The sequence below is a fragment of the Protopterus annectens genome, chromosome 4.part0 (assembly GCF_019279795.1).
Source record: "Protopterus annectens isolate FY-2018-M chromosome 4.part0, PAN1.0, whole genome shotgun sequence".
Lineage (NCBI taxonomy): Eukaryota > Metazoa > Chordata > Ceratodontiformes > Protopteridae > Protopterus > Protopterus annectens.
Genome location: NC_056733.1, coordinates 343,820,238 through 343,892,326, shown reverse-complemented (window position 1 = coordinate 343,892,326; position 72,089 = coordinate 343,820,238).

Genomic DNA, 72,089 nt, shown 5'->3' with positions numbered 1-72,089 from the left:
TTATGGGAAGGCCAGTCCCAGCGGTCCCACCTGTCCCACCTCAGCTGGCCATGGCACTGGGCACCAGCATATCTGGGGCCCAGCCTGGAACCTGCTCCTCCTCCGTGGGCCCTGCGCCACCTTTGCAGGAGATGGGTCCTCACCCCACCTCGGAGCGGGCGCAGAGGGGAACCTGTCAACAGGTCCAAGCCGTGGTGCATAAGGAGCTCGATCTGGAGTATCGAGAGTGGCTACGCCAGCTTGAGGGCCAAGTGGCACTATTAGAGGGTGAGCCTGCCCCTCCTACATATCCCCCAACACAGCCACGTTTGGGGCCATGAAGGTGCAGTGGTGACTGCCCATGGGTGGGGACCTCAGTCCAACTGTTTCCAGTTGGGGGCTCATAGGCTTGTGACTTCCAAACACCCCTCCCTGTCCAAGATGTTTATCCCCACATGTGTCATATACCAGCCCTGTATGCATCTTGTGTGTCTAGTCTGTTAACCTACCCAACCTACCTCCCCAAATATACTTACTATCCCTCCCCAACATCCCACTCTCACCTGAAAAAAAAAGGGCAATCTGTTCCCACAAAATAAATCTCACCCCATACATAGTTGTCCATTTCACACACATGTCCGCTGGACACATGTAATCTGGTCTAATCGGCATCACAATTAATATATGTTGTCCTCACCCCTCCCCAGGGGTTTGAGGGTCCAAATGTACCTGCAAATATAATGTATATGCTCAGCTGTTGCTGTAGAAGAAATGGGGAGCTATGGACCTTTTCTATACCCTTCCTGCACATGCCTAGCTATTTTCCCTACTGTCTTTCCTTCTTTGTGCCACACTTTTCACCACTTTCCTATCAACCGCTTTTTATTTTCTTTTAAAGGAATTAGCGGGGGGGTAAACTGCAGTAAGTAGTTTAAGGCAGCGATAAGTGGGTTTGCATGGGTTTGCACGGAGGTAAGCTATGCCTACACAGGTTGAGAAATCTGAAGCTAACTGACTGTAAGAAAACATAAGCAGAGGTTGGCAGTGCTTACTGTCACACAAACTCATGCAAAACTGCTTACAACAGCTTAAAAGTACCTTAATCACTCTATACCCAACATCCCATGTTCTGCCCAGCAACAAAATAAGCAGTCTCTGCTAGTATAAAACCCAGGATCCTGCACACCAAAGCCAAAGTGATTTACCACTAAGCCATCTCAGATGTACATATCCTTGATGTATTCACAAACATATCATCCAGCCCAGTTATTCAACAGTATAGAGAATGTATTCCAACATGTAGATGTAAGTGTGTGAGTGAAAATATTAATGTCTAAACAGGTACAACATATACATATATGCGTATGTATGTAGATATATATATATATATATATATATATATATATATATATATATATATATGGGTCTACTTCATTTGCCCGAACTTCCAATTGCCTGACACACATTTGCCCGACCCCATTTGACTGAAATTTCATTTGCCCGACACTTCATTTGCCCGACACTTCATTTGACTGATAAGTATTATTGGCAAGAAAATGGAATATGCCCCCTTCCCCACTGTAGTGCGACCCTGGAGTTAGAATATATAGTTAGAGGGTTGTGGGGGCACAGCCCCTCACAATGGGGGTGTGGGGGGTGAAGCCCCCCACTTACTTTTGTTTCACTATGCAATATTAAATCAAAACCAAACAATATAATATGAAATTAAGTGGGGGGCTTCGCCCTCCACACCCCCCATTGTGGGGAGCTGTGCCCCCCACCCCCCCAACTATATATTCTAACTCCAGGGCCGCACTACAGTCGGGAAGGGGGCATATTCCATTTTCTTGCCAATAATACTTGTCGGTCAAATGAAGTGTCGGGCAAATGAAGTGTCGGCCAAATTAAATTTCAGTCATTTGGTCTCAGGCAAATGGGTGTCAGGCAATTGGAAGTTCGGGCAAATGAAGTAGACCCATATATACATATATATACATATATATATATATATATATATATATATATATATACATATACATACATACATACATATATATATATATATATATATATATATATATATATATTTATGAACATATACACATGCAAATGCCTACATCTATAGATATATATGTCCACATCTACATGTCTAAACATATATGGCAGGTTTTATATATATATATATATATATATATATATACACACACACACACACACACACACACACACACATATATATATATATATATATATATATATATATATATATATATATATATACACACACACACACACATATATATATATATATATATATATATATATATATATATATATATACATATATATATATATATATATATATATATATATATATATATATCTATAGGTATATACGGACATACATCTGTAGATAATAGGGAAATAAAACATATATGTCCTCATGCAACATCAATGGGGTGAGAGGCCCCACACAATATATATCTGGTACGAATAGGTATATCCCCCCCAACCAAGCATGACCCTCCTGTAATACAGTACCAAGTGTTGCAGATCCCATAACCAGGACCAGACATGACATGGCCATCCCTAGGATACATATACACAGACACATATATGCAGATACAGGTATGTATATATGGATATATATATATATATATATATATATATATATATATATATATATATATATAGCTATACATATATATACAGATATATATGTAACTACATTTACACACAGATTTTACAGTAATATACATATGTAGTATGTGCACACAATATGGAGCAGTCAGTATTCCTACAGTCACCACCTTAACAACTGGAAACTGTATGAGCCACCCATATGAATGACATTCATAGCCTGCAACATATACCCACAGAGATATCAAAGGGTGTAACACCACACACAGGAAATGAATGTGAAAGCTTTATTTGTGTACTATGTCAGTTGTATATGCCATATCATATAGCTGTTTAGCCACTGACATCCTGTAAATATGAACAGTGTAATGCAACTGTGAAACAGTTATACCAAGACAGTAGTTTAGGAAGGTTGACATATGTTGCTGTCCAGGCTGAGGCCTTCAAGTAGTATATCAGTAATGACAGACTGGGCCACAGCATACCAGACAATCAACAGTACGTAATGCAGATGTATAGGCCAGCAGCCTCTATCTACACTCTGTACACAATCCCTAGGGGGTACAGACCCCAGTTGACACAATGGGATGTATCTGTTACATACCTGACACCATCGCAATTACACTGGCAAACAAAACATCCCGTATGGCAGGAAGTAGTAGGCCTGCATTTACCCAAGGTGGAACGTATGGTAAAGTACATCCAGATACCTTAAGGCAGCTTATCCCAGATACCCACACATGTTGTAACAGCCTAGGTTAGTCATGGTGCACCTCCTGACACTCACTAATACTGGGCTATATACCACTATTACATACACTGGCCTCTGGAGTGCATTAGAACATACATGTATTGTGTAGGTGAAACCCACACATATATGGCCCCAGTATGTGTGGGGGACACAACAGCAGTGGAGTGATGGCAGGAATGACAGCATGACATACACAGAGCCCACTACATACAACCCCTGACAGCATGTCATATGTGCAAGGTCCAGTATGTAGGTGGAAGACAGTGGCTGGAACACAGGCACATATGTGTAAAACTGTTGTCATACAGTAAGCAAGATATGTATATGTGTACATATCTATATGGGTATGTGTATACTTATATATGCATATATGTTTACCATATGTCCTGCACATGGAGTGGAGCCCTACCTCAGCCCCAACAGTCCCAGCCTCTCAGTGCAAGGGGATGTCACGTATGTAGTGTAGGTATATTTGTAGACTATTGCTACTGTAATTGGGAATGTCTGTACAGAAATAGTGTGTGTGGGAGGCCACATCTGCTGTTAACATATGTGCCATTGGTTACCTACAGACATCCTAAGGTCAGCATAGTACAGTATCACTGATAGCACAGTAATGCCTCTGTGGACTACAGCTGCGATATGGCCAATATATGTGGACACTCTGACACACTCTGGTCAGACCAGGAGTATACACAGAACCCCTTCATGCAAGACATATGGACCAGGCCTGTCAATGTGGATGTTAACAGCCATGTAAATGGGTATAACACGTACATACTGGTATACATTTGCCCCCATAGGTTATGCATTCATGCACCCCTGTCTATCCTGACACTTAATAACTGCTGGTACAGAGGTGCCATGGCCACATACTATCCAGTAGTTACTGACATACATCTGAACAACATCCCACTGAATTGTCTGACATACATGACTGTTATGGTGGCCAGGCAGCAGTACATCTGGCAAGCATGTGGACATGGCATCTCAATGGATAAGTAGAGTAAGCTGCTAGGCATGTAACAAAGCACAGTGCAGGCTACAGGCAGACTGGCTCAACACTGTGCTGCATCTCCTATGTGGGAATACACATGTACCTGCATAGATAGTAGGCTCTACAGGCCCTTCAACACCATCCCCCAGTCTGGAAACATAGATTAACATACTAACCCAGCCATACATCCCTATGCCACTCGATGGTTTGCCACATGGCTTAGTGACAGAACCCAAACTGTAGGTGTAACTGACTCCAAATCCATCCCCAGACACGTGACAATTGGAGTACCTCAGGGTTCAGTCCTGGGACCACTGTTGTTTGGCATCTACATCTCTGATGTACAGGCCAACAGTACGGGACTCTGACTAACAAAGGTAATAGATGACTGCAAAATGGGTGTCATTATGAGCCTGACTGCACTGCATGATATGTTATTGATACCAGCCTGACATCATACAGGTGGGAAGGAGTACTGTTAACATCTTGTGCCCTTGCTGTGTAATGTCCTGGTTATGGGATCTGCAACAGTTTGTAGTGTAGTGCACGGCAGACGTGTTTGGCTGTGGAGGAGAGAATACCTATTCGTGCATGACATATGTTGTTTGTGCCTGTCAACCCCATTAATGGTGCATGTGGACATATATGTTACTGCTATGGTCCCACTTTATCTACAGATGTATGACTGTATATACCTATATAGATATAAATATCTGCTTACATATATGTATATCTATCTATATATATATATATATATATATATCAATATGTTGTATATGTTTAGACATTAATATATTTTCACACACACATTGAATACATTCTCTGTATTTTTGAATGACTGGGCTGGATGTTAAGTCTGTGAATACAGCAGGGTTATGTATATCTGAGATGGCTTAGAGGTAAATCACTTTGTCCATGGTGTGCATGGTTCTGTGCTCTAGCCTAGCAGAGGTTCTTTAATTTTGTTCCTAGGCAGAACAAGGGCTGATGCATGCAGAGTGACTGAGGCACTTTAAAGCAGTTGTACATGGGTTTGCGTGGGTTTGAGCGGAGATAAGCACTGCTAAAGTCTGGTTACAGTTTCTTATACTCAGTTACCTGCTGAATTGCTTAACCTGTGTAGGCATTGCTTAGCTCTGCACAAACCCATGCAAACTTGCTTACAACTGCTAAAGAGTGCCTAAATCACCCTGCCAACGTCCCTTGTTCTGCTCAGCAACAAAATAAACTGCCTCTGCAAGCCTTGAACCCAGGACCCTCACTCCATACACAAAGTGATTTACCACTAAACCATAGCAGATATACATAACCTGAAGTTTTCATAAACATATCCTACAGCACAATCAGTAAACAGTACAGGAAATGTAATATTATCACACCAGATAACCTGTTAATGCAAGAAGTCTGGACAATGTATGTCACACTGTGGTTACAAATAGGGATATATGTCAACTAATGCTCTGTTACACTTAAAATGCTGTTAGTTACACAGTTATATGTATTAGGACACATATGTAGAAGGAGATGAAGTCTGAAACACAAAAGTGTTGCCACTAGTCACTGACTTTAATGCTGCGATCATCCATGGCAATTGCCAAGTGAATGAGGAACACGCCAAAATATGAGCCGAACATGAATGGACATAAGGACAGGTATATCTGTAAATGTAGACAGATAGACAGCTATATGTATATGTATATATATATATATATATATATATATATATATTAATGTATGACTCACAAATAATCATATAACAGCAATTGTATATAGATACATACATATGTTCATATGTCTGTATATATATATATATATATATATATATATATATATATATATATATACACACAGATGTATATATCTATAGATACATATATATATATATATATATAGAGAGAGAGAGAGAGAGAGCTATAGCTATATGAGATATATATGTACATACACATATACACACACAAAAGGTGTCAGTAGCCATACATACGTAGAAGTAGTGTCGAAGTACTGGGTGCAAAGTATATCCCTCAACCACAAGCCCTTCAACTGCCACCTGGGAAATGTGAGAATACTGACATTAAACACATACCCACCCACAATTCAAAGGACATGACATGACACACAGGCATGCATACATAGATAACCTTTATTCCTGTACTATACAATAATGTATGCCAGTACTGACACCACATAAGGTTTGAAATATATAATCAGTCATGAATGCAAGGCCCACACAAAACAGTAGATGCAAGCAATGTGTGTATATATACCATACTATGCTGTCTAGGCCAAGACCTTCAATTAGTACAACAGTAGGTGGATGATTTGCCTTCAGGATATGTAACAATCAACAATTACAGATGTAGTTCAGCAGCCTCCAATTACACCCTGTAGTCAAGCCCTAGGGGGAGAAGTAGCACTTGTGTTAATGTCACAGTATCTTGTACATAACATTGCTTAACCTAACACCTCACTATCACACTGAATGACCCTCTTCTTAACAGTTATATCTCTGGAAAGGTGCCATAGCCTAGGTTAATGGCATAGAACCCCCCCCCCCATAAAAGGCTGTACAAGGGCAAGGAACACTGTGTACCACAAACGTACCTCAGGAATGTACAAGGGAACATATGTGTTCTCCAGCTGTTGCCCCTATATTTACAGACATGGCCCAACAGTTGGTGTGGGAGTCCATGACATGACTGGGATTATATCAGTAATGCTAGTGGCAAATAATGATAGGCCATTACCTAACAACCCTTCCTGTATCACAGCAGGACAAAGACTGGCATATATGTGGAGGAGAGAGGCAGGAGCATAGGGCCATATCTGCATTATTGCTGTTACACACCCTGGAAATTGCTGGTGTTACAGGATTTGTTGCAGCATACCCTTATGCAGGGATATGACATTGAAATACAAATGGATGTAGCCATGTACTGATACCACTCAACAAACAGAATGCCACAGATATATTTGGGACAATACCTGTGTGGTGCACAGACAAAACCTATCAGCCAATCCCCCTGGTATCATACAGATTGGCCCACAGTTGAGAGCTATGCAGACAGGCAACATTAAATGAAAAAGTACCATGTACACAGAAACCCTGTAAGAACAGCAAGATACACTGCACACAACACTACTCATGCTGTCTGTAGGTCTGGAATCTTACACAGATATGGATTTGGCCTGTGTCTGCAGGTTCTGCTGTAAGAGGTATTGCTACCTGCTGCCTGTATCACTGACGCCCACACACAGGATGGATGTCCATCACACAGGAAATGTGAAGGGACCACAGCCACATTCTATAGGGATTTATAGTGGGTGGTTGCCATGACAGTGGTAATTCAATGTAGTACACGTGTCATTTTATATATATATATATATATATATATATATATATATATATATATATATATATATAGCTATCTGGGTAGGTATATGTACATATATTTCCACCATATGTCCTGGACATGGAGTGTAGCTGTACCCCAGCCCCTATAGTCCCAATGTTGTAATGCAAGGGGATGTCAGGTATATATAGCAGGTATATTACTAGACTGTTGTTACTGTCATTGGGATTGTCTTCACAGACATGGTGTGTGTGGATGCTGAAATCTGCTTATAACATATGTGCCATTGGCTACTGACAGACATCCTACAGAAATCATTGTAAAGTACTGCTGCTAGCATGTAATGCCCCTGTGGAGTGCAGCAGAGATATTGGCCACTATATATGGGACTTCGGACACACCCTGTACAGTCCAGAGGTATACACATATTCCCTTAGTGCACCACATGTGTACCAGGCCTGACAATATGGATGTAGACAGCCATGTAGATGGGTATAACACATAACAACTGGTATACATTTGGCACCATAGGTGTTGGAGTCACACAGTCCTGTCTGGCCTGACACATAATGACTGCTGGTGCAGGGGTGTCATGGACACATACTACCCACTAGATATTGACATACATCTGTACAGCATCCCACTGGTCTGTCTGACATACATGACATTTAAGGGAGGCCTGGCAGCAGTACATTTGGAAAGTATCTGCACATGATATCCCACTGGTTAAGTACACTACGCTACTAGGCATGCAACAATGCACTGTGCAAGCTACAGGCAGACTGGCTCAACACTGGCCTACATCTTGTATGGGGGAATGCACATGTACCTGCATATATAGCAGGCTCAATAGCCATGTCACAGCACAGGGTAAGATACACCTGTGTGACACCATTACCACAACCAATGTGAACACAGCCACAGGCACATATGGTAGGCTAGCATAATATTACAGTATATGGACTATTTGTTCTACACTATCCTCATATGTGCCAGTCACAGAATGTCCCTACATATACTGGGCTGCCACAGTTCAGTCTGATGGCTGTCTGTGGTATGGGACATGTGTGTGTATGGCCCTACATACATGTACGGCATAATGGTACCATACAGTGGGGCAGCATGTAACATCTGATAGAAAGGGAGCTAGGACAATGACATCTACCACAGTCTGTACACAGGCAAAAGTACATATTAACAATACACACACTGCCGAAATTCACCATCACTACACAGACCTCAATATTGTACAAACATCCACAGAATGTCCAGCTTATGTCATGAAATATAACCCCTACTGTTCATGACATGTGTAGCAATCTGCTATAGCACTGGCTTGTTATCAGATATGATGACACTATTTATGGCGTACAGCACATATGCACCACTTCATGCACGCCATATGTACAAACGTTGACAGTGGTGTGGCTGACAGCACATACACGGGGCCAGTATAGTCATGTTGCTGTGATAACCTTGTATATTTTCCATTGTAACAGTGTTTGTTGCAACATATGTCCTATGAGGGATATGAAGTCAGTAACTGTCATGGCCTTCACCATCTACAGACTGCAATCCTCACACTACCGTCTGCATTCCACACAGAGATGCACTGTGGATAACACATGAAACCATAGGCACAGCACTGCCCAGTCTGCAGATAACCCGGCAGGTGGGGATTGCTCATATACATGGAAGTGACATGGCAGGTCTTACTACATGTAAGACAGGCATATCCAGACAAACACTATTAAACCAACATTACTCCAAATGCAGTATAGCAGCACTTACAGTCTGTAGTCAGGTCAGGCACATTCCCCCTCCTGTTTGTTGCCATCTTTCCACAGTGTCTGTTGTTGGAGGTAAATCCCCAATCCATCTGGGATGCTGTTTGCCAAACAACAGATCTAGTTCCTGCTCACAGTGACTGAAAAGGCCCAACACCACCATGATGTTCCTAGGTATTGGAATGTGTTTCCATGCAATTAGCTATGGGATTTTTACCACAGCTGTTCCACATGCAATCAGCTAGGGGAGGTCTGCAATTCATGCAGAGGCCATCAGCTGATCATGAGCATCACATGAAATACACATGCTGCTGCCTAAGCAAGGCAGGTGTGGGTCTCCACATCCACCAGAGAAGGAGTGGGGGAGGCAGACAGAGGCAAATACATGTCAGGGAGGGGTGGGAGTGTAAAACTGAAGCATGTTTGTGTCACACACCTACCAGCACAGGGTATCAAACCCCCAACATCTATGTAGTGCTATCACAGTTCGATGCAGTTATTGGATGCATCATATGAGTTACCTGATGTGGAGCACTCAGAACATATATGTGAGGGTGAGTGACATCTGCAACAGGGATACAGTAGATATACAGTAGGTGTCATACACATGCCTGTCTGCATGAATAGGTGCCAGTGTCAACACAGGCACAGTCACACAGGGACGCACACACATTGACACACTTGGCAGGGCCAGGAGTGCAACTCATCACTAGTGGGATTGCCACAACACATCAATGTGCAGGTATCACATGCACCACACTGGTCATACGGAGGCCGTATGGGCAAAGAGTACGAGGAGATGTCAGACATCAGACAGCATGCTTCAGTATGCCCTGGGGGGGTTGTAGTGAGTGTGGATGTGGACATACAACACACACACATGAACACACAGGGTGCCAGTTCTGACATGCATGGGTGCATGTCTACACGGGTGTGTGGTGGTCAACTGTGCCAGCAGGCTGTACAAGGGTAGGTGATGGGTATACCTTGGCATCAGGCCACATGACAATGGTCTGCATTGTGGCTCAGGCCTGTAGTTACTCCATTTGCCCACACAGGTGGGTATTGCATCCTCCATCCAGTCACCTGGGTGACTATTGTGTGTGGCCAATGCTGTACACCACATGTCATGTATGTTTTCCTTAGTCCATGACATGGATGGTGTCTGGGATGTGCACACCTCCCACATGCATGTACAGTGACATGTGGAACTGTACCTGGGGTGTCTGGCCCATGTTGTGAAGACAGATTATCATCGGATGTGCCAGTCTTGCCCACCTGTGGCAGGAACTGGTAGTGGGCAGCAGGTTTACCCTTCACCTACATTGATGGCATGCCAACAGCATTCCCTGATGTCAGTGTTTCTGTCCATGCAGGACATGTTGTCAGGCATGGTATGTCCATTGTGAGTCACATGTGAAGGCACCACAGGTGGTGCAGGTGTCCATTGGGGAACATGGTAGAGGTGCACTGTCTGCATGTACGTGCATATTGGACAGATGGGCAGGGTGACATGCCCTCTGTAGCCCACTGCTATTACTGCATAGCTACTATCAGTGGTCACATATTGGCTGCTGCCTAGGCATGTGTGTTCATATGACACATGGGTTGAGTGTATGTTCTGGGTAATAGTAGGGTTGCTAACTTGGATTGTCTGGCCTTGATGTCACATGTATGGGTATGGCTTTTCACCCCAGCCTCCCAAATAATTTACATCTGTTATCCCTGTATGGTTGGCATTGTGGTATATAGTAGGGCCACCATAAAATAAATTAGCAAAACCTCCTGCACAATGCCCACAGTTAACACACATTCACCTCTACACAGGAAATGGGTTACAAAAACCACACACACCTGTCATGTCTGGGAGTAGAACCCCTCCCTAACTACTTTATTACACTACAGCACTAAGCAGTTATAGTATGCGTCATGGACATTACTGGAGTAGTATTTCCCCAAAGGTGTATTTGACAGTGAATGACATCAGCAGGATTACCAAAATAGGGCATTTCAACTGTACTGCAAGTGTCTAGCCTAAAATGCATTGCTCCCTACACAGACAGTGAGACACACACAAAACATCCACAACTGACATGTGTGGGTATAGAAACCCTGATCAAGGTGTATATCACACTACAGCATGGAACTGTTATGGGACGCACCACAGGAATTGCTAGAGACATCCTTCCCCAAAGGTGTATTTCACATTGAATGACATCAGCAGGTTTACCTAATTAGGGCATTTCAGCTGTACTGCAAGTGACTAGTCTAAAATGCATTGCTCCCTACACAGACAGTGAGACACACACATAACATCCACAACTAACATGTGTGGGTACAGAACCCCTGATCGAAGTCTATAGCAAACTACAGCATGGAGCTGTTATGGGACACACCACAGGGATTGCTAGAGACATCCTTCCCCAAAGGTGTATTTCACATTGAATGACATCAGGAGGTTTACCAAAGTAGGGCATTTCAGCTGTACTGCAAGTAACTAGCCTAAAATGCATTGCTCCCTACACAGACAGTGAGACACATACAAAACATCCACAACTGACATGTGTGGGTATAAAACCCCTGACTGAGGTCTATATCACACTACAGCATACAGCTGTTATAGGCCACACCCAAGGGATTACTAAAGAACTTTCTCCTCAAAGTTTTACTTCACAATGAATGACGTCAGCAGGATTGGCAATGTAGGGCATTTGAAATGTACTGCGAGTAAGTAGCCTATGATGCATTGCTCCATACACAGACATTGCAACACACAAAAAACATCCAGAACTGCCATGGGTGGAGATGGAACCCTACCACAGTTCTAAACCACACTACAGCAGTACGAAGTTTCAGGATGCCCTACAGAGATTACTGGGCTATGACTTTCCCACAGGTGTATTTCTAGGTGTGTGACATCAGCAGCCTTGCCAAAGTTGAATATGTGCATTGTATGGGGTGTGAGTGGCCTAAAAAGCATTGCTCTCTACTCAGACAGACACAGATTCACACACCAATACAAACACTCAGTTGCCAGGTCTGGGGTTAGAACACCTACCTCACTACTTTGTCATACTAGATCAGTACACAGTTACAAGACACACTAGGGAGATAACTGGGCAAAGAAATCCCCAGAGGTGTATTTCTAGGTGAATGACATCAGCAGTCTTGCCAAAGTCAAGTATGTGTATTGGACGGGGTGTGAGTGGCCTAAAAAGCATTGCTCTCTACTCAGTCAGACACACACACACAGATTCACAGGTCTGAGATTAGAACACCTACCTCACTACTTTATCATACTACAGTAGTATGCAGTTACAAGGAATGCTACGGCGATTACTGGAATATGCTTTCCCCAGTGGTGTATTTCTAGGTGAGTGACATCAGCAGCCTTGCCAAAGTTGAGTATGTGTATTGTATGGGGCGTGAGTGGCCTAAAAAGCATTGCTTTTTACTCAGTCACACACACACACAGATTCACACACCAACACAGTTGCCAGGTCTAGGGTTAGAAGACCTACCTCACTACTTTATCACACTACAACAGTATGCAGTTAGAAGGTACGCTACAGAGATTACTGGGCCATGATTTCCCCAGAGGTGTATTTCTAGGTGAGTGACATCAGCAGCCTTGCCAAAGTCGAGTATGTGTATTGTACAGGGTGTGAGTGGCCTAAAAAGCATTGCTCCTTATTCAGTCAGACACACAGAGATTCACACACCAACACAAAGTTGCCAGGTTTGGGGTTAGAACATCTACCTCACTACTTTCTCACACTAGAGCAGTACACAATTACAAGGCCTGCTATGGAGATTATTGGACTATGATTTCCCCAGAGGTATATTTCTAGGTGAGTGACATCAGCAGCCTTGCCAAAGTTGAGTATGTGTATTGTACGAGGTGTGAGTGGCCTAAAAAGTATTGCTCTCTACGCAGTCAGCCACACACACAGAGTTGCCAGGTCTGGTGTTAGAACACCTACCTAACGATTTTATCACACTACAGCAGCACACAGTTACAATATGCACTACAGAAATTACTGGGCTAGAATTTCCCCAGAGGTGTATTTCTAGGTGTGTGACACCTGCAGCCTTGCCAATGTTGTTTATATGAACTGTACTGAGTGTGAGTAGCCTAGAAAGCATTTCTCTCTACACAGGCAAAGACCAAGACACACACACATGCACACACTCACAAAGTTGCCAAGTCTGGGGTTAGGATTACTACCTAGTCAATCTAGTACTAGTTTATCAGTACTGCAGTACACAGTTATGGGATGCGCCATGGAGATTACTGAGCTACAGCTCTCCCAAAGGTGTATTTCACATTGGATGACCTCAGCAGGCTTGTCATGATACTGCTATGGGGAGGGCGGTGTGTGCATGGGCCGTAACCCATTCATGTAGGGGTTGATATGCCACATGCGGGCACACACAGGGTCATATGCCACAGGTACATGTATACAGCTGGCACGTGCAACACGCCATCAATCATGCTGACAGATACTGGTGGCTAGTATCTGCAGTGAGTGATACCTGCACCTCATGTGTTTGGGGCCCTTTGGCTATGTGCTGGGTGGGACAGGCCCGGATGTCTCCTTGTCACAGTCACCCTCTTCAACACATCTATGTCTGTCTACCTTTGGCTTATTATAGTGTGTTGTCTTTACATATATGTCTGTATTCCTATCAACTGTGTGTGCAAGGCAGGAGTGGTGCATACTGACATGTGTCTGCACTGAGAACTGCAACTGCCAGATATGTCTGGTCCACTGTTGCTTGCTGACATGGCCTTCTTGTGTTTAAGTGTGTGAGCATGCCCAGTATGGCCATCTATATTGCATGTGTGGCTCAAGTCCAGGTGGTTTGTACTGCAGTGCTGACCTTTGTGTTGTACACCAACAGGTAGCATGCTGTGTCTGCAGGGTATACATCAGTCATTTGGCATTGACTGGTGCTATATTTCTGCTTAGCGGGGGGGACACCAAACTGTTTCTACATTTCTACACAGGGTGGGGAGGCACACCTGACTGTTACTATAAGTGTACATAGGATGGTGGGGCACACCTTACACTTTTACACAGTTGCTAGGACTGTACTGGTATGTCAGGTACACTATTTCAGTCTGTAGTCTTACCTATCTTGTTGGCTAGAGGCATACCAGTGTACTACAGATCGTAGCTTTCACTACCTACATATTAGTTTCTGACTTCCTAGCCTTCACAACTTACATCCAACTGGCTGGCCTGCTGTAGTCTGTTTGTGTAGGGCTGGGGTAGGGGTTACCCATGGGGCTCATTCAGAGGCCATAGTACAGCATTTGTTTGTGTTTGTCTACACCTATCCTGCTGGCTGTGACTGTTGTTGTGTATGTGCCCCCCCCAACTAGCATGTGTGAGTCACTTACCTTGTGGGTGTTTCAGTATTGAGGGTGGTGATGCAGGGCTACCTATGTCGGATGCACATAGTACACTCCCTATACATGGTTGAGCACAGGTAGTGTCATGTTTGGCATCCCTTTTACTGTATGTGCGAGTTGGAGAGAGGTGTCATTCCCTGGGTCCCTATTGTGTCAGTACATGTGCTATGCGTTGCCTCTTTACCAAGACCAGGTCATACTGGGCATGCCTCCTTCTGCCTACTGGGGCAGGCTCAGGTTGTTCCTCCTCCGAGTCACTCTGCACCTGCGCAGGCCTTGGCACTGGCGGGGGCTGTGTGCCCCATGCTGTTCCTGCTGCAGCTGTCTCTGCAGGATCATATTGTGTAGCATGGCATATACAAGGACAATTTGGGTACATGTAGTTGGTGAGTACTGCAAAGCTCCACCCAGATGTGTCCAGCTACCGGAACTGTGACTTGAGCATCCTAAACACATGCTCTATTATGATTCGTGTTTATGCGTGTGCGTCATTATGGAGTTCTTGTTTGGGTGTGTGTGCGTTTCTGATGGGTGTCATCAGCCATGGCTCCAGTACATATCCAGCATCCTCCACTAGGTGACTATGTGGGATGTCCCCATTGGAAAATGTCTGGTACAGCTGCATCAGATGCCAGATGTGGGAATCGTGGTAGCTTCCAGGGCAGCCAGCACACACATTCATTATTATGCCCTGGGCATCACACATGACCTGGCAGTTGATGGATGTGAAGCCCTTGCGGTTGATGTAGATCCTACCCCGCTCACCTGGTGGTGCTTTAATGCATATGTGCATGCAGTCTATTGCACCCACTACCTCAGGGTATTCTGCTATTTGGTGGAAGAGATGCATATTGCTGGCCAACACCTCACGGGTGATGGGGAAGTATACATGCTCACTGACATGTGCTGACATGGCATCCAGGAACTGGTGGAGTACCCTGGATGCTGATGCCTGTGAAATCCCCATCATATCCCCAGTTGGCCTTTGGAAGGTACCTGTAGCTAGTATTCTTATGCCTACACATACCTTGGTATCCACTGGGATGGGTTCCGCTCTGTTAGTTCTGTATGTGAGGTGTGGCCGGCACAGCTCAACAATTTGCTGTAGGAGGTCCCTGTCCACCCTATAGCACTCCACTATCTCCAGCTCATGTAGCCCTTAGTAGGTTACCCTGGGTCTGTACACTCTTCTCCGTCTCCTCACTGTGGGTTGCTCAGCAGCATTCACATCCTCACCACCCTCAGCCTCTTGCACATGCTGGTTTATGATAGCAAAAGCAGCCCCTAACACTTTTTCTCTTGCTTTTGTTTTGTAAACTTTCCCCGTCTGTATACACCGGTGGTGCAGAGTTTTTGGGAAAAACAAGGGGAAAGGTGTTTGCATAGTTTATAGTGGTGTGCTGGGCTGGGCTGGTCTGCTGCCTGTGTAATTGGCTGATTCTGATACATTTCACCTGTCAGCTAAGCTAGTTCTCCTTGATTACCTTCCTACTTCTATTTTCCCTTCCCATTGCCTCCCTGTTTAAGCCCATGTGTGCGCCGCGCAGAGTGCTCAAATGTGCACAGAGCTGCTTTTTCCTGGTTTAACTTCCTTTTTCTTCCTGTAAAACCTGGTGCTCGGAGCGCACACCCGCTTACACTTTATAAACTGTGCTAGACAGGTTTAGACACACCCCTAGCTTAGCTGTGCTAACCTAGGAACAATCTCGAGCCACAGGTCTCCAATCCACTTACAGTATGCCTGCCACACACCCCCATGATGTCACCTATATCCTAGTCTTGCACCCAGCTATTTATACTCTTACACTCTTGGGACCTGCCTCACACCCTGAGAAAATCTGGGATTCACTAACCTTTCCCTCATTTGCATAGGATTGCCTACTAATGCATAGTTACATGTTCCACTCTGATCCTTCCCCTTAGCAACCACTACTCACTGGCCAAGTTGTATTTTGCCTGCCATTGACTTGCATGGCAGAATACTGATTTTTGTTAGAATGCTCATTTTCAGTTTATTTTATTATTTCCCTCCCCGGATCCCATTTGCATGCTGCTGCCCTATGCTTAAACAGCCGAGATCGGTGAAAAAAATTTTAAGTTGTTTTATTTATTTTTTAAACAGTTGCAATGCCAATGGCCTTCTACTTGGCCATTGGCATGCTTCCTCAATAATATGCAGCCTTTATTTGGAGCTGTCATAGCTCCGTTTTGGAATTTGCAGAAATGTACTCGGTTAGTAACAGAGTACATTTCTGCAGATTGCACTTGTCTTGCACTGACTATTGCAAGCTTCCTGGATTGCAATATCACCTCATTTGCATGGATTTCTCCAGCAAATGAGTTGATTTGCATTCCGGGCTTAGTCCGTGCAAGATTAGTGCTGGAGCTCTCATGCACGCCGCTGCCGGCTGTTCCTGGATCGCACGGCAGACATATTGCCTGCGTGAGCTACTGCACTCATCTTGCACTCTGTGCAGGCTTTTGAGAATCTGGGGGTGTGTGTAGATTCTAAACTTTATTTGCAGACACAACAGATGATAGATATATTTACAAAATCTTATGCAAAACAATTTGGCTCCACAAATCGGGTAATAAGTTGTCCCAGTGGCATCCAGGTAACCGCAGAAACTGGAATCAGATTAGATTATATTGAAAAAGAACTGAGCAAACTAGATCCAAACAAAGCACAGGGAGGAGACAGAATTAGTAATAATGACATGAGAACACTTCAGCATGAACTTACAGTACTATTATATCTATTATTTACTAGATCATATAAATATGGGGAGATTCCTCAAGATTGGAGATATGTACTTATTAAACCTGTCTTAAAGTGAAAGGGGAGTAGGACAAATCCAGAGTCATATAAACCCTTAAGTCTACTTTCATATTGTGGAAAAATAATGGAGAAGGTAATATTGGATAAGTTATTGTCAGAACTGGATAGGTTGGGACTTGAAACCATATATCAGCATGCACATGTTGAAAATAGATCTATTACTACCTATGACATGATGTTCTATAACAATATAATAACAGCTATGAATGAAAAATTGTGCTGTTGTGTAATTTATATAGACCTAACCAGCATTTTACAGGGTCATACACAAAACACTGATCAATAAATTAGAACAACTAGGTATCGATGCACTCTTGATAAGATAGACAGCTGCATGGCTTACAAATAGGACATAGCAAGTATCATATAGCAATTGGACAAGTGAAATTCTTGGTTACTGTCAGGGTGTCCCACAGGGCTCTGTCCTAGACCCTTACTTGTTTAGATTTTATATTCCAGACCTAACTTTTTCATCTAAGGTGTTCTATAGTCTATATGCAGATGACCTGGAATTGGGTAAACTGATTACGTGTTACAGATAAGGCATGTCTGCAAAATAACTTGACTAAATTAATCATTTGGGCACCGGAGAATAATATGCTGCTAAATACATCAAAAACTAAGCATATGAGATTTGGCTGACATAAACTGTCATAAATTGAAAGGTGAATATTTAATACACCACACACTAATTGAAACTGTCAATTCATTTAAGGACGGGTATATGGGATGATCCAGCTTTGAGTTTTTCTAAACATATCAAGCAAGTCGTTAATGATAGTTATAGAACTAAAGGTTGTATAAAAAGATTTATAAAGTCTAGGGAATCAGAAATGATGAAGTCATTGTTTGTTAGTTACTTGAGTATGAAATAATAATAAATAAAAATATGGAAGCCGTATAAGAAAACAAGCATGAGTAAAGTGGAAAGAGTACAACGGAAATATACCAAGGGCATCCACGGATGTAAAAATTTAAGTTATTATGAAAAACTAAAACATCTGAATTTGTAGTGTCTCTAGATATCTAAGAGGGGATCTTATTCAGGTATATAGGGTATTTAGAGACATATATCTCTGGGAATGTTTGGGGTTATCAAAAAGTACTAGAGAGTCATCAGACAGCCTATGTAGAAGATTCTATAGGCATAAGAAGTGTACTAACTGTTTCTCTAAGAGAGCAGCGGATGCATGAAATAGACTACCAAATTACATTAAAGCAAGTTCTAATTTAGATATTTTTTAAGAACAGTCTGGACACTTATTATGGGAACAAGTGTTTTGGTATATTGGCAGACTATAAGGGCATTAGTGCCCATGCTTGAAATATTTGTATGTATGTATGTATCTTCACAAGCTCAGAGTGAGTAAATGAAATGTATAGGGAGTAATTCTGATGTGAGCTGAGCATCGTGTTATGTTTCATTATTTTGATGATTAGAGAAGATGGTCATATCTTTCTATACAAGAAAGACTGGTATAGTAATGTTCGAATTTTGCAAAAAACAGGACGGTGAGAGATTTTATTGGAAAGGGTTTAAAGGCTGTTAATGTATTTGCTAGAGTAGCTAATATGTAGCGGGAGACTATATTCCAACCTTCAGAGAGAGAGAGAGAGTTTGGTTTATTTTACTTTTGCTTCATCTATGTCTTATTGAGTTACAAAACAGTCAAGGTTCATGCGAATGAAAACAACCAGATGAGACTTCAGTTCAATGAAGTATTTTGTAAAGAGTGTTTTTCACAGGGGCAAGACATCTTGCACTACACCCAGACGTCTATATACCAACTCTTGAGGTCGGACAACAGCAGAGAAAAGATAAATTAATAAGGAGGAATCATTATCATCACAGACACACACACGTGCGCACACACACACACACACACACACACACACACACACACACACACACACACACACACACACACACACACACACACACACACACACACACACACACACACACACACACCCTAGCAGTAAGTTTGTATAAATAACAGTGATTAGGGAGTTCAACATCCAAAAGTTGAACTTATCCAAATAGAATCTTATCAACTTTACTCTCAGCAAGTCACTGGGAGAATTTGGTCTTCATAAAGGCCAAGGTATCTAAAGATAGCATTAAGTTCAATGCTGTGATTTTAGAAGGTGAGGAAATTATGTGGAGGACAGATTTGAGTCTAGCCATTTTTCTGAAAAAAAACATGACTATTTTTATTCCGGTTTAGGATGAAAGGTTTTCCTTCTACCTTGAACAGGAGTTTGGAGTAATCTTGATGGATTTCAAACATTACTGTAGCAACACAGGGAGCACAGAGTGTAAGTCATCCATGTATATAAGGATGCTGATAAGGTAAAGGTTAAAGGGGAGACAGTTTATGAAAAAAGTTAAAAAGAGATTGGGATCAAGGACAGAAACTTTAAAGACTCTATAGAGAAGAGGAGCTGGGGTTGTTCATGTACTAGCACTGAATTACTTAGATGGTCTTCTATTGAACCATGACTCCAGATCCTAAAGATCTGATCAGTCCTTGATTGTTGTTAAGTGATTACCACAGTTGGATTTAGGATGCTTTTATGCAATATGTTATGCCTTAAGGTGTATGTTGGATCTAGACATAACTCATCTTAAAGATTCCAAGTACAACACATGTGAGGTTACCAGCCATTCGGTAATTGTATAGATACATGAAATACCTTACTTTGGATTCAAAAGCATGGATAAATATGACAACTTTAATGCCTTACCTTCTTTTTGGAGCAATCTATATATTTATACATCTATTTTAGTATATATTTTTCATTTATCTGCTTGCTTGCTTGCTTTTGTTTTCTAGGAATGTCAGACTAATTGAATTATCCTTTTTCAGCAGAGGTCTGGGGAGAAAAGCTCCGAAAACGGTAATTAAAGTACAGAAAAAAAAATGCTACATATTATTAATAAAATATAACAATTTCATAAGTAAGACATTATGAATTAGAGTACCATAGTTAGTTAAAGAAAACTATTTTGATATATGGCTTAGTGCATTACTAGAGAGGTCCATCAATCTCCTAAATACATTGTTATATGAAATTATCTACATCATTGCTTAAACTTTGTTGATTACATCTAAGCATGCATCACCTACAGGGTATATATAATAAGGCAGTAGTAATATTGTACATAATAATATTATAGTATATATATACATATATATATATGGATTTACTTCAGAAGCTCGAATTTACAAAATCTCGAACTGCAAATAACCGTAAGCAAAAGATCGAGTTTCGTAAACTCGAACTTCTGAAGCGAAACCAAAAAAAAAAAAAAAAAAAGACAAACTTTGCTTTTGCAGGGGGGCTTTGCCCCCCTGCACACCCCCCCTACTTAAATATACCAACTCCAAGATCGCGCTACAGTGGGGAAATGGGAAATCTCCCTTCTTGCGCTGTATGTGGAAGCGCAAAATGGGAGATTTCTCATTTCCTGTCAACACAGCAAAAAAAAAACATTACGTACACACAGAGCATACAAGAATCCTTGCCTCTGTGTGCACACAATGTATTAAGGTAAGTAAACTCTTATTTTTAAACACTACACATATTCGATTTACTGAAATCCCGAACATATGGTCTCGACCATATGCAATTCGAGATTTCAGTAATTCGATTATGTGAAGTGTTCCCATATATATATATATATATATATATATATATATATATATATATATATTTATATATATATATATATAACAAGGCAATTACTGTTCTTAAAATGTTTTGTAAGAATTTTGAGCTTTTCTCCCTGGGCCTTTGCTGAAGATGGGATTCTACCCAGTCGGACTTTCCCAGTAATGAAATGTCGGTAAATAAATAAGTAGAATGTGCTCTGGGAACTGTGCAACAGTCTCTTCTCAGTTAGAGCAGATAGACTATCCTAAACTCAAGTTTAGTAAGAGGATTTAGATAGTAATATCCATGTGTACGGAATTATAAATTGCAGAAGTTGTAGTTTATGTATAGAAGGTGTAGTTAATGCGATGTAATTTGTTTTATTGTTTATCTTGGAGATTGGAAATGGGTACAGAGCATCAAGATCTGCAGACACAGCTTTTTGAATGAAAATGCATTTTTGTCTGATGGAAGGAGGGATGTTGTTCCACAGTTGGGATATATTTACAAAGAATAAAGCATCTCCATTTAATTTATAAGACTTCTGAGGTTTGGTTAAGTTTTACTCCTTGGATTAGAGGTTTCTAGCAGATTTTTACCATTTTAACATACTGGAGATGGCTGTGATTTTGTTATTAAAGATTTTAATGTTCCTTTCTGAGCTATATGTATAAAATTTTCTGAGGTCTATACAGTGGTGAGTCATCCTAGGAAGACTGGTGCCAAATGTAGTTATTTTGTAATAAAACTGTTCTAGTTTGTTCATGGTTAGTCTGAAGATTTGTGAAAATAGCAGACACATAGATGTCTAGGCAGGGGTGGCTCGTGCTATTGGACTGCCGGACTGCAGCCCTTCCACCTAGAAAAAACAAAATAAAAGTCTGTAAAACAAGAAAACAAAAACGGAAGAAAAAAAAATCACAAGTCCCAACTCCTCTGTGCATGCGCAGACACATAGATGTCTAGGTAATAGCAGGGAGGATGCCACCCTCCCCCCAGTTACTGAGAAAAACAGTTTTGCATAGTAATCCCATTATGCAATATTTTTTATATAATGGTTGGATGTGTTGGTCAAATATCAGCAACTTGTTTTATTTTGGCACAATCTGCTGATACAGTGTTTAGTTCCTTGCTATTTGGAAGGAGGCTGTTGGGGATAAGTATGATTAGTGTTTTTTTAGGGTTCAATAACAGCTGAGATTTCTATAACCAGGTTAGTATGAAAGAGAAAGACTCCTGGAAAACTGACCAAAGTAGGGTTGGTGTTGCAGCATAGCAAATGACAGTGAAGTCATCTGTGTCTTATATAATGTTGGCATGCTTGGACTGCATGTGCATGTTATTTATGAAAAAAAATTTGCAGGATTGGCTCCAGGCTGGAGCCCTAAGACATTCTTGTTTGTAATATTAGATAAGTAAATTATGAATCCTTAAACATACCTCTAAACCTGCAGACACTGAAAATAGGAACAAAGGCTCTTAAAAAGTAAGGACATCCAGCCAAAAATGTGGACATCTAATTAGCATAGAATTTGAATAGCAAACTGCACTTGACTTTTCTTGCTTCCAGTAGGAATGTGGGATACTATTCAGAAACACCTTTAAAAACAGAGTGAGAAAAATGATGCAAACATATAAGCACATTATCAAAAAAGACAGCATAAAATCTGTAGACTTTAATGAACTGCATTTCAAAATTCTACCACACAATATCATTTATTTTTTGTTTCTGAAAAAGGGAGATGTAAGATGAGTGTCTTCCTTCTTTCAATTACTGGTTCCACTACTATGTTAAGCACATAGTGCGGTTTTGTGTGTACTTAAACTATCATTCATAACAACCAAGACTACCTCATAATGAACGTGGTCTAAGCTATAAAGTTGCCTTCCTCTGGTATGAAGACTTGGACATTAAACAGGAATGGTATGCTCATAGCAGTTCCAGTCAAGTTTGATTAGACAGCATTTTGAGGCAGTTCATATAATGATGTCTCAAAACATTTGAGCATGACAAGAAATTGTACAATTGTACTGTTACTATTATACAGAGGCATGGCAGGTATCAGCAGGTTTAGCCAGTACGACAACAGAGCTGCCATCATGTACATTTCTTTTAAAGAATGCTAACAATATATGTGAACTAGCTGCTTTCTAACCTATTATTAGTATTAAGGGTTAGTCTATTGACTGAATTGCTGCATTGCTGTGTTAACTTGAAGGCTGCTGCACTGAAATGAATGATGTGCTGTATATTTGTATTGACTGAAATTCCTATACCTTGCATCTAAATTAACCTGGTTTCTCCCTACTCTATCTCCTCTCTTTTATCTCCAACCCCCACAGCTTCATACCTTCTAACTCTGCTCTTGACTAAAGGACCATCCCTGAGTGAAGACTAAGGACAGCAGGCAAATAACTCCAGCCTCCTCAATTAAGAAGTAAAGCTACTTGCTGTCCTATACCAAAGCCCTGTACCTTGGGAAGCAATACAGTATGTGTTTCCCCAACCAAGTAGTAAATCTGATACTTTCTCAATTTTTTTTGTTATTCTTCCTATATGTATTAAAAGTTCTGCTACCTAGCCAGGTTACTCAGCAGCCTTACCCCTTCCTAGCCCTGCATTACACGTTATCTTGCCCTTGCTAACCCATTCTATAACTGTAAAGTGCCCCTTCCTCTCTTGATAAAATAGCCAACTCTGTTCTGTCTCTCCCTCACCCTGAATAACTCCTACAGTCTTCTATTTTCCTTCCAGGCCAGCTCTCTCCACTAGTCCTGCCTTATATTCTCACCCTTCTCTGTCACCCTGCTACATCTTCCAAGTACAGCTCTGCTGTACAAGACTGCCTATATACCTCTTAGTCTACTTGCTGCACTCCTCAACTTCTGCCCTTTTGCGTCCCCTCTTCTTCACCACCTCAGATAATCTTAAACAACACTCACCCTTACTTCCAGTAAGGTGAATTGCAGTAGCCTGCTGCTCACTGATTGTTCTCTCAGACTCTCTCATCCTTCCTGTCTGAACCCGCTCCATTCGCCCTGCGGGCTCACTCCGCTCCCCTACCCTGCCCCCAAATCTCACCCGCCCCTAGCACTCCTACATTTATTCCTCAATCTCTCCTCCACCTTGTTCCAATTAACCAATTAGCTCTTCTCTCCGCCTTACAACTACACTTAATCCACCCAGTCTAAATTACCCAACTTCTGCCTCTCCTTTCCACTCCTCCTTCCCAATCTCCTCAGTCTCCACTCATACATATCCTCTATCACCTCTCTCTCTCAATACTCCGTACTCCCCAAACATCTTACTACTTTATCCCTGCCTCCTTCATACAACTTCAGATAAACTACTTCTCTCCATACTTTCATTCCTCACCTCTAACATACTCTTTACTTCAATTGGCACTCCCTTCTCTCCCACTTTGTACAACCATGGTTTCCTCAATCCTCCAACAACTTAAAGTCCCCTGCTTCCTCCTTCTCTTTCTGATTCCTTTATGCTATATCACCTCTTACTCTTCCTTTGCTTATACAATTCCCCCAACAAAAATAACTTCCCCCTCAAACTCCCTTCACCATAACTCTTTCTCTCACTTCCATTCTGCCTCTTCTTATCTTATCCCACCCAATCAACTTTATCTGTTCCACTATAAAATACTATCCACTACTGCTACTACATTTACACACAAATTAACCTTATATCCAACTAAATCCTCTATCTCTATACCAAAATTTCTTAGGTCTTTTCTACTCAATAATATATTCTTAGCCGGAGATATCCACCCCAATCCTGGCCCCATTCTCTTTGCCAACAATAATCACCCAACTCCTTCTCCCCCACCCCCAAACATATTAAAAATCTTCACTTTGAACTCCCAAAGTCTCAATAACAAAGTCCACCTCTTCCAGGCCTGGTTAACCCACAACCAACCAGACATCTTAGCCATTTCAGAGACTTGGCTTAAACCCCATATCTCTGATTCAGAAATACTTCCCCCTGGATACCACATTATTAGAAATGACCGAGTTATAAAAAAGGTGGGGGCTCTGCCATAGTTTACTCTAAATCACTAACTGTAATTCCCCTCCAAATTCCATTTCCTCAATTTGAAAATACTGAACTTACAGCTGGACTACTGAAACTAAATAAACACAAAAATATCTGTATTATTGCCCTATATATCTCCCCTGGAAATAATATCCCCATCCTCGAAGACATTCTCCAATGGGCTTCTACTAAAGTTAACTACGAAACATACATCTTAGGTGATGTAAATATCGACTGGAATAAAATTAACTCTCTCTCCCCCTCCCTTGCCATCAACCTTTATAACTTCACTCAAACAATCCAGCATACAACTAGACCCAACAAAACTAATCCCCAAGGTTCCTCTATTGACTGGATCCTAGTCTCCAATCCAAACAAAATCACTAATTCTGGAACAATTCTAGACACCATTAGTGACCACCTCCCAGCCTTCATTCATCGCACTACCAACTCTTCCCCTCACCAACATCAATACATACTAACTCGTAATCTTAGTAACTTCAACCCCACAACCTTCTCAAACCTATTCAAACAAATGAACTGGCAAGACCTTAGAACTCTCCCTCTTGATGCTGCTATCAACTACTTCGACTCTGTTTTCTTAGATACACTTAACTCTCTCGCCCCTATCAGAAATAAAAGGGTAAAAATAAATACCGCTCCTTGGTTATCTAAACATACTAAACAAATTATGCATCAAAGGGATAAACTATGGAAGCTGTTCCAAAACAATAAACTGCCCAACACCTTGCTCCAATATAAGCAACTATGTAACCAAGTAAAACAACTAATTACCAAGGACAAAAAATCCTATTACTCCAACCTCCAATCTAACAATAACAATAACCCCAAAAAATTCTGGAACTCTATAAACTCTCTCCTTAATTCCGGTTCCAAAAATAATCCCTGTCCTGACCCAAATAAATCTGACCAAGAACTATGCTCAGAATTTAACTCTTTCTTCTTACAAACAATATCTGACCTAACTAAGACCTTCCCTACCAATATCCCTTTTGTTCCCCTTTATTCTCCTTCCAATTCCTCCAATAACCCTCCCCTTAGATTTGAGCTCAAAGCTGTCTCTACTAACTTCATAAAAAAACTTCTATCTAAACTTAAACCCTGCTCTAATGCCCCTGACAATATTCCCTCCTCCTTTCTAAAATGTAATGCAGATGGGATAGCACTCCCAATCAGCATCATCATTAACAGATCTATTAACAAATCTTACATCCCCAAATTATGGCGCTCAGCTTATATCCTTCCACTGCACAAAGGAGGCAAGAACACCAACATCTCAAACTTTCACCCTATTTCTCTACTCTCACCTATCTCTAAAATCTTAGAAAAGTGTGTCCACTCCCAACTTATGCCTTTTCTAACCAAGAACCATCTTTTAACACCTACCCAACATGGCTTTCGTTCTGGTCATAGCACTACTACTGCTCTATTATCCTACTTAGAAACTATCAATCAAGCCCGAGACTCAGGTCACCTGGTCTCTACTGTCTTGCTCGATCTCTCTAAAGCCTTTGACACTGTTTCTCATAATAATCTTCTCCTTCAACTATCAAACCTGTATCTATCTCCTAATTCTCTATCTTGGTTCTCTAGCTACTTATCTGATAGGTCTCAGGCAGTCAAATGGAAAAACTCCATCTCCTCCTTCCTACCCACCCCAACAGGTGTACCACAGGGATCCATCCTGGGACCCATGCTCTTTAATATTTTTATTAATAACTTTCATTCTACTATCCCCGATGCCAAAATTATTCAATATGCAGATGATTCAACCGTAGTCTGCTCTGCCTCAAACATCTCTGAACTGCTTCTCAAAACCCAAGCTGCCTTCTCAACCACTGAAAACTGGATGTACAAAAAACACCTCTCCCTCAATGCTAACAAATCCAAAATTCTCCTCTTCTCCCCTAGAAAATCTTACTCCTTCGATAAAGACACTTTCAAAGTCCTTAGCAACTCTAAATCCACTATTGAAGTTGTTCCCTCTGCAAAACTCCTCGGTGTTACAGTTGACAAATTCCTAAAGTTCGACATACACATTCAACAAAATATTAAAAAAAACATCAAAAACTAGGCATGCTATACAGGAATAATCACTTTCTCTCTCTCACCACCAGGCACACTCTGGTCACTACCTACCTTTTGCCCTCTTTACTTTATGGAGCCCCTCTCTTAACCAACTTGTCATACTCTATCACCTCCAAACTAGAAAGCTGCTATAACAAAATCTCTAAATTTTCCTCCAACTGTAAAAACTCCACCCATCATTGCCTTTCTCTTCAATCCCTAAATTGGCTAGAACTACCAAACTACCTAACCTATCTGCAGCTCACAACAGCACACAAACTTATATTTCAGCCATCTAACTGTCCTGCTCTAGCTAATATCCTTCTTTCCTACACCCCTAAGAGATCTCTCAGATCTGAACATCAAAATCTGATTGCTATCTACAAACCTAAAAGTCCTGCTGGCCAACTTCTCCTCTCTTTCACTATCGGTAAGGCTTGGAACTCTCTCCCTTCCTCTCTAAGAACAATATCAAACATTGAAAATTTCAAAACTCAGCTTTTCAAACATCTGTCCACTAAGTGGAAATGCCCCTGCTTTCACCCTATCTAAAACTATTCAAAAACTCACCAATATCCTACCTAGAGTGTAAAAAGGTGAGGCAGTCCTTTAGTCCACCCCAACTAAAAACTATCCAAGAACATATTCATACCACATGGAGTGCTCCATTGCACTCAAAATGTCCCAACGACTTATCCTCATACCCCTTCATGTAAATATTGTAAATAGATTTCTTAACTCTCTTCTCTATGTGCTTATATAATGCATTTTCTCAAACTACTCTATAAGAATACCTTTACAAATGTATAACCTTCTAAGAATGTGCTTATGTGCTCAAATAATGTATTGTCTTAAATTACCCTATAAGAACAGCTTATAATTGTATAACCTTTTAGAATAACCTTAGTGAAGTTGTAGTTGACTTTGTTGTAATAATGAATGTTCCTATTGTACAAACTGGTCACCTCAATGTATCATTCATATTTTATATTTCTGTATTTTGTATTTGTACATTTGGAGCTTTTCTCCCCGGGCCTCCACTGAAAATGGGTCCTCAGGGCCCAGTGGACTTCCCCGGTAATCAAACTGGAAATAAATAAATAAATAAAGAAAGAACAATACAAACAACTTATTGATTTTGGGGTTGAGGGCAGGAAACATTGCTACCTGCATCTACAGGGTGGAGTTAGTACATTACAATGCTAGTCCTAAATAAACAATTTTGTCCCTTTTTGCTACAGAAAGCTGTATTTCATACTTATATAATAGTTATAGAGAATGCTTTATTTTTAAATCTAAATATAGTGTCTGCATCTTTTCATTTAGCTATTTATTTTACTTTTAGCTAACTTACTGAAAGATCCTCCTTTCCCTGCAGCAGAACTATAAAAATGCACACATCATCTCGAAAACTAGACAAACTGCTGTTGCAAATCATGGCTCTATATTAAGGGTGTATATCTTGTAAGTTTAAGTAAACAAACTGCACAGAATACAAAACGCCATACATATGTGGCATCCTAGTGGAATCCTACTGTTGTAGCCTAATACCAGATGCTTATATGTGTGTTCATATCATCAAAACACTGCAAAACAATACCACAGGACAAGAAGCAGCAGGGAGGAAGAGTGTCTCTTTATGTGTGACAGGATATTACTGACAATGGGCAGCTGCAGATCGTGCATTTGTAATGCTGCACTTAGTTATGCATTCTGCATGCCACATTCGTAACAGACAAAGCACATATTCACACATCAGTGCAGTGGTGTAATACTTCTCATGTCAGCATGTTGCCAGCAAGGTGTTCTGCATAACCAGTGCATGGTGATGTCTTGTATTAAAATCTACCACCATTATACAAGTAATGACACCTTTTACTACGGCATCCCGAATGCTGAGCATATTGATGTGGCATACTCTTAGGCTTAAAGAGCAATGTCAATCGTCATGTACTGCTGTTAAGGAAGAACAGTGTAATTATCAGCTTATGCCAGAACAGCAGCATAAACATACAAACAAGGACACTTACAGACCTCTCTCACCAATGAACTAAGCAGTAGGAATATACTTTACTGTAGAAGCTCTGCAGGGCTGACCATCCCCCAACAACTATCATTAATCATATGCCTTATTTTTCTCTGGCCTTATTGTCCAATTGAATGCCTGTCACCAATGAAAACTAATTAATTCATGTGATACAGCATTATTTCTAACACAGGGCAGAAAAAGGCAAGTGTGTCAGTCAGTTGCTCAGTCTTACACTGCTAGAGTAATAGTCACTCATGCTTTATAACCCCAGGCTGTTACTGCTCATTTCCATTTGCTTACTTCACATGAGTGATAATAGTGTGTTTATTTCCTCATGTTGTAGTGTGTTTTACATTATCCATGACTGCAGCTTTCCAAAAAAGAGGTGGTTTTATTTCTAGCCCAAAGACCATTTTCTGCCATAAACCCAGGTATGGAAACAAAAAGTCATATGGTACCCTAAAATGTATGTATAGAAAAACATAGGTATACAATGGAGCTACAATAAAGAAGCAGTATAATCAAGCCTTATAGCTGCAGGAGACATTATTAGGTACATTATGGTAATCAAGATAAATACTATCATGGTTCTATCAGAAAAATTCAGCATTCACAATGCATTGAGAAAGTCTAATTTCTTCAGAAAGACTAACATGTATTTATTTATAATAATTAGTGGGGATGAATTCTGCCAACAGCCATGGTCCATGTATGAAGAGTTTTAGCCTGTGTTTAATCGACTGCTCTTTTTCTGAGGTGCAGTCACCTAAAAATGAGAATACTAAATTCAGGAGGAATGGTGGTGCTCCTCAAAAAAAAGTTTGTTGAGTTTTAATATCTGTGTTATTTTACGTGTAAACCTTACAGGTTTGAGTATGTGCTTATGTTTTTTTTTTCTCTTTTTTTTTACCGGCAATGCCTATAACATCTTATTAACCCATTTGCACCCCTAAGAGGAAAGAGCTGGCCCATTCATGCCCCAGTCAAAGTGGCACACCCTTATGTGTCAATAAATCCCTGACTGAGATGATAGCCATATGAGTCAATTAATTCCCATTTGGAGGTGGGAACTGTGTACCAGAGTAGGTCATCATTCATGTGGGGCCACTACCCCCAACCTATCTTTCTCCTTGTTGCAACTGTGATTTCTCAGTGTTGCTGCTTGTTGGAGAAATGTATACCTGATGCACACAATGGATAGCCTCCCACTGTGGTCATCATCTGACCCATAATGCTGTATTCTATACATCAAAATACCTGTCAGAATCATCAGTGCAGAAGGTCAAACTCACTCCCTCTTTTTAGAATAGGTGACCTAGTTTTGATTTTTCAGTGTCACCCTTCCTACCATGTTCCGCCATTACCTGATTTACTAATCAAACTTGTTCTTACTGGGTCATCATCAAGACGTTATCCATTTATGCCATAGAGCTAAGCCAGATTAGTATGTTTTAATTAGTTTACTATCAAAATATCACTACTAACTAGTGTGAGTGTTCATGTATGTGACCCAAAATGTTGTAAAATCCAATAACTGAATGTTGACATAACCGAAAGTGTGAATTAAGGGAAGTCAACAACTCAGGAATGTCGACTTTACCGAAAATACCTACACTTCCAGTTATGTGCTATGAATGTTTTGCAGGGGGACAAGCCCCCCACACCCGCTGCTACTTATATATACAAACTCTGAGACTGCACTACAGTGAAGGAAAGGGTACATTTCCAGATCCCCACTATAGCGTGATCTCCATTCAAAATAATGAATCCACAAGAGTGAATGCACACTAGCATTCGCTCTTGTGGATTTGTCATTTTAAAAATCAATGTTACAACACCTCAGGATAGTGTCTTTCACTCTTCCATGGTTGCATAACTGATATATAACATTTTGATGGCAAACCATTTCACTCGTTAATGTATAATAGCTGTCAGCTTCAGTAAATGTCAGACAGGGACTTGTGATCTAAGGTTTGTAGTTTCTAGAAACTATAATAAATCTATATAGCAATACACAATCATGTAGTCCAGAGGTATGCATTCAGTATGTTCAGCATTTTGTCTACATGCACTTGTGGTTTGTCAGGTTTCCTTGTGTTACAAATAAGATATATACTTCTAGTTTACAGCATGATTCTTCACAAAACTATAGAGCTGAAAAACTCTAAACAAAGTGTTAAAATTATAATGATCTTGTCTGTTATTTTAAATTTAGAGAATGGATGACCTGTACATCAGCACCCTGATTGGAGAACAAACTTTCTCCAGCAGGATGTTAATCTACATGTAATGCCAAGGCATTGTATTAAGCTGCTGTGGAACTTGGAATGAAAGAAAGTTAATGTCCGAGTATAAAATAAAAAATAAATAAGACAAAAGTAGAAAATTGTTCGCGTCTATGTGTGTGAGTATATGAGTACATGAGAGTGTGAGCACGATTGCTCAAGCCATTATTTTGCACTTGCTAAGCAGCACTTTTACTCCTTAACAAGTATAAAAGTAAAAGAAACATAAAAAAAGAAAGAAAAGTGTGTGTGTGTGTTTGTGTATGCGTGCTTATGTTTGTGTCTGCATGTGTGAGTGTATGCATGCTTGCATGTTTGAGAGCAAAAGTGTGTGTGTGTGTGTGTGTGTGTGTGTGTGTGTGTGTGTGTGTGTGTGTGTGTGTGTGTGTGTGTGTGTGTGTGTGTGTGTGTGTGTGTATGTATGTATGTGAAGTGTGAGAGTGATCGAGTTGTGGCACCAGAAGCAGTTAAGAGGTTTGCATACCTCTTAGCACAAGATTTCTGGATAGAGGCTAAAATAAAGGGTGCACAAAGGTTCAAAAATAAAAACAGATGTTATTGCTATAAAATTGCAAAGTTGCTAGAATAGCAGGATTTGTGTTAGCATGCACTTTCTGAACCACAACTGTATTTTTACTGGGGAGGTAAGATTGATTGAGCAGTGGCAGCTGCAGTTAAGAGGTCTGCATACCTCCCGAACTCTTAGCTCAAGAAATCTGAATAAAGCCTAACATAATGGGAGCACAAAGGCTCAATAATATGAACAGATTTTATAACAGCTTTTATAAAATTACGAAGTTGCTTGAATAACAGGATTTGTTTTAGCATGCATTTTCTGAAGGAAATAAAGTCTGAAACTCAAATGTATGCCATTATGTAGTGACTTCAATCCCCAATGACTGGCAACAAACACACATTTTACGTATAGGTTCATAGGTAGATACTAGGCTATCGACCCAAGGGCCTAAGTAAGGCTAGCCAACAAGGTTCCCTGGCTTATGTTATCCAAGAAAGTTATTTTCCTGTGCCACTGTTCAGCAGAGCCACAAAAGTGATCCCCGGGGTTTATTTCCTATTTCCCATCCACTCATCAAGATTTTTCTTGAAGAGTGCTAATGAGGAACTTTGCTTGACATAGATGGGTAGCTTGTTACAGAGTATGGGAAGTCTCTGGGACAGGAATCTATCCATCCAGCATGTCCTGTTTATTGTAGTGACAAGGTTTAGGTCCAGAGAGCGTGTAGCTCAGAGGGATTGGGATTTCTTTAGGTGTAGCATGTCCAACAGCTCTGTGTTTGACATAGCTTTATATGTTAGGCAGAGATCACCTCGGAGTAGGCGAGATGCTATGGAGTAAAGCTGGAGTTTTTTGAGATGGTCAGTGTAGGGCATCTGTTTGAGGCCAGTAATCCTCTTTGTGAGGTACTTCTGTGGCCTTTCCAGCTGCTGCAGATGTCTTGTGAGGTACATTCAAAAAGGGGTGCTGTACTCTATAATGGATCTAATGAGTGTCGAGTAGAGGGGAACAATGACCTCGTTTTTCCTGGATGAGAACCCTTTTGTGATGAGGTATGCCACGTAGAAGGACTTCCTGACTACTGTGGTGATGTGATTACCAAAGGAGAGACTAATGTCCACCTGGGTCCCAAGGTCTCTTATTACACATTCGGTGTTAAGTAGACTGCTGCCTATGTGGTAGTTCATGGGTACAGAGTTTTTACCAAAGGGGATGACAATGCACTTTTTGGCACTGAGCTTGAGGCCATGGCTCTGACACCAGGCATCTGTCTTGGTGAGGCCCTTCTGTAGGATGTCCGCATCATTTGGGGACTCGACTATGGCTCCTAGTTTGCAGTCATCTGTGAACTTCATTAGCCAGAGGCCTTCTGTGTTGGCCTGTACTTCAGAGAAGGTACTACAAAGCAGGAGAGGTCCCAGGACTGAACCCTGTGGTACTCCACTTGTCACTGGTTTGAAGTCAGATTTGAAGTTTGCAACTTTTACAGTGTACACTATACTTGTACAGTGTATACTACAGCAAGTCTGAAACATTAGGCAGAGGAACTACTTTAAATCAAAAATATATAAAAAAAATACAGTAATTAATAAATATATAAGTAAAGCACAACAATTTTGTATACAGTCCATTCTCTAAGTGCAATAATGCCCACCAGGGTGTGTGTTACTGTGCAAATAACTCCTTGCCAGAGGTGTAGAGGCCCTCCATCTGTGACATCAGGGCTCATAACACCACTGGGCAGGAATTATTTACACAGTAACACACACCCTGTTGGCATTATTCCTTGCATAATCTTTCTGTGAGTTCCAAACCTATGTACCTACATGTTTGAATAGCAAATGTGAAGACAGCTTAGTGCATTGTTCTGTAAGATATGCTGAACTTAAATGATTCATTGTGTCATTATACTTCTTCAGATATTCATTTCATATTCACATACATTTTCCTGCAATTATTCTGATTTCTTTATTAGTAATATACTATACTCAAATTTATTTACCTGAATTCTGTTCTTCTAAAGATACTTCAGTTCTCAGATGTGTTGTAGTTATGTAACCTATAACATCTATTACCTGCTTGTTTCAACCATTACATTCATTGTAATTGATCCATCCCTGTTTTTATAGTTGAAAAAATTAGTGCTGAATCAGTCCACTTATTAAGACATAAAATAATAAGCAAAATAGTTTTACTGTGCTCTTATTTACCTGTGCAACTAAAGTGATTTCATTGCACTGCATATCACAATCCAACAACTAAAAAATAACAAATGCTGACCTTCTGGCACTGATAAAGAAAGAAACAAGATTTTTCCTTGAAAGCAATAACCATCCTATAACCATACACCATTTCATATACTGCTTTTGGATTTTTGGATACTACCTTTTGCTTTTGCGGTGGTGGTGCTGCGGTAGCATTGTCGCCTCACAGTAAGATGCTGTCCGGTTCGATTCTCAGCTAAAAGCGTCTTCTGCATGGAGACATGCATGAATGGGCATACCTTCATTGAAGGCTGTGTATCAGGGCTGGTAACTCGGCACGTAAAAGTCAACTACCAATCATTAGCGGACCGGAGTTCCACTGTGGCGACCCCTAACCGGGAAAAGCCGAAAGACACAAACAAACCTTTTGCTTTTTAGGATCAAGTTTTAACCTCCCTGCTAAAGTAACATAAGCCAGCACCATCAAATAATACAGAAATCCTCAACTATTTTCTTCAGTTTTGTTTATTTGCATTGCTTTGTTTTCATTTTCCGTGGTTCCCAGTACAAGGAATGCAGTTTTGGCTGACTCGTGTGCAGTAGCCTCAGATAAACAAGCTCTTAGATTTACAGCATGTAAGAATTACTACAACAGAACTGGATTGCCTTCTTGCCCATCTGCATTAACAGCTGTTTATCTGGGTTCGCCAACTTTCAGCAACATGCTCCTTACTCCAAAAACATTGTAAGAGTCTGGATCATGTAAACTACATGATGGGACATGTGCCTAATGAGTTGTAATTAGAGAATTGCACCTGGACTGCAGTAAGACCTATCATTAGGTGTAATAGACAGCTTTGTTTGAAGGTGTGGGGGCCTAATGCAGAGATAATTTATCTAGGATCTGTGGAGGAGAAACCATAACAGACAGGAGTTTGAGTTCTACAATGGTAGATTTTATAATGATGGGTATTGTTTACAAGGTGTATAATTTAAACAGCAGAGTACTATACCTTGCTGAACAGCTGACACCATGTTTGGGCAACCCTGGGGAGTCAGCTGCAGAATAAAGTTTTTTTTTTTCAGACACAGTGAAACTGTGGAAATAATGTTAAAAGGATAAGTAACACCAACGGTGACCTGTACAAGTTAGCACACTGGTGTGGAATTTAACAAATGGATAAAAAAAAAGAGATCAAAGCTGTGTATAACTTGCATACAGAGCTGTGTTAGAGGAATATTGCTTGTGCTAACAATAGAGGGCTCAGTAAAGGGCCCATTCCACATAATCAGTTTCAGAGCTACTTTTCAGTCCAATGTATTTTATCTGTGACTACTGAGGCCAATAACTGTTCACCAAAATATGAGTTATACTATAGAATCTTCATCCTTTTTTTTTTGTTTTGTTAAGATATGCAGACTAATTGCACTGCCTGTTTTTCTTTCACATACATTCCAAATACAAGTGGGAAAACAAAAAGAAACTAAGGCACACAGTGTAAAATGGGGGGATGGATTTAAAATAAATAAACCTCAGTTCCTCCTCTTCTGCTCATCATGTATCTGAAATTTGTAAAGCAGATTAAACAAAAACAGTACACAAAAACAGTGTCCACCAAATGACTATAGATGAGGGTCAAACCCACAAAGCACTTAAAAGACAATGTTACGAAACTTAGAATGGAGATCCAGCTGATCATTATGAGCTTTAATGAGACCAACATGCATAGAATGTTGGTTCATACCATCAGGACAAATAAGGGATGTTGAGCCATGCTGGTAGGATGGCAAGAAACAGCTCTGCACATTATTGCCCCTGAACTGTGAAAAGATGAAAACTGTGGAAGCTTAGATCAAGATAACCTGTTAGCAGTAAAACAACAAGGTAGCAGTATGCAAAGCAGGGCAAGCTGCAACAGACCACAGGATGTGCCGTTATCCCCAAAAAGAAAGGCCAGCAAAGAAGCAGACCCACAGAAAGAGCATTAACAGAACAGTGGTGGTCATTAGAGAGAGCATAGACTGTAGTACAGACATGTGGCTATGGCTCACAATACAGCACATTGCAGGCATGGTGAGCTTGCAGAGGAGAAAAGGATGAACAGCACCAATGGAACTGGGACTCCAGCTGATGCTATTAATAGCAAGCATAAAAAGAGGAGGTACAAATTTCACTAGTGTTCAGGGTTTTTTAAGAATATAAAATAATAAACACAATAAAACACGTTTAGAAGTTTGCTCTTTTGGAAAATTTATAATGGAATAACGATAGTTAATAGGAATGCATTAATACATGCTAGGTCAACAGGTCATCACATCATTTTCAAGATAAAAACAAACTCAAGTACAAAAATAAATCTCTCTCTGTGGTACAAAGGGATGAAGCCTTGGCAGTTACTCAGATGGCATGGAACTAATTAGCAACTCAGGTGCTGAAGAAGCAAGTTAGGACTGGAGGAGTGAGAACCAGTCAACAGCTTTCTGATCCTGATAGAAGAGACAGTCCAGTATGCTGGACAGACATGTAGAAGGATGCGGAAGTGCTAACAGGTGGCTTTAAGTCAGGCAGATAACAGTAAGAAGTAGCACTGCACAGATTAAAACTGTTCAGTAACATGAAAACTGGTAGTGCAGTCATAATTTTATGTTTTAATGCTGTGTAGCCTTTAAATAGCACAATAAAAAGTTTCATATCTGTAGAACAAGATAGTACTGTGTAAGTAATACGAATCACACCTGCATCCAGTAAAAGATTCTCATTTCTAATTTAACTTGAAATTGGAATCTTGATGTAGAAAAATAAATTTGCATGAGCTACAGTTTCAGTCCCTTTACTCATAGGATATACTTTGTCTAGAAGTGAGAGCTAAATGTTTTAGCAATACATTAACATATTTAAGGACTTAATTTAGCCAGAGAAGCTGAATGAGTAATATGCTATAAGTATACTTTACATAGATCATCCTATTAGTCATTTGTGTGGCCTTGGTGTCATTTTGTAAGTACCAGCTGTTCATCTAAAAATATCTATGTATGCATCACTAAAATTTAACTGTGAGACTATTATATATCTTTTCCACATACAGTGAATAATTACTGCAAAGTACATATAAAATCTTGGAAAATAGGAATGATTCCCAGGTCTTTTCCTAGGGCTTATTATGTGTACTTTTGTTTTCTATACTTCTAATATTACCTGGTAAAGTAACAGCCATTACTATATATATTTTTTAATTTAACATTTGTTTACCAGGAAAGTCTGACTGGGACAGACCTCATTTTCAGGAGAGGCCCAGGAAGAAACACTCCAGAGGCATGTTTTTGGAATGTAGCCAGAGCACCCAGAGGAAACCCACACAAAGACAGGGTGAACATAGCAGACTCCACACAGAAAGCACACCAGCTGCGAATCAAACCAGAGAACCTCTTGCTGTGAGGTGACAATGCTAACCACTGAGACATGCGGCAATGGAATAATGATAGCTGACAATACAAAATTCTACATATTTACAATGGTCATTCATCCTGGTAAGACACATTGTTGAACCGAATCTCAGAGTTAAACAGTTGAATAACAAAGCAGGGGTGCAGAATCATGTCCAAGAGAGTTATTTGTTATCCTGTGTGGGATTTGTAAGCTGGCTTGGGGGAGTGTAAATGTGGCATCCTGTCATGGTAGTGACGCACTTGCATGGATGGAACTTAAGGGATCCATAGCACTGACATGAATAAACCCAATGGGGAGTACACAAATGGATGGAGCAACAGATAAACTCCTTGAGCTAAAGTTACCCTTAATTTTATAAAAGCCTATAGCAATGGAGAGCCACACATGTTACAAGGGCTTGCGTGACTGCAAGTAATCCAACTGGCTGACAGTCTGAGTAACCCCAGTGGCAGACAGTTCTGTTAGTGCCTGAATGTAAACCACACTGAACATACCTAAGTCAATTGACAGGACTAGATCAGGACTAGATTAATGTCTCAGAACTTTCTACACAGAAATCCACGCAGTCACTTGTTTCACTGCAGATATGACCATGAACAGAAAACCAAGGGAGAAAACATCTCTAAATGCTGACTGAATCTTAAATAATACCCCTAACCCACCATCATCCCTGTCTCATACTTAGAAGTTTGTTAATGGAAAGGACCTCTCCCAGCAAGTAAATAGTACTAATACTAAAGTAACAGCAACTGCACAGTAGGTAGAGAATTTTAACCGTGGTAATGAATGGGTAATGGTGCATTGCCTGTCAGTCATCTGAAGTACCACAATCCTCCCTGATATCAGGACCAGTAAGGTCATCTGATTGTAAAGAGTTCTGAAGGAATAAGCCTAGATGACAAAAAGCTAGTAGGGTACGGGGGAATTGTTATTGTATCTATCATAATAAACTGGCCCAGGAGCTTAATGAAGCCACCTACCTTAGATAGCTCAAACCAAAATGAACATCCTGAAAATTTTTTCCTATGAAAACATATACAGCAAAATTTGTACACAGAACTAAAAACATGCATACCCTAAATACACATCACACAAGATATTAAACTGAGGTCCCATCTGCCTTAGTTGGTAGCAGCTCTAGTGAAAGTATAGGATCCCATGGCACTTTTCAAAAAGAGTAGGGGAAGTTCACCAAAGCCAAACATCCCATAGTCAGTATGAATATAGCCCTAGATCTCCCCTGAAAATAGGCCACTGACTTAGTAAGTCTAACCTGGACAACAACAGGTAAATACATAAAGTAATTAAACCATCTCAGTTCCCATGAAGAGGATTACACAATCTATATACCCCTTCATAGTGTACACAAACTCTACAGCTTCAAAAAATAAACTGTTGTATCTTAAGTGGGGGGAGAAAGTGGCAATACTCCACAGAAAACCAGCTCTTTTACTTGAACATCAAAAATTAATGCAGGAAACAATCACTCCAAATGGCAAAATCTGGAATACCAACATCTAGGCAATCAGGCTTCCATAAAACAAACAATACCTTGTGGCTTACCATGAACCACGTACTAGAAAACCAGTGACACCTTGTTTTTTCAATAAATAATTATCTGTTTATTCTACAATGAAGTAGATAGCAATAAATTCCACCGTAAAATCTCCTAGCGCCTTGGCCATAAACAGCCTTTACTGAAAGGCTTAATTACTAACAGGATGGCTATTACCTCAGTTTATATCTATGCCTGTATGTATATACATGTTAACTGTTTTTTTAGATATGGCCCTTGCCAAAGGCAGACAAAAGATTCACTCTAACAGTAAATCAATATTCATACTATTCAAGTGACAGAAAAAAATGGGAAGTGTGAATATGTATATAAAAGGTTTGTAGATTGACAGTATCATCTCATCAACAGAGCTGACAAGATGACATCAAGGGAGTGCACTGGGCCAACTGTTGACGTCACTAGGCAATGCACCTCAAAGAGAAGTTGTCTGTCTCCAAATTTTGTTGGAAAAAGAACTTGAGGATTTTTTGGATGTTTGCAGTGATGAATCAGAATTTGTGCATTGTACTTTCCTCCTTTGCAATGAGGAAACTGGATTTTTGCAGTGCTGTTTTATCAGTCTGGAGCATGGAATATTTCATCACCATCCTTTGTTCCACCAGCTGTCAGGTCAATTCTACCTGCATAGAAACTTTGATTCTGCTGCACCTGTTTCTGCTTGTATTAAAGAAAAAAAGGTAAACAGTCAAAATATAGGTCACTATGGAAAATGAGTACAGCAATGGAGAAAGGCAATATAATTCAGTCCCAGGCACTATTGGCCAGTTCTGTGAGTCAATGACTTTTCAGAGAAGCAAGCAAAACATGCAGTAAAGGGTTACATGCATCACAAAGAATGGAAGATTTTGTAAAAGAAAAAAAACACTGTGCTTTGTTAAAAAAGCTTACTAGTAAGTGCAAAGTGAGGCTTGTAACTGTGTCAAGGAGAAAAAAAGAGTCTGTCACAGCACCCCATTTTATTATCCACCACCTGCCACTGCTGTGGAGGCTGAGATAGCAAAGCAGCTGGTAAAGCATGAAGCTCAGACTACACTAAAGCTCCCAAGCCAGATAATTCTGTCAGCCACGCAGGTACCCCTACAAAAGCCATGCAGAACCTCCCACCTGCAAGGGATTTAAGAAGATAAGTTTGAAGAGTCAAAAAAAGCCTCAAACAAAAAAATGGGAAAAAAATGCCACTGATTCCAAAACTCATTCAATCACACCAAAAAAAAAAAAAATCCCCTTGGGTGGAAAAAAAGCAGGAGCAACTACAATTGATGATAACAGTGTTAGCACTATTTATTCAAAAATAAAAACATACAATAAATAAAAATATATAGCAGTGATTTCATCTATAACTATGAAAGATACTTCATTAGAAGTGCTCAAAATTCTTTAAATATATTTAAAAAAATCACACGACTAAGTCACATGTTAAAACTTCATTCTTAACTTCTTTAAATAACACATGAAGTTAATTGCATTCTTGAATCTTTTATGTGCACTGTCGTCTAACTTAAGTTGCTATAAATATGCTTTCTACTTCTACCCCTTAAATTTTGGGGTATATGATCAACCACAAAGAACAAATTCTTTTTTAAAACCAGCACACATACTTCTGAATGATTACTCAAAAAATTAAATGATTTATGTGACATAATAGTGTATTTGTGTTCATACATCCTGTCCATTAACATTCTAGTGACCATTCCTATATAAAATGTTTCACACATCAAACAAAGTCATATACACAACAAATCATGATTTACAGGTAAAATACCATGGGGATCCATAAGTGCACAATATGTTTTTTCAAAATACAGAGTCCTTTCATAGCTAAATCTGCCCATATCGCAGTCCAAACATTTCAATGTGCCTCTTTTTGAACATTAATGTTACTGTTATCACTACAGAGGATTATGATTTATTCGCTGATCATAACCTGTTTATTATGTGTTCAAGACATGGATGCCAAGAAATATACCTTGAGAGTGAAGCTTGAGAGGTTAATTTCTTGGCAACCATGTCAAGAAAGTAGTTAGAATAAAAGGATGTGTCTGCTGAAAGTTTTAGGTAAAAAAAGGTATGACTCAGAAACTCAAACATATTTCGCTATTCAGTGACTTCAGTCCTCTGTGATCTATCAGTCATGGACTTTATGAGGAACAGACCAAATAAATGAGAAAAAAGTTGAGCATTCTTCAAAAATTTGGACCATTGAAAGCTATGAAAGGTGAGAGTAAATGTAACAGAAAGCATTACACTGCCTTTCTAACAGCACCACTGTAAGTGCTTTATGGCTTTGAAAACACTTTTTTTCCCTCTATTTTTCTGTAAATAGTAGTACATGTGATGCAGACATTATCCCTTCAGGCAGCAGTACTGCTGCTGTCATTTACTGGTCAGCGCTGGCAGATTTGAATGGCTAGCTCTGGACCCAATCTTAACAACTTAAGCAGGGGTTGCTTAATAATTGTTTAGGTTGGACTCACACCACTTTAATGATTAACTAATTTGTATTTTCAAATTTTCAGTATGATAATCACCTCACTCAGTGCCTTACAAAATTATTATGTTCGAAAAAACTTTTAAGTGTTTACTCTCTTTATAAACAAATTTAGGACTCACTACAAAATTATGTTCAAAAAAGGTTTACACTGAAAACCTTGAAACTGCATCGGTCGTCCAGCATATGGTCGACGCAGTTTTCAAGTTCACAGAATGTCAAATGCAAATCAATCGACTACATTACAGTTCGAGCATATGGGTTTGACATTGTGCATGGGGATCGTGGTTCAGTGAGGAACAGAGAATTAGCCCATTTTCTCACTGGAGTGCGATCTCAGAGATGGTATATTCAATGTGCAGGGTGTGTGTGGGTGGGAGTGTAGCCCCCCACATGGGGTGGTGCAGAGGAGCATAGCCCCCTTACAAAACAGTAGAATTAATGTACCATTGACTTTACAGTTTAATGGTACTTTAATGTACATAGAAGAAGTTGAGTGACGTCACCGCCTGCTATGTCGAACATATTGAACCATAGTTGTCGATGTATTCATTTTCAGTGTGGTTTACTTTTTGGCATTCCAAATTCCACATTTAGAGTCAACATTTTAAATGGTCGACTGAAGGGGATTCGAAATGCCAACAGTAAACCTTCAAATAAATCATTTAAGAGGCTTCCTATATATATAAGCAAAATTAGGACTCACTACAAAATTATTATGTTCAAAAATACTTTTAAGAGTTTTTTTCTCTTTATAAATAAATTTAGGACTGCCCACACACATTCCAAAACTTCACTGCTAACTTTAAACATAGTCCAGTTGTCCATAATAACTTCTTTTGATGTCTCTACAATCCATATTATAGGTAACACACATCACCATGTTAAAGTGTCCATTCTCCTTCTCACTCCATTACACTTAGTGTGTAAATGAAAATTCTCTTCCAGTATTTGTTTGGGATAGCCCTTTACTATAAGTCTGTCCATTAATTCGGGACAAATAACATCCTGATTGCTTTTTTCCATAGTTAAATTCATATATCTTTGATTCCTGCTTTTAACTATACCCCTTTTTTTATAAAGGGAATGCATACATGTGTAATGCAACATAATTACTTCCAGCCTTTTTATAAGTAATACAAACTTCCAATTTGCCTTGCTTCTTATACTAAAGGATATCCAAAAGCACTATTTGTCCCTTGTGCCTCACACTGGTAAACTCCTAAAAAAAAAAAACTAATATCATGCTTCATCTGAGTGTTCCTTCCCAGATTAAAAAAAGGTGATTCAATAAATCTTTTGAAAAACTTAACTTTAAAAAAACACAAATCTTTTTATATAAAAATTCTTTCTCCCAAAAAGTCAGTACTAGGTTGGCAAGGTTAGGGCCATAGTTGCCTCCATTGTCCCTAACATGTTGATACATATTTTTAAAAGCAAAATAATTATATACAGGTATGCAATCTATACATTTCACCCATCCATTTAACGTCATTAATAGAATGAGCATCATTCTCCATTAATACATTACACAGTGACTGAAAAGTCTTCCTGTTTCAACATTCAGATATTTTAAAAATTATTTCAACTAAAATGAATCTCTGATGTATGAAGGACTATTTACCACACTTTCCTTCAACACTTGGTCCATGAAGTATGATAACAATTCAAACTTAGATCCTTTCACCGAAACAGTTGGACAAAGTGGGGGATTATCTACCCTCATAGATATCAAAGTTCACAAATATTCATCATGATTTTGATGACCATCACATGTAAATAAAAATATTCATGGCTGTTACATACTTTTGCTCATTTCTTCTCTAGAATATTAGTGAACCAATTCGCCAGTCTGTACAAAGATTCATAGATTCATACATTCATAGACTGTTATTAGGCTAATGACCCTGAAGGTCTTTTTAAGTCTAGCCAAGTTTTCTTGAAAGAATAATGATGTCCTGTATCCAAATAGGACATTGAGGGCCAGGTATTTATAAGCTACCTCTGTCCATAAGGGCATGGGTGCCAGGTCCTGTGTAAATTTCCTATTCCTCATCCACTGGGGAAAAAAATCCATTGAAATTCCCTAACTAGGAATTGAACCCAGATCATGGGGGTGACAGTGCCAAATCTAACCACTAGACCACCAGGAATCCCGTAATGAGCTTTTACTTCACGTTTATGCTGTAATAAGTCAAAGATTATTTATTTAAAGTGGACATATTGTTATTTGCTGTATACTTTTTATTTTTAGATGTGTACTTTCATATGCTTTTTTGTTGTTTGCAATAATACCATACTACAACATAAGTGTGATTTCATTTGTTTCCTCTGCCATTTTATCCCTCATCTGAATTACTGCACTTTTTTCTAATGCTTTTGGGAGCTTTTCTTCCTAGGTTCCCTCTATAAATGGGCTCAACTCAGCAGAGCTAAATAATTTAACAAAAACATAAACAAATATAAATAAATATATGACTTTTTTAAGGGGCAAATACTAGATGTACCCCACATACTTATGTATACTAAATGCATGGCTGCATGGCCATGGAGACAGGAGAAGCAGCAAAGTAATGAGAAATATTTCCATTCTCCATCTGTAGCATTCCATTGTAGAAAATGGTCTAGTTGAACTGCATCCACAGCTTAAAAAATAAATTCAAAATGAAAATCTTCAATTGTATTCCTTCAGTTATAAACAAAAGCAGCACAGCCCCCAAATATCAAATAAGGAAACCCTCTAAATCATAGAAGTAGCAGTGTCACTTGCTCTGACTTCCATTTTTATATCTGCAATATAAGCACTCAGTAAAACCAGCTATGATAACATGATGTGCTATTTGAGAAAAGCAGTTTACTTAAATCTATAGCTGTTGATCGTGTTGCATGTGAGTAAAGTAAGAAAATCCTGGAGCATGTGAAAGTCTGGTTAGATGGTTTCAGAAATATATAAATTACAGTTCTGCAAATCACACTTACTCATAACAGTAGATGTTCAAACTCGTCACTGCTACAGTAGCCTTTAGGCAACAAGTTCTGACTCCCCCCCATTCCTTCATTATGACTACTGATTGGCTCATCCCAAGCAGGGAGATCAGCAGTCAGAGTGAAGCTTTCTTCAGGATGTTAAGCAGTCAAAGCAAAGCTTTCTTTAGGATTTCATTGTCTATACATAGAAGAGTAATGATCCTGAATCAAACAACCAATAATAACAATAAAGTAGAAATACACACAACACTAGTTTATATCCGAAGTACAACTATATACAAGAGAACAGTGATGGAGGGTGGGTGTGGCTATTGTATCAGTGAGGAAATCAAGCATTTACTGCTATAAGTAAGAACAATTTATACAACTATAGTATGCTCATCATCCATACTGCTGGAATAGCCTTTAGGCTGTATGGGTTGATTAACAAAGCCTATCCAACCTTGGAGGAGGAAGGACATGGCTCCAGTAGCCCCTGAGGACTGGTCCTAGCAAAGCCTGTTCCGAACCTAGAAAAGTAATCCAGATTGTAATGCCTTGTAAACATATGTACTGAGGACCAAGTAGCTATCTCTCGAATGCTTCTAGAGTTTGCCCCTTTCTGTATGCCAGAAGAAGGCAAGACTCTAGTAGAATGTGACTTGATACTGCCTGAAGTGGATATGCCATGGTGGGAGTACCATAAAGCAATAGCTGAGGATAGCCACCTGGAAACTGTTCAGATACAGGATGTCCCATTTTTGCCCCAGATAAGAAATAAAGAACTAACCAGCTTTTCTAAAGGGCTTACTTCTGTCAACATATTACTTGAGTTACCTACGTAAATGCAGACTATGCAGAATCCTTTCTCTCTGCATTTTAGGTTCTGGATAGAAAACCTGGAGGTTGATGGCTTGATTCAATGTAAACTCTGAAACTACATTCTGCATAAATGAGGGATTTGTTCTTAAAGAGATTCTCTCATTGTGGAAAATAAGATGGGGTTTAAACACAATGAGAACTTGCAACTCAGATACTTTTCTTGCAGGTGTCAGAGAAATGGTGACTACAGTTTTCCAGATGAAGAACCTTAAATCAGCTTGATGGGTAGGCTTAAAATGTGATATAATCATTTTCTCCAACACAAAACAGAGATCCAAAACAGGAGAAACTTGTTTTTGAAAGTCTCAGCTGTAAAACTTCTTTTAGAAACTGTTTCATGACAGAAAAGAAAGAGGACGATACATAAGCAGACATGCTGAAATGGCTGCAAGATTACCCTTTATAGAGGAATAAGACAGGCCAAAGAAAAGTAACTCACACAAATATTTGAGCACCAGTGTTACAAAATCCCTGATGGGTCCCTAGTTATTGGATAGGCACCAACTAGAAAATCACTTCCACTTATCAATATAGGATTTTTTAGTAGCAGGCCTTCATGCCTTCTTTAGTACCTGTTGGACATATTCATGAAATAAGTGCCTAAAAGGTATTAGAAATGAATCATCCATGCAATCATTTGAAGTTAACTGATACTGGGGTACATCAAAATTCGCTTGTCTTGTGCGAACAGATCCAGTTTGTGAGGAAGCTGGATGTAATTGCCTTTGGTGAATTCCATAAGAAGGACAAATCAATGTTGCCCAGGCCAAAAGGGGATCCCCACAATAATTTTTGGGGTATCATTTAGAATCTTCAAAATTACCCTAGATATCAGTGGAAAGGGTAGAAAGTATGGAAAGGCATAAATGAACATTCCCTTGCTTGCAAGTAGCCCTATAACAAAATTTGTTTAGTTGTCTGTTTTGAAAGGAGATGAACAGTTGAGGTGTTGGATCAGTTCCTGGTACAATCCCTCATTCAATTTCCATTTGTGAGGGTCTATCCTGGTCCTGCTCAGCTTGTCTGCTACAGTGTTTTGCTGTAACAGAATGTAAGGGTCTTGGAGGGCTAAGGAATGCTGAAGAGCTACCTCCCAAGGAATCATTGCCAGACTGCATGGAGATATGACTTTGTACTTCTCTGCTTGTTTATGTACCACATGAGCAGGTTCTGAGGACCATAGGTGATATAGAAACTTCAAGGCATGGGATCACAGCCAATATTTCCTTTAAGATGATGTGCTTTCATCTGTCTGAAGAGCTCCACAGGCCTTGCACTCTTGCACCTCAAGAAACTGTTCCCCTAGCAAAAGCTGACATATCTTTGGCAAGAGATTGGTTTGGGTCTGAGGAGGGAATGGTAAACCTGTGTTCATTTGAATTTGTTGCCTCCGCCAATTCAGTTCTCTTTTTTTATAAAGCACAAGTCTGGAATTTGATATTCCAGAGAATGCAAATGCTGGGTCCATGTTTTTTTATAAACCACTTTATCTTTCCCATGTATAATCTGCATAGAGGAACCATGATAATTATAGAAGCCATGAACCCTATGATCATCAGAAATTCTCTTGCAGAAGTCTGTAACTGATTTGAGATGCTCATGAAAAATTCCAGATAAAAATACACCTGTTAAAAGCATTTTGAAGGGAAGAATTTATAAAGCAACCCAGAATCAAAATCCAGTGAGATGGAGTCAAAGTAGATTTTGCACTATTTATCTGGAAGACCAGATTGTTCAAAACTGAGAAATCCCATGTTAATAACTTTTTTTAGGTTCATAGGTAATAACAAGGATAACAACTCTAAAGGGCCTCTTTAAGCTTAGCCATGTTTCTCAAAGTACCCTTTGCTTATCAATCCATTGCTTAAACCATTCTTCAGCTCTATTTGACATCTGGATAAAGACTCTGAAGAGGTAAGCAAGTTGTCTAAATAAGTTAAGATGTGAATGCTGTTCAGTCTGCATTAAGCCATGGCTAGGATTAGGCATTTTGTGAATACTCCTGGTGCTGAAGATAAACCAAAAAAATAATGCAAAGAACTGATAATGTGACACAGAAACAGAGAACTTCAGAATTTTTCTTAAGCTTCTGGCTTTGGGAATATGGTTGAAAGCATCTTTTAGTTCTACAGTTACAACGTAACTTGTGGGAGGAATAAGGGGTAACAGGCTCTGTAAGGTCAACATTTTGAACTTTGGAACTATCATGTACAGATTTAGAAATAAAAGATCTAGTACTGGTCACCAAGATTCCTCTTTCTTTGGTACCAGAAACATTCTGGAACACAATCATTTGCCTCTTTGACTTACAGACGCGGGTTCTATGACTCTTTGGGTGTACAAACACTGCAGAACATAAGGAAAAAAATTCTGTTTGTTTCAGAGGTTGGGGAGGTATTCCCCTTTAAGAAGGTTTTTGTATACAGTGCAACCTGTAACCATATCTAACCTCCTGCCCCACATTTAACACCCAAGAATCCAAAACAAACTTTTGCCAAAGAGGAATGTTGAGGGACAGTTTTAATGACAGATTTTGGCTGGGGGAGCAGGAAGTAAGGAATGCTAGCACAGTCATTTTGTACTACTGGTTTGTCCCTTTTTCTGAAAAGATCCCAGTTTATTGTTGTTACTCTTTGGCCATCCATTCTTTGATTTTGTTTGCCAGAAAAATACTGATTTTGTTTATTTAACCTTTGTATAAGAGGGTGGCCAATACATTTTGAACTGGGGTGCATGGAAGATCTTAGAAACTCCCTGAATCATTTTCCATCTTTAGTCATATCATTTGAGAACCTGGTGGAAGAGCCAAACAATACCTTCTCATCCAAAGACAAATCAAAAATTTCAGATGTTACCTCTTTAGCAAACTTTTGGTTATGTACCCAAACATATCTTCTCAACACTATAGCAGTTGCAATGTCCCCAGACACAGTATCTGCACAATTATACACACTCTTCAAAGCATGTTTAGATAATGGAGATACGGTCAAAACAGTCTGGTTCAAAAAACTTTCTTCTGTAGTAAGAGTGGAAGCCAGTTCCCGTAGACTGTCCTTATGACATTGTACGGAACATCTGAATAAAATTGCATGCTGGCATTTGCATTTTCATACACTAGCAAAAGGATTAAATTGGAAATTTCCATTGCAGAGTTGAATTTTGCAGTGCTTCTAATATATTTCTAATTTCTTTATTTTATTCCTGTCATCCATTGCTGTGAGTGACACAGTAGAGGTGTGGATTATTATGTACTTTATTATACAAAAAAAAAAAAAAAAAAAAAAAAAAAAAAAAGCAGTTGAATTCCCTTGCCCCACTTCCACTTGGAATATATTATTCCATAATAATCAGATCATTGGGAACATGGTTCCCCATGTGTTCTGAGTATAAATGATCAGGGGAACAAACTTCTGGGTAGCTGGGGAGTATGTATGATGTTCTGCTTGACACAGAATAATGGTACTATGCTTGTGGTATTGTCTGAAGCTTGCTAGCATGGTGTTGTTTTCCACCGCTATTTGATTTGATTTAATGGAGAGGTGTGAAGACTGGTGCCTTAGAATTGTTTTGCTTCTACACTGGTCAGGTATGTATCTTAAGTAGTGCTACACCATGTTTTACCAGTCAAATTGCTCCATAGGACTTCACTGCCAATAACAATAAGCTGACTAGTGCCACTTTGTAATGGCTGCATTGTCACATCTTGATTTTCCTAATTACAGTGCGGTATTCCCATTATTCACTGGAAAAATTCCTTTTAATAAGTCTGTTGTGGTTCTTACTTTGTAACCCACTAGTAAACCAGCAATCTATGCAAAGTCTGGCTGACTGCTTTTTAGGTGAAACTTACAAGAAAGTATTTTAGCTGGTTTATATTACATGGTGATGAACTGTAATAGTGAAGCATTTCTTAATTCAAGGGATCCTCTACAAAGGGAGCTTCAGTTGAGTGTCTGCTTTTCTGCAGTTTCATTAGGTATTTCTTAAATATATTGAGCTTCTACAGTTAGATATTAATACCCTGTCCTCTATCTGAGCTAACAGGTGTGAATATTTCAGCATAACACAATTGAACAGAAGTCTCACTTTTAAAAAAATGCACTGACAAGGTTGTAAAATGACAGAAATGGGTCTACTTACAAGAAATTCTGCTACCACTTTGGTAGCAGTTAACAGTACTCCATGCAAGTATAATAAAGGGAATAAGGCACCCTCAGCGTAGGCTCATCTCAGGCATCAGTTGGCGTGTCTGTTACATGGCTATCCCTGCAATGGGTACAAACTTTGGCAGTAGTGAGTACTCACATCTTTTCCATTTTACCTCTTGGGTAGTATCTGCAGAAGGTTTAATCCATTGTAACAGAAAGAAAACAAAGCATGTGTGTCACACTATATACCTTCATAAGTTCAACGGCCACATCATCGACACTGCAAACCACAAAATTCAAAAATAGCGAAAACTGAAGTGCTGAATTACAAAACCTCGCCCCCGTTTTGACCCATGGTAGGACTCATTTTGGTGGTGGAGCGATCGGAAATGTCAAAATTTTATATTTTTATGACGTTTAGGGAAGTCGGCGTGACAGAATTCGGCTAAACAGTTTGCATTTAAGCACATTCGGAAATGTGCTTTCGAACATATGAAGGTATACTGTGTCACACACAGCAAACTTTTGTGATTTTGTAATGTTTTTTCAGGACTGATGTTCTCCAACTGAGGCAGGGTATAGGGAAAGACTGTATTACAAAATAAGAAGCTGTTTATTAGACATACTAAAATTTATGGAAATATTTTTTTCTGTTGTTTTATGTTGTATATATTTACAAATGATGAATACCATAAACATTGGTATTTCTGGTGAGCTAAAAAAACTTCAACACATATGCATTGTAATTCAAAATTCTAAAGTCTAAAGTAGAAAAAGAAGAAACCATTCTCTTACCTATACTGCCCAACATTTTATATTTTTTGTCAGCAGGTGAAGAACTTGTATTAAGGACCAACCTGTTGCCAGCATGAGATGTAGATGAAATAGAAGCTAGGTCAGATCTAAGGTGAGTGAAAAGAAATGTATTAACCTAAGGGACTTATACAGCTTGTCTGACTGGGTAGCCGGTTGAGTACAAGCTGCATTTACCACATCCTCCAGGGCTGGAAGTAAAGTAGGAATGGGGAATAATGAAGAATATCCATTTGGTAATATATTATACCATGTCATATCATCTTCTCAGTTCACAGTGAGCATCTTTTGCTTTCATAAAACTACCTCATTCATCCTAGCAATGATCTGATTAAAAGAAAATTCTTCCACAGGAGGATAAGAATTAAATTTTCCTCATGATCAGAGCTCAGCTTGGGAATGTGCAGGAGAAGAAGCCATATCCTTGTCAAAGTCAGAATCCTGAGACCCTGTGTCCTCAGGAATAACTTTACAGAGGATACCCACCTGTAATAGTTTCTGTGTACCATGATTTATTGCTTGTAATGCCTGTCTTGTCAAGGTAAGGAACTCATCATTTTAGAGTAATAACTTCATCAGATGAAAAATGTTACATTTTTTGTTTTTTCTTAGTAGATGTTCCAGCATAAGAGGACAGACTCAAAGGAGGGAAATTATATCCTCACACTTCCAACAAATGTTCATATCTCTGGAACCATAGGGGTTATGAAAGACATGTAAATGGCAAACTCTTGAGCACAAACTATTTTTACAGTGGTAGTATTCTTTAGGTGCTAGGTCTTAAACTAAATTGTATAAGTCACAGTAAACACAGTAACTAAAGTAGTCTCCCTTTTATTGGCTTCTCTTTAACTGGCCTCTTCTTTAACCACCCATCACATTTCTGCCATAGCCCTAGCAAAAGACAACAAAGAACAATACTTCTACCTCCTCTGGGTTTAATAATGACAGACATTTAAGTTTTAGACTTCATATTCATTAGAAAAATGCATACTAACACAAATCCTGTTATTCTACCTAATTTATAACCTACAAATAGGTTGATAAGTTCATAGGTAGGTACTAGGCTATCGGCCCAAGGGCCTACGTAAACCTGGCTTACGCCACCCAAGAAAGTTATTTTCTTGAGCCACTGTTGAGCAGAGACACAGAAGTGATCCCTGGGTGTATTTCCTATTTCCCATCCATTCATCAAGATTTTTCTTGAAGAGTGCTAATGAAGAACTTTGCTTGACATAGATGGGTAGCCTGTTCCAGAGTATGGGAAGTCTCTGGGACAGGAATCTATCCCTCCAGCATCAAGGTTTAGGTCACTAGAGCATGTAGCTCGGAGGGATTGGGATTTCTTTAGGTGTAGCATGTCCAACAGCTTTGGGTTTGACATAGCTTTATATGTTAGGCAGAGATCACCTCGGAGTAGGCAATATGCTACAGAATAAAGCTGGAGTTTTTTGAGGCGGTCAGTGTATGGCATTTGTTTAAGGCCAGTAATCCTCTTTGTGAGGTACTTCTGTGGCCTTTCCAGCTGCTGCAGATATCTTGTGAGGTATATTCCAAAAGGGGCGTTGTACTCTATAATGGGTCTAATGAGTGTCAAGTAGAGGGGAACAATGACTTCTTTTTTCCTGGATGAGAACCCTTTTATGATGAGGTGTGCCACGTAGAAGGACATCCTGACTACTGTGGCGATGTGACTATCAAAGAAGAGACTACTGTTCACCTGGGTCCCAAGGTCTCTTATCACGCATTCAGTGTTAAGTAGATTGCTGCCTATGTGGTAGTTCATGGGTACAAAGATTTTACCAGAGGGGATGACACTGCACTTTTTGGCATTGAGCTTGAGGTCATGGCTCTGACACCAGGCATCTGTCTCAGCAAGGCCCTTCTGTAGGATGTCCACATCATTTGGGGACTTGACTATGGCTCCTAGTTTGCAGTCATCTGGGAACTTCATTAGCCAGAGGCCTTCTGTGTTAGCCTGTACTTCAGAGAAGTAGATACCAAACAGGAGAGGTCCCAGGACAGAACCCTGTGGTACTCCACTTGTCACTGCTTTGAGCTCAGATTTGGAGTCTGCAACTTTTACAGTGTGGGTTCTGTCAGTGAGCCAGTTGGCAACCCATCTTGTGACGTAGGGATTTATACCTAGTTTAGTGAGTTTAGCTATAATTCCAGAATGGGGGGATGGTGTCGAAGGCCTTGACAAGGTCAAGATAGGCTGTGTGAATCATCTTACCCTCATCTACGGCTTTGGTGACTGCCTCAAAGAAGTCGATCAGGTTCAGGAGGCATGATCTACCTTTCAAAAACCCGAACTGGGTGGGATCCAGAGTTTGGAGGTTACTAATGTCTTTGTTTATGAGTTCCATGATGATACGTTCCATGGCCTTGCAGACCAGGCTCATCAGGCTAATAGGTTGATAGTTCCCGGGATCAGTGGTGGCTCCCCCTTTGTGGAGTGGGATAACTGTTGCTGTGTGACATTCAGTGGGCATAAAGCCTGATGCGAGGCTATTATTGAAGATGGTGCTTAAGTGGGGAGCCAGTTCGTTCTGAAGTTCGTGTGAAACGCAGCCTGGGATATTATCCGGTCCCATGGATGCTGTGTTTTTGGTTTTAGAGAGTGCAGCTTTTACCTGCATAGTTGTGATTACAGGGACTCTGCATTCTTCCTCTATAGATATGAGCCCTTTAGGGAGTGAGAGGGGGGTAAAGTTAGCATTGAACCAATCTGCCAGGATGTTGGCAATATCAGATGGTTCTGTAATTTTCTTGCCTTTGTGCTGTAACTCAGAGCAGATCTGGGTGTTGGCATCGAGATTCTTGACATAGCTATAGAATGCTTTGTGGTTGTCCTTGGAATTAGTGGCGATTTTGTTTTCATAGCTAGCTTTGGAGGATCTTATAAGGGATCTCAGCTTCTTACTGAGGCTGACCAGGGAGCTCCTCCACTCATGGGATTTTACTCTCTTTTGCAACAGTTTCTTCCTTCTGTTGTACAGTTTGTTTATGGCAGGGGACTACCAGATTGGCTTCCTTTTTTTGGAGGCTAGCATCTTGGTTCTGTTTGGGATAACACGATCCATGCACTCGTGTAAGTGCTTATAGAGTGCATTTGTGTAGGATTCAGCATTTGTAACTGTATTGTCCATCTGCATGGGTGTCATGAAGTTCACTACTTCCGTCTTAAGAAGCATGAAGTTGGCTTTGGAGAAATTTTTTACTGTGGTTTCCTTAATAGGGGGTTGGGCAGGATGTGGATATCAAGGGTGATTAGCTTATGGTTGGATCGGACCAATGAGGAATTGACTTCAGGTGTGGAACACTGCTCACTCATGTTGGTAATGACTAGGTCTAAGATATTGTTGCTATACCTCTCAACCTGGAACCATCAAAAATCTGGACAAGGCCCATGAAAAATAGGTACAAATCTGTACGCTGATTAACGTAAAATTTGCATACATAATTACATAACCCCACCCACTCCAATGGAATTGTGGGATAACAACTTTCAAATGCAAACTGAAGAATAGACAACCAAAATATGGCACCAGAGCTCCCCTGCAGCCATTCCAATGCCCCATCACATGGCTATTTCACCCCATTTACCATAAACACTAATGTGTGCATACTGCTTTACTTCTACAATGATTATTTGGATTTTATTTTTACATTTTATAGCACAATGCACAAACACGAATAGGTACCTGCGAAACAAAGCAATACTTTCTCACAATGAAAATAAACTTGGCATTAAAACTCCTCTGCCCTTGAAACTCACATTCATTGAAACAGCATTGAAACCCACACCACATCCAAAGAAAATGCATCTGGCCAGTGGTGGATAAAGATTACCTTTGGGCTGTTTTCAAATCATAGGCCCCTTGCACACAAAACAAGAAACATGCATGCATTCTTTGATACACCTTCCTGACTTTATTAAATTATATTCCTTGTATAATACAGGAAAACCTCATTTGACAGCACAGATTATTACAGCTAGAAATTGGTATCAGTCCTCATTTTGTACTCTTGAAATTGATTTCTCCAACCATTGTTTGCTTCCTTTATGGCTCTAAGCAACAAGGGCTGTGTTGTAATATTTAATTGCAATACTATTGAATGACAAAATATCGCCAAACAAAATTTTGAGCTGGATTTTGGTCAAAAAGTTGCTAACACAAAAAAAATTTTTTGCAGTGGGTAAGCCTGCTGCATCCCCCGCTATCCCTGCATTTTATATTTACCGACTCTGACATCACTCTACATTGGGAAAATGACAAATATCAGCTTGTCTATTAAAAGCTGGTTCAATGTTTTATGTAGCAATATTCTGCCATTTGAATTTGATGTTATGGTAGTGTGAGTTCACAACAGGGACCCCTAAGTAAGCCAAATAACCAGTGTTCTTGCATCATCACTGAAAATTAGCACGTTTTTAGTAAATTTACTAGATAATAAATAAATACAGATATTCATACCATTACTGCATGAAGTATTTCTAGTTAATGTATTAATGTTGACAATGAACCCCTTTTCTGAGGACAGTCCTTATTCAGCCATTATGTCTTGCAAAAATAATGGTAATTATCATGTTGTCTTTGACAAAGGAATTCTTAATGCTCTAATAATCACAAAATAGAAAAAAATGAAGGATCACATCTAGAAACCTTTAATGTGGTATAAATTCTTCAATAGTTTGTATTACATTTACTAGCAAACTACACATGTAACCTGCATTTAGTTAGCATGTGGACTGACCTACAAAATCTCATGTTTCAGCAGCCAGTGCCCTACTTTGGGCATATGAAATTGTGAAACTCTGTAATACAAAAGGTTGTTGGTAAGTGATGTGCAAGTCTTATGAATAAAGAAGTGTTAGGTTTCTTTAAACGTATTATGTTGACACTCTGTTGTTTACTTTTTAATCCTGGTCCAGAGTTAAAGTATACATTGTCTTATGAATGATTTTACACAAGACATTATTTAATATTCACAGGAAAATGATTCACAGGAATAGAGATATCCAGTATTATAGGTAGTCTGAATTTCTTACACACAAATAAACGGCTGGCAGTCATATTTAAATGTGATTTACTCTGACGGAATTGAGTAAACCGAGTGTGCCATATAAGGTATCATACACTGAAACTAGCCTGTCAGTGGAATAAAATTTAACAAAATATGTGTGCAACTGTGCATAAATTTAACCTTCCAAACATTTCCCAGAGATAAACGTCATCTTGTACTGCTTCATAGAACATCTGTTCATAATATATATGGCATCCTTTTTATGAACACAGTCTCCACATCTGACAAAGTTTTATAAGAGTTTATTAAATTACTTGTTTTCTCTTCCTTCAGAGGATCAAGTGTGCTTCCTATGTGCAGGTTAAAACTTTAACAATTTATCTTGCACATGGAACAATAAACTTCAATTTTAAACAGTTTCTTTTCACTATCTTGATAACAGTTGCACGCACACACACTCGTGAAACGGCTCACTCACTCACCAACCAGTCCAGTACCTTAAAGCAAAGCAGCTCCAGTGTTGAGTGAGCTTCCAGTTCCAGTAATCCAAAATATACAGCAAAAGCAGCAACTCCACGAAAAGGTCTGTTGACTGAGCTTGCAGTTCCATAACAGCAGTCCGTTGAGCTTAAATAAGTTCCAATAACATAACGGCAGTCCATTGAGCTTCCTTGACACTGCTCACTCTGCAGTTCCAATCACAGTATTCAAACAGATGTGCGCTCCCACGCACATCCCTTGAGCTTAATTCCGATAGGTTGGTGGAGCTGACGTCATCGCACACATGATTATGTCAGCTCCAAAAGCGGCAAAATTGAAAAAGTATAAAAATAGATGTAAAAAATCGGAAATGAAGGGGTGCCACTCGGGAATCGTGGCACCCCATCATTGGGACCCCAAAACTCGGTAAAAACCGAGTAATTCGGGGTGGTTGAGAGGTCTGATTGTTGCCCCTGGTGGGGGTGTGGATAAGTTGATCCAGGGCATTGGAGTTTATGAATTCCAGAAAGCGTTGAGCTAAGGAGTTGGTACACAAGTAGTTTTCCCAGTTAATGGTGGGGTAGTTGAAGTCGCCCATTATTAGGGTGTTTGGTTGAAACCTAATATTTTCCAGTACATCAAGAAAAGAGGAGTGGGAATCCTGGGGCATGGTGGGGGATCTGTAGCAAGCTACAATTTGGATTGCAGTTTTGCCCAGAGTTAGTTGCACTTGGATAACCTCGAATGCATTATGCTGAGCAACTAGCCTGGAGGTGTGGATATCCTTAATGACTATGGACACACCTCTGCCTTTGCTGTTTCGGTCCAGGTTACATAGCCAAAAAGTGTGGTATGAGTTATAGCCTAGTAGTGCAGGGGTGCTCTCTGGAGCCTTGAACCAGGTCTCAGTCATTGCACAGATATTGATGTTTTCGATTTTAAGGAGTGCCTCGAGTGAGTGCATTTTGAGATTTAGACTTCTAGCATTGAGTAGCTTTACCCTTGGTTTTTGCTTGCCTGATCCTGTTATGGTGGTGAATTTGTTATTTGAACCTTGCCTAAAAAAGGCACTATAGGGGCAGCAAGAGCTTTAGCCAGTATCCGGAATCCCAGGGGCGACAGGTGCAGGCCATCTGTGGCAAAGCATCATGGTCTGTCGACCATGTCATCCCTAGCAGACAGATACTGGATCCCCTTAGAATGACACCAGAAGCTTAGCCAATTGTTGAAGTCAATCATTTTGCCCTTGTACTGCGGTATCATTCTGGGTGATAGCAGAATGCTACACAGGGCTAAGGTCATACCTGCCAGGGCTACAAGATCAGAGAGTTCTTCCATGTCTCTTTTCATGTAGTCCAGGGAGGTATGTCTCAGGTCATTCACACCAACATGGACAATGACAGAGTCATATTTGTACTTGCTGTGGAGTGACCTGAGTGCGTGGGTTATGTGGCGGATCCTGGCACCTGACAGGCAGCTGACAGTAACCTTCTCCTTGTTTAGCCTGGTGAGTGGGACATCAGTGTGCCTGACTATAGAGTCACCTATGACTAGTGTTTTGGGTACATTGTTTTGCCTTATTGGCTGTGGTTGAGTAGCACACTGAGTCTGTGGGCTATGTGTCATTTGGGTTGTGTTGGGGGATGGAGTTTGCTTGCGTTTCTGCTTTGGAGGTCTCTGTTGCTTAGAAAGATTATTATTGAAAGCCTCTGCGAATGTTTTTGTGTTACTATGTGTGGATTTTGGTGGTGTAGATTTAGTGAAACTATGTGATGAGTGTGGTGTGGTGCAAATGTTTACCTTCTCCTCATAACTGTCAAGTTCAGTCTTTTTGCATGCATTTTCTTATTAATCAGCCATTCTTTTATCTAGCCTAAGGTCCAGTCCCAGCAAGACCAGGTAAGAGGGAGTTTACTGTATTGCATTTGTAATATTTTGTAAACAACTTACAATATATCAGCAACCACTCGTTACACACATACTGTCAGCAGCATTTTATTCATCAAGCTGAAAGCTTACATATGAGGCTAAGGGGATCTGTCTTTGTTACTCGGTTGTTAGGATATTTAGAAAAATGTGAAAATTATACGTATATAAATTAATATCATAAAAACAACAGTTAATATCTATTTACCTGCACTAGACAGAGGTCAAATATTATGCAGCTGAATTTGCCATTGTGTAAGCTTTAAAATAAAATCTTTTAAAACCTTGTACATAGCATGGTTTTGGAATTATTGATGCAAATATGAACAAGCAACATTTGACACCTAGAGGCATCAGTAGGAGTTAACTGCAGATGCACCTGGAGGCGTCACTTAGATGTAATGAGTTAACACAATCACCTTGTAACAGATAGCGCATGCTCCAACCAGAGAATCAGACATAATGGATTTGGTACTCACCATCATGGGACCTAACTAACATCCCCTTACAAATCTGCCTACTAACATGCAAAGGGTTTGGAGTTCACAGCTAGGTTGATAAGGGTCCTAGTGGTTGTTAGCCTAGTAACAACCAATAAACCTATGAACTATAGGAGAACAGCCATCTAGGCTAAAGCGATTATCCATACTGTAGCTAGGGAGGAGGCACCAAATGTCACTGAGTGTTCACAAGCAGCATATTTACATTCACAACACATTCCCCAGCCCCTCAATTTAGAAGTTGTAAAAACAGGACAGAGTTCTCCTGTCAGTACTGTTCTGCTCAGACATTTGAAAGCACACTGACAGAAATCAATATGGCGGGTAGGTTGTCACAAAGTGAGTATAAACATTACACTGACACATAAAATCCTGCCCATTCCCCTGTAAACTTTTCTGTCCTACAAAATTCAAAATTTACACAAGCAGTGCATAAGTTCTCACAAAAATATTCCCAAATATATAATTAGATAGATGTAACAAAAAATAGTGGTAGCAGACAGAAACCAGATATTTTGAAAAAAATCCAGGTTTCTTAAAGGGGAAATACCGATTATAGTCAAAAAATGCATTTATTTATTTATTATTTATTTTACGTTTGTTGACCAGGGAAGTCTGGCTGTGCACAAAGGCCCCTTTCCACTGGGAGCCTGGGGAGAAAAGCTCCAGTACATGCAGTACAATCAAAATAATTTAAGTTGTATACTATCCACAATGTCAGGTAGAATACAGTTAAAATACATTTTGCAAGCAGAATACAATTAAAATCTTATTTTTCTAAAAAGGGCAATAATTTCTGAATGGAGGAGTTCCCAACAAGGAATTATCTACCTATCTTCAAGTATATAGAGCTGAGTATATTTTCTGTGTTATTCTGTATTATACAGCTAAATTGTCTGCTTGATATCTGTGTCTTACTGCTCTGCAAATATATAGAAAACAGTATATATATTTTTTTATAATTTGCACATTCCTTACATCTGTGTTGAAACTGTTTCCCCACCCCCCCCTCATTTCCTGCCTTGTCTTTCAGCTGATATAATTTAGCTACTGCTGTGTCTCCTTTTAATTAAAAACCTGTATTCAAACTGGAACCTTAGTTTGAGAGACAGCCTTACAGAACTATCTTCAAGTATATAGAGCTGAGTATATTTTCTGTGTTATTCTGTATTATAGAGCTAAATTGTCTGCTTGATATCTGTGTCTTACTGCTCTGCAAATATATAGAAAACAGTATATATTTTTTTATAATTTGCACATTCCTTACATCTGTGTTGAAACTGTTTCCCCACCCCCACCCCTCATTTCCTGCCTTGTCTTTCAGCTGATATAATTTAGCTAGTGCTGTGTTTCCTTTTAATTAACAACCTGTATTCAAACTGGAACCTTAGTTTGAGAGACAGCCTTACAGAACTATCTTCAAGTATATAGAGCTGAGTATATTTTCTGTGTTATTCTGTATTATAGAGCTAAATTGTCTGCTTGATATCTGTGTCTTACTGCTCTGCAAATATATAGAAAACAGTACATATATTTTTTTATAATTTGCACATTCCTTACATCTGTGTTGAAACTGTTTCCCCACCCTCCCTCATTTCCTGCCTTGTCTTTCAGCTGATATAATTTAGCTAGTGCTGTGTCTCCTTTTAATTAACAACCTGTATTCAAACTGGAACCTTAGTTTGAGAGACAGCCTTACAGAACTATCTTCAAGTATATAGAGCTGAGTATATTTTCTGTGTTATTCTGTATTATAGAGCTAAATTGTCTGCTTGATATCTGTGTCTTACTGCTCTGCAAATATATAGAAAACAGTATATCTATATTTTTTATAATTTGCACATTCCATACATCTGTGTTGAAACTGTTTCCCCACCCACCCTCATTTCCTGCCTTGTCTTTCAGCTGATATAATTTAGCTAGTGCTGTGTCTCCTTTTAATTAACAACCTGTATTCAAACTGGAACCTTAGTTTGAGAGACAGCCTTACAGAACTATCTTCAAGTATATAGAGCTGAGTATATTTTCTGTGTTATTCTGTATTATAGAGCTAAATTGTCTGCTTGATATCTGTGTCTTACTGCTCTGCAAATATATAGAAAACAGTATATATATTTTTTTATAATTTGCACATTCCTTACATCTGTGTTGAAACTGTTTCCCCACCCCCACCCCCTCATTTCCTGCCTTGTCTTTCAGCTGATATAATTTAGCTAGTGATGTGTTTCCTTTTAATTAACAACCTGTATTCAAACTGAAACCTTAGTTTGAGAGACAACCTTACAGAACTATCTTCAAGTTTATAGAGCTGAGTATATTTTCTGTGTTATTCTGTATTATAGAGCTAAATTGTCTGCTTGATATCTGTGTCTTACTGCTCTGCAAATATATAGAAAACAGTATATATATTTTTTTATAATTTGCACATTCCTTACATCTGTGTTGAAACTGTTTCCCCACCCCTCCCTCATTTACTGCCTTGTCTTTCAGCTGATATAATTTAGCTAGTGCTGTGTCTCCTTTTAATTAACAACCTGTATTCAAACTGGAACCTTAGTTTGAGAGACAGCCTTACAGAACTATCTTCAAGTATATAGAGCTGAGTATATTGTCTGTGTTATTCTGTATTATAGAGCTAAATTGTCTGCTTGATATCTGTGTCTTACTGCTCTGCAAATATATAGAAAACAGTATATATATATTTTTATAATTTGCACATTCCTTACATCTGTGTTGAAACTGTTTCCCCACCCCCCTCATTTCCTGCCTTGTCTTTCAGCTGATATAATTTAGCTAGTGCTGTGTCTCCTTTTAATTAACAACCTGTATTCAAACTGGAACCTTAGTTTGAGAGACAGCCTTACAGAACTATCTTCAAGTTTATAGAGCTGAGTATATTTTCTGTGTTATTCTGTATTATAGAGCTAAATTGTCTGCTTGATATCTGTGTCTTACTGCTCTGCAAATATATAGAAAACAGTATATATATATTTTTATAATTTGCACATTCCTTACATCTGTGTTGAAACTGTTTCCCCACCCCACCCCCTATTCTTGGTTGTAGTTTAAATTTGGTGGCTTTTGCAGTGCCCGCCCCACTGTAGATTTGATCTAAGACACTCCCCCAGGACATCTCTTTACCGCATTCTACCTAATAAACCCTTTCTGCACTTGCTTTTAGTCCTTTTTAATTTAATTACATTTTTTCAAACTGTGTGTGGACTAATATTGCTACATATTTAAATATGCCAGCTTGCACTGCATGAGAATTGTATTTACTACTGCTTTTGCTACTTTTCTAAAAAAAAAAAAAAAAATTTTCTGCTTTTACTGTACTTGTGTTTCTTCCTACTTTATTTTGCTTTTGCGTCATCTTAAAAGTTCTCAATTGTATTTATTACTGCTTGGTGTAACTCATTCTAAGCCTTTTAGTTTAAACACTTGGACTTCAGACCAGTTGTTTTACATTGAGAGGGTTTGTGGTCTGCACTGTAGTGGCAGAACAGGTAGCTTACATCCTTCTAAGTTGGGAACTGCTGATTGAGGGCTCAGTGTCTGTTATTCTAAAACTATATTAATTCTGGTTTAAGCACTTGGGCTTTCAGGCCAGTTATTTTACATTAAGAGGGTTCGTGGTCTGCACTCTTGTGGGAGGAGAGGCTGGACTCTGCCCTTCTGAGCTGGGAATTTCTGGTTGAAGGCTTATAGTGCATGCATATCTGAATTTCTTCTTACTGAAATTGGTACACCTTGTTTGCTGTAGCATAGACTAGATCCAGGCCTGCTGAATCTAGCTTTGTTTGTATAACTTGAGAACTAATCCAGGCATTATTTAAAGTATTCAGTTGTATTTATTACTGCTTGGTAGTAACTTGGTTAAAGTGTAGCTATCATTCTAAGTCTTTTGGATTAAGCACTTGGGCTTCAGACCAGTTGTTCTACATTAGGAACGTTTGTAGCATGCACTGTGGTGGCAGGACAGGTAGCTTTCATCCTTCTAAGTTGGGAACTGCTGATTGAGAGCTCAGTGTCTGTTATTCTTAAAGTGTATTAGCTCTGGTTTAAGCACTTGGGCTTCAGGCCAGTTATTTTACATTAGGAAGGTTCGTGGTCTGCACTCTTGTGGGAGGAGAGGCTGGACTCTGCCCTTCTGAGCTGGGAATTTCTGGTTAAAGGTTTATAGTGCCTGAATATTTGAACTGTATCTTACTGAAATTGGTACACCTTGTTTGCTGTAGCATAGACTAGATCCAGGCCTGCTGAATCTAGCTTTGTTTGTATGCTTGTTATTTCCCTGGAATGCTAATTCCATAACCAGTCAGGAGGAGAAGGAAACCACACTCACTACAATTCCAGTCTTACATAGACCTACCACGACAGCAAACCAAACACATACTCACACAAAAACATACTCGGAGGCTCTAAATAAAGATCTGCCTACACAGCAGAGACCTCCAAAGCAGACACCCAAGCAACCGCTACCCCAAAACAAAACACGTGCAACACATATCTCACAAAGCCAGTGTGACGAACAGTCCCATCCCTTAAGGCTAAACAACACACCTGATACACTTATAATAGGTGACTCTATCATCAGGCACACTGACGTCCCGCTCACCAGGCTGAACAAGGAGAAGGTCACAGTGAGCAGCCTGTCTGGCGCTAGGATCCGCCACATAACACAAGCACTCAGGTCACTCCAAGGCAAGTACAAATATGACTCAGTCATTGTCCATGCTGGTGTGAATGACCTGAGACGTACCTCCCTGGACTACATGAAAAGAGACATAGAGGAGCTCTCTGAGCATGTAGCCCAGGCTGGTATGACCCTGACCTTGAGTAGCATCTTACCCTCACCAAGAATGATGCCACAATATGAAGACAAGATGATCAATTTCAACAATTGGCTTAAGTATTGGTGTCATTCAAAGGGGATCCAATGCCTGTCAGCTTGGGATGATATGCACGACAAGCATCTTGTACGATGCTTTGCTAGGGACGGCTTGCACCTGTCACCCCTGGGCTTTCGGATATTGGCAAAGGCTCTCGCTACCCCCATAGTGCCTTTTTTAGGCAAGGCTCAAAAGACAAACCCACCTCCATAGGTATCACAAGGGATAAGAAACTAAGAGTAATGCTACTCAACGCCAGAAGTCTAAACCTCAAGATGCACGCACTCGAAACTCTCCTTAGCATGGAGAACATCGATATCTGTGCAGTAACAGAAACCTGGTTCAGGACTCCCGAGAGCACCCCAGTACTACCAGGTTATACCTCATACCATGCTGTTTGGCCCCAAAACTTGGACCGAACCACAAAAGGAGGGGGAGTATCGATATTCATCAAAGATACCCACACCTCCAGGTTGGTGGCAAAGCACGAAGCATCAGAGACTATCCATGTGCAACTAACAGTGGGTAAAACTGCCTTCCAGTTTATAGCCTGCTACAGACCACCCTTCCAAACCCAGGAATCCCACTCGGCCTTCCTGAGAACACTGGAAAATATGAAGGTCTCTCCGAACACCATTATATTGGGCGACTTCAACTACCCAAACATAGATTGGGAGCATTACTCTAGCTCCAACACCCTTGCCCAAAGGTTCCTAGAATTCATAAACTCAAATGCTATGGAACAACTTGTTACCACTCCCACAAGAGGGGAAAACATACTGGACCTGATCATCACCAACATGGGGACTCTATGCTCCAGACCAGAAGTGTATCCCTCACTGGTAAGATCAGACCATAAACTGATCTCACTGGATATTCACATCCCGACCCCACCCCCTGCCCAGAAAACCACAGTGAAAAACTTCTCTAAAGCAAATTTCACACTCCTCAAAACCGAGGTGGAATCCTTCAAAGCCCCCGGGCCTGTGGAAAATACAGCCCAGACCGCAGAATCCTTTATAAATGCATTCTATGAACACCGTCAGGAATGCATGGATCATGCAATCCCAAATAAAACCAAGACCCAGTCCTCCAAAGGCAGACAACCTGTCTGGTGGACCCCAGCCATAAACAAACTATACAATAGAAGGAGGAAGCTACTACATGATAGAGCAAAATCCCAAAAAGGGAAGGCATCTCTGATCAGTATTAGCAAAAAACTAAGGGCACTCATAAAATCGTCAAAGGCCAGCTTCGAGAGAAAAATTGCACAGGACACTAAGGATAATCACAAGGCTTTCTTTAGTTATGTTAGGAACCTGGGTGGGAATTCCCAGATATGCTCAGAATTAGTCCAAAATGACAAAAAATACACCGAACCCACAGACATTGCTAACATCCTAGCTGACAGGTTCAGCGCAAACTTCTACCCCCCCTCCCCACCAAAAGGGCAAATATCTATCCCAGCAGAGTGCTGCCCCCTGACATCTCAGATGCTCAGGTGGGAGCCGCCCTCTCCAAAGCAAAAGACACAGCATCAATGGGACCAGACAGTGTCCCAGGCTGCGTCCTACATGAACTCCAAGAAGAGCTAAACCCAAACATAAAACTACTGTTCAATCTCAGCCTTACTACAGGATATGTACCCAAAGAGTGGCGTACAGCAACAGTGGTCCCTCTCCACAAAGGTGGTGCCTCAACGGACCCTGGAAACTATCGCCCCATAAGCCTGACTAGCTTGGTCTGCAAAGCTATGGAAAGGATCATCATGGACCTCATAAATAAAGATATTGGGGACCTACAGACACTGGATCCTACCCAGTTCGGCTTTGTTAAGGGCAGATCCTGCCTCTTAAACCTGGTTGACTTCTTTGAAACAGTCACCAAGGCCATTGACAAAGGGAAGGTGGTCCACACAGCCTATCTGGACCTCGCAAAAGCCTTCGATACAATACCCCACTCGGGCATTATAGATAAGCTCACCAGCTTAAATATAAACCCCTATGTCACTAGATGGGTTGCAAACTGGCTCAAGGACAGAACCCACATGGTTAGAATTGCTGGAGCCATGTCAGACTCCAAACCAGTTACAAGTGGCGTCCCACAAGGCTCAGTCCTGGGACCTCTCTTGTTTGGTATATATTTCTCAGAGGTACAGGCCAACACGGAAGGACTGTGGCTGACCAAGTTCGCAGATGACTGCAAACTGGGCACCATAATCGACTCTCCAGCCGACACAAGCATCCTCCAAAAGGGCCTCATAGAAACAGACAACTGGTGCTAGAGCCATGGCCTCAAGCTAAACGCCAACAAGTGTATAGTCATCCACTTTGGCAAAAACAAAGTGCCCACAAATTACCACATAGGTGGTAATCCATTAAGTACAGAAGAAGTAATTAGGGACCTGGGGACCCAAGTTGATAGCAATCTCTCATTTGACAACCACGTGGCCAAAGTGGTTAGAAAAACATTTTATATAGCCCACCTAATCATGAAGGGATTCACATCTAGATTAGGGGAGGTCATCGTGCCTCTTTACTCATCCCTCATCAGGCCCATAATCGAGTACAATGCCCTTTTGGGATGTACCTTACCAAACACCTGCAGCAACTGGAAAGACCCCAAAAGTACCTCACCAAGAGGATCAAGGGGCTCAAACAGATGCCATATGCTGCCCGGTTAAAGAAACTCCAGCTCTACTCAGTGGCATACCGCCTGCTCAGAGGTGACCTGTGCCTGACGTATAAGGCCATGTCCAACCCAGAATTAAGGGACATGCTGCACCTCAAAAAATCCAAATCCCATCGAGCTACACGCTCGAGACTTGAACCTCAGCACTGAAATAAATAGGACATGCTGGAGGGACAGATTCATAACCCAGAGGCTCCCTTCACTATGGAATAAAATCCCAGTCCAGGTTAGGCAGAGTCCCTCATTGACTCTCTTCAAGAGGAGTCTTGATGAGTGGATGGGAGATCATAGGTTTACCCCGGGTATCACTTCTGTGTCACTGTTAGACAGAGGCACAGTATACTAACCTCGAAAAAGGGCATAGCAAAATTTATTTAAAATGGGTGGCGAAAGCCAAACATACTCTGGCTAGGCTTATAAATGCCCTAGGGCAGATAGCCCAGTATGAACCTATGAACCTATAAATGAAGCTCTTAGCTGATTGCTGCTCTTGTGAAGCCAGAGAGATGAATCTTCTCGAGATGGAAAGAAAGTAATAAAGAAAGCTGCATTCTGACTGATGATTTCTCTCCTCGGGATTAGACAGTCAGCAGTTAAAGTGAAGGAGTGAGGAGAGAGCCAGAGCTTTTTTTTGAAGTTGCCCAGTTGTTTCCTAGGCAGGAAGCAACTAATATAGCCTAAAAGACAGAATTATGAACATCAAAGAGATACTGTGGGCTTTATGTTTAGTAAACTAAAAAATTGAATCATACTGAGCAAGTGTCCCAGAGAGTATTATTGTCCAAGGACCATTTTTATTCTCACTGTTCATTAATGACCTTGCTCTGTCCCTTCACATCTTACAAATTATTATGTATGCAAATTAATTAGTTATGCTCAAAGTAGCTGAAATTATTTTGGTGGTTCCCTTTCTGAAGTTCAAGACCTGATATTGCAATCCACAGCACTTAAACATATGTCTAGTTCTAACAAAACACATACACATACATACATACACAAATACACACACACGTACACATGCAAGCACATAAATGTGCAGGCGCGCACACACACACACACACACACACACACACACACACACACACACACACACACACACACACAAATTTTGCAACTCATCATACATTTAAAGAATTTTTTAGAAATGGGGCAATGCCCACCCCAACCCCACTGCTCCATCCAATATGGATACCTGTGCTCCATCACACCCTTGCAAATTAGCTATCGTAACACCAAAATCAATGTTCCTCAGAGTAGGGGAAATACTTCTGACATACAGCAATTTCAGAGTTAACATATATCCCCTCTATTCAAGCTTAGTTTTTTTGTGTTGCAAGGATTACTTTGACAGACTTCTACATTTCAATAGGCACTCAGTATAGGTATCCAAAAGGAGGTACAAAAGAATTTCAGTAAACTGTGATATTAGTTATAAGCCACAGCCATGATGGTTGGCATTCCTTAAAGTCTGTGGTAAGCTGGTAACTTCCAGGTAGTTCATACCTTGAAATATTCTCCTTATCCAGTCCATCAATAAAAACATCTGGGTGTGGGATTCAGCCCTGCACTACCATTTAAGCTCCATGCAGAAATCACTGCTGAAAAGGAATAAAGTAATGCAAACTTAATTACAGAATTACCAACCTCCTAACCTTTAAAGTTAGAAGAGCTATAGGAATTGATATTCAAGTGCCAAGATTAGAATGCACTTTTCCTGTAGTTAGTTAACTGTTGATGTCAGTATAATCAGAAGGTATGGTCAGGATGGTGGCAGCCTGCCAAAAATACTCAAGAGCCTGCAGGATAGAGTTACAAAATAGATATCACATGATGATCATCAGCCACAGATCCATTTGTAGTAAACCTAATCAAGTTACATGCAATCTCACCAAATGGGAAGTTTCAAAACTTTCCAGGGAGTGCAAACAGTTGAAGAGTAAGCATAGCTCTCAGCCTCTTTACACAAGAAATCTGGACAAAGCCAAGAACAGTGACAATGACGAACTCCTAAATTGTCAAAGTACAAATCTCACCCCTATCTCAACCCATGTTAATGCTTCTTCCTAGGTCAAATTCAAGATGTAATTCGACAATATCAGAACTCAGCATTGTGACTTTTCGTGGACATGGGTCGATGATACGATCATTCGACCAAGTCCGCTTCAAGATTATGATAGTAAGCTATTATGTGTACTGCAACTTGGGATTGCGTATGCTGTGGACAATGTTTGCAGAACTAGTATATTGCGGAAGGACCAAAAGGACCAATAACCTAACCACATATGGTGAACTTCTGCAGTTATGGAAATGTGCCACAATTGTGTTTTGACACAAATCATGCACATGTAACAGATCATAAGACAGAACTTTTCAACAGGCTTCATATTCATCATTACCTCTGTCTATGGCTACCTCTGCCATCCTGTCATGCATGCCTATGTCTGAGCCTGCTACATTAATAGGGAGCACTTCTATCCCATATGTTGTGAACAGTGCATGTACTGTAATCCATGCCAACATATATCATGCCTATATTACTGTAATTGTATGTCTTGTTTAGAGCTTTGGGAACTGTGCAGTATGTAACAATCTGAATTTAGTACTAAAATGTAATAACTGGTTTCAATGTGACTTCATGTTTGTGTAGGATCATCTACTGAAACCACCATTACTGGGATCATAGACATGGGTGAGGCATACTGTGGACTCTAAACAGTACAAGGATCACTGCATGTTATGTGATCATGAAAGATTGTGTTGTAGGAATACAGCATTGACAGAACTAGATATTACAAACGTGGCCAGCACTAAGTTTATACAGCAACTGTAGGTACTCAAAGGACATATTGCACAACCACTCAGTCCATTATGAATAGCCCAGATCACACAGCCTTCCTTTTATGACAGAGAGCAGCTACCATCATCTATAGAGTGTGCCTGCACCCATGGGGCTAGTCAAATAGGGTCGTAGGTGTATAGTAGGTTAACAACCACTGGGGTCCTTATAAGCCTAGCCATGCACACAAAAAGTATCCCACAAGTTATTTTGCCTTAGAGGCTATTTTGACGGATGTATGTCAATTAGGACATGATTTAACAATAAAGTTGCTAGGTTTGTAAGAAATGAAAAATATCTTTACTCTATCCCCCCACCCCACCCCAGCTGAAACACAGAATTTCATAACATTGTTTTGATGTCATCCAGTCAGTCATATCATAGCTAGCTAAATAACCTGCTCCCTAGTTTTACATCTTGCTTTGCAGTGCAATATGTTTCAGACTCAGGAGGGTATTCAGGTGGCTAGAAATAAAATCTGATACGTTTGTTTGGTACATCCCAATGTAAAACTGTTTGGTGAGGGGTATTACATGTTGTGCAAAAAAAATAAGGTTGAAGCACAATAGACTAACTAGCCTCCTGTGCAATGGGGAACATTGTCACTATAGGTGGAATAATCTGCAGCAATATGTTTCCCATACTTTCAGGAGTTGATTGTACACATCATGGAGAGGCCACCAGACCCTAATGGCAAATAACTATTACATAAGACAATGTTGCAATTGGCTGGCATACTATCCAGTATTAGTTTCTCTGCCAGTAACCATTAAGTGCTGGGATAGGCTATAATTCTCCTAACACTGAACTGGATTAAACATGTAATCACAGAATTAATCAATGAATAAGAATACATTCTTCATTTTGTTATGTATTGATCCAATGTGGCAGGTTTACATTGTTATACTGCTTCATGTTGGGTGCTGATTAACACAAGTGGAGGATCTGGGTGGGTTATATGTAGGATTGTTTTGTTTTTTGGTTCTTTTTCTTTCTCATGGATTTACTATGATTAATTGTATCTTGTTTAATCAATATGCAATTAATCACCACAAAAAAACATCTGCTGCAGAAAATTACATTCCCAAGAAGTGGCATGCAAAACAGAAAAAAAATGAATGTATAGTTAATTTTCCTTTGCAAAATTTCCCACACTGATAAATAAGAAAACAAAATGTAGACTATAGCCCCAGTTGGAAGAACAAAACATTTCTTTAATCACTGCTTAATTATGCTGGTGTGTATGGCACTGTATCCTGGTATTTCATATCACTCTGGTGGTATGGTACTTTGTATTACTGTATATACTGCAGTTTTTATGTAGCTTCTGTCAGAAACTGATGGTGGGGCAAACAAAATATGTAACTTGAGTAACATATAAAATAAATATATGAAACAGAATAAATACAAAACAAAATAGTACAAAACATAGTACGCAAAAATAAATCTATCTCTCAAAACACCAAAGCCAGATATGAGGTACAAATATCTGCCAAGGTGAATAATAACAATAAAGATTTCTTTATTTATGTTAAAAATTGTAACAACAATGCCCAGCACTCTGCAGAGCTAATGGTAAGTGATATCACATGCTCAGACCCAAAGAACATAGCCAGTGTACTAGCAAACAAATTTATCTCAAACTTCACAGCAGTCTCCCCTCCAATATTACTAGATCACATACCCCCCACCCCCGAAAAAAACTCCTAAGAACAAGTTCTCAAGGCACTATCACTACAGCTTTTGGGTCAGATACCAGACTGTTTACTAGTCAGCCTGAAACATGACTTGTATGATCCGCTACAGAAGCTATTCAATATAAGCTTCAAATAAGGCTTCATGATGGATAAATGAAGGGCACCATCGGTCATTCCCTTGAACAAAGATGGGGCTTCAATGGACGTGAGTAATTATAGACCCAAAAGCCTGACCAGTCACATCTATAAAACTATGGAAAGGATCATTCTGGAATTAATAAATAGGGATATAGTAACCTGGGTTACCTTCATTTCACTGACAGCTCATTTCACTGACAAGCAAATCAACAAGACCATTTCACTGAATGTTCATTTCACTGACAACTCATTTCACTGACAACTCATTTCATCAACAGTGATATATGACCTTTTCCCCACTGTAGTGCAACCCTGGAGTTAGAATATATAGTAAGGGGGGTGTGGGGGCACAGCCCCCCCACATTGGGGGGTGTGGGGGGTGTAGCCCCCCACATATTATAAACATATAAGCTATAGAGATGGATACTTACAAGTGCGATGAATAACTGTTTTGTAGAAAACAATATACAACCAAAGTATGTGGGAGGCTTCGCCCCCCCCACCTCCCCCCAATGTGGGGGGCTGTGCCCCACACACACACCCCATACTATATATTCTAACTTCAGGGTTGCACTACAGTGGGGGAAAGGTCATATATCACTGTCGATGAAATGAGTTGTCAGTGAAATGAGTTGTCATTGAAATGAGGTTTCAGTTAAATGGTCTTGCTGATTTGCTTGTCAGTGAAATGAGCTGTCGATGTTCTGAAGGTAACCCAGATAACCTACAGACTCTCAATCCAACACACAGTTTAAATTCATAAAGGGCAGGTGTGCCTACCTAACCTTACTGATTTGTTTGAAAAAGTTAATGAAGCAATGTATGAGGGCTAAACAGTGCACACTACATATGATGACCTCACAAAGGCATCTAATACCATCCCATACTCAAGTATTGTAAATAACAACAGGTACAAATATAACTTTGTCATTGTACATGTGGGTGTAACTGACCTGAGATGTACCCCCCTGGACTACATGAAAAGA